Source organism: Chelonia mydas, chromosome 24, assembly GCF_015237465.2.
Source record: "Chelonia mydas isolate rCheMyd1 chromosome 24, rCheMyd1.pri.v2, whole genome shotgun sequence".
Taxonomy (NCBI): Eukaryota; Metazoa; Chordata; order Testudines; family Cheloniidae; genus Chelonia; species Chelonia mydas.
In genome coordinates, this window is record NC_051264.2 from 17,884,885 (window position 1) to 17,943,246 (window position 58,362).

At 55.7% G+C, this 58,362-nt stretch overlaps 4 protein-coding genes and 1 long non-coding RNA gene across 5 annotated transcripts; 3 read left to right on the forward strand and 2 right to left on the reverse strand.

The window, feature by feature from the left end:
• Positions 1-5,196: 5,196 nt before the first annotated feature.
• LOC102933084 (phospholipase A2 inhibitor and Ly6/PLAUR domain-containing protein) lies at positions 5,197-9,790 on the forward strand. Its single transcript, XM_007053790.3, has 5 exons — positions 5,197-5,245; positions 5,593-5,709; positions 6,799-6,951; positions 7,508-7,648; positions 9,633-9,790. The coding sequence occupies exons 1-5, from the start codon at positions 5,197-5,199 to the stop codon at positions 9,788-9,790; spliced, it is 618 nt and encodes a 205-aa protein (XP_007053852.3).
• Positions 9,791-20,288: 10,498 nt separating this feature from the next.
• Positions 20,289-26,168, forward strand: LOC114020724 (phospholipase A2 inhibitor and Ly6/PLAUR domain-containing protein-like). Its single transcript, XM_043535606.1, has 4 exons — positions 20,289-20,358; positions 22,514-22,663; positions 23,049-23,192; positions 25,508-26,168. Exons 1-4 carry the CDS (start codon positions 20,289-20,291, stop codon positions 25,723-25,725), a joined length of 582 nt encoding a protein of 193 aa, XP_043391541.1. The 3' UTR covers positions 25,726-26,168.
• Positions 26,169-29,942: 3,774 nt separating this feature from the next.
• Positions 29,943-34,943, reverse strand: LOC119564238 (phospholipase A2 inhibitor and Ly6/PLAUR domain-containing protein-like). The gene is made up of 5 exons (XM_043535332.1): positions 34,895-34,943; positions 33,256-33,372; positions 32,744-32,896; positions 32,334-32,477; positions 29,943-30,206 (listed from the first exon to the last, which is right to left on the reverse strand). Exons 1-5 carry the CDS (start codon positions 34,941-34,943, stop codon positions 30,046-30,048), a joined length of 624 nt encoding a protein of 207 aa, XP_043391267.1. The 3' UTR covers positions 29,943-30,045.
• Positions 34,944-37,962: 3,019 nt separating this feature from the next.
• LOC122463751 lies at positions 37,963-39,837 on the forward strand. The gene is made up of 2 exons (XR_006287362.1): positions 37,963-38,600; positions 38,735-39,837. It is a non-coding gene; the product is annotated as an uncharacterized LOC122463751 (long non-coding RNA).
• A 13,576-nt stretch (positions 39,838-53,413) lies between these two features.
• Positions 53,414-58,314, reverse strand: LOC119564239 (phospholipase A2 inhibitor and Ly6/PLAUR domain-containing protein-like). The gene is made up of 5 exons (XM_043535607.1): positions 58,266-58,314; positions 56,617-56,733; positions 56,105-56,257; positions 55,695-55,838; positions 53,414-53,574 (listed from the first exon to the last, which is right to left on the reverse strand). Exons 1-5 carry the CDS (start codon positions 58,312-58,314, stop codon positions 53,414-53,416), a joined length of 624 nt encoding a protein of 207 aa, XP_043391542.1.
• Positions 58,315-58,362: the final 48 nt, after the last annotated feature.

Sequence of the window (58,362 nt, forward strand, 5' to 3'; positions counted from 1 at the left end):
CGAGAGTCACCTGGTCGCATCCCCCTCCTGGGTCTCAGGTTATGAAGGGGCAGCCACAGCATCCATGCAGGGAGCTGGAGCAACCCCCACAAAGGTCACACACGCTTATTCCCACCACCCAGACATTGGTGCAATACCCAGGGAAACTGAGGCACACCCGGCATTCATGCAAAACAAAGACTCACATAGGCTCACATACAACATAAGAAGGGGAAATCCCCACTTCGTCACAGGGGCACAGTGCATGCAGTGACATCAGCCTGATGTGACATGACATCACAGGCTGGTGACATCATCCAGATGAGCAGACGTGATCAAGATGGCCCCATCCCGGCACGCCGTCACCATGCCAACAGCCCAAGGCCCTCATGGCAGCAGTGTCCTGTGGCACAGTGGCGTTACGGTGGTCCGGCAGCGCGATGACACCATCATTAAGGGACATCGTCATCACATGACATCACCTGGGGTTGATGGGCTGGGGCAGGTGGTTGGGAGGGATGTGGGGGTGTCTCTGGCTGGAGGTGCGGGCTCTGGGGTGGGACTGGGGATGAGGGGGTTGGGGTTCAGGAGGGGGCTCTGGGCTGGGACCGAGGGGTTCGGATTGCGGGAGGGGGCTCAGGACTGGGGCAGGGTGTTGGGGCACGGGAAGGGGTGAGGGTTGCAGGCTCTGGGTGGCGCTTACCTCGGGTGGCTCCCAGAAGCGGCCGGCGTATCTGGCTCCCAGGCGGAGGCGTGGCCAGGTGCGCTCCCCCCATCCGCAGGCGCCGCCCATGCAGCTCCCATTAGCTACAGTTACAGGCGGTCCCCGGAGACTCTCCAGTCTGTCTTGTCACCCAACCAAACTGGGCTTAGTGACCAATAATCGCTTACACCAAAAATCACCCCACAGAAGGTCACTTCCTGAGATCAATTGGTGCGCTAGATCCTACACCAAAGACAAGGCCTGCTGCAAATCCTGTAATAAACCATCTAACGCATGCCCGACTTGTAGCGATCTGTCGATTCGAAGTGGCTTCCAGGATGGGCCCAGGGGTCACCCTTGGGGATCTCGGCCTCAGCTTAGAGATTCTGGCCCTGTCGGAATTCAAACGGTGAAGAAAGAGATGGACAATTTTCCCGTGCTTGGTTTTATTTCCTTCATTCAGCTTCCAAGTCCGCAGGCCGAGCTTCTCTGCACCGTTTCCCAGATGCGACAGGGCCATTAACCAACCCTCTGGATTGCAATGGTCCTGGCTGGCCCATCTGATTCGGATAGGCCTGCTGGCTGGGCGGGGGACGATTCCCAGGCTGGGTTCACAAGTTCAGAGCAAACGTTTTCAAAGCTCTAGAGCAAAACTGAGCTATTTCCTTGTAGGCTGGAACCCAGACATGGCACGGGAGGTTAATGCAGGCAGCCAGCGGCTTCCCTCGAGGCTAAACGTTAAATACAGTCGTACCAGACTGGCACCAGTTCTGAGCAAAGTAACACACGGGTAACCTGCGCTGGTCCCCAGTTCTTAGCTAATTCCGGCCTGCCAGTGTCACCCCATCCCTCCCCACCCGTCCTCCTTCATATACATCCCTCTGTCTGTCCGTCCGTCCCCATGCACCCCTTCCTGCCCATCCACCCATCTCCATCGCTACAGTGGTGCCGACTCTCATGATTCTGTCACGAGTCTCATGATAAGTATCGTTTTCATTTAAGCCCAGGCTCCCGGAGTCAGGTGGGTCTGGGCTGGTTTCAGCCTTAAAGAAGAGGGCCGTTTCGAGCCCTCCCGGCTGTGGAGAAAGCTACAAACCATGACCCCCGGGGCCCCCTAATGGCTCATAGAGCAGACGGCAAATAATAAGACCCCCAGATCTCGTATTTTTACATAATCTCATCTCTTTTGAACCTTTGGGGTTGGCCACACTGCCTCCATCTGTCCTGTTCGCCATCCCCATCCCCAGCCCTCAGTCTCCCTGCCCATCCCCATATAGACCCATCCGTGCAGCTAAGGTGCCCCTCTAGCCTAGCATCAGGGCCCCCCTGGGATCACTCCCCCCCCCCAGATAAGCGGGGATCTGCAGCCCCCTGGGGATCCGTGAGCCCTTTCGCTGAAACCCTGCGCCCTGGCACCCAACTCCCCTGCCATGGGGCTGAAACCAGGAGTGGCGTGGGGCTGAAACCCTGAGCTCCCCTCTCCCCCTCCTCCCACTGAAGCCGGGAGCTGAAACCCTGAGCTTCTTGCCCCCACAGGGCCCCGCTGAAGCCCCAACGTGGGCAGAAACCCTGAGCCCATGGGCAGAGGTGAGGGGGCATGAGGGCATTGCCCCCCCAAACTGCAGAGTCTTACCCAGAGTGGGGCAGTCCTGGGGGCAGCTTCACCCCCCCCCTTCAACCCCACTCAGGTCCTGCCCTCTGGCCAGGTCCTAGGCGGGAAGCCGGAGCCAGACAGTGTGGGGCAGCTGCTCCTCTGGCTGGTGGTGCCATGGGGCGGGCAGCCATGGCATTCCCCCGTCTGCTGCTGGTGCTCGGGGTTGCAGCTGCTCCCAGCCCCCTTTGACTGCTCCTGCGGCCGGTCAGAGCTGCCCGGGCGGGGACCCACAGCCCCAGACAGGCGGGGGGCTGCTGAGGTGAGTCCGGGGCTGGAGGCGACTTTCCCTCCCTGGACCCCGCCGTGCATCGCTGGCCTGAGCCCCGCAGACCTGAGCCCCCTCCCCAAATAGAGAAGTCAAACTACGCCTATGCCCCAGGGTCCCACCCCTGGCCGGAGCCTCGAGTCCCCCCGCCCCCCGCGCCAGGCCCTGGAGTCTTTAAAGCACTCAGGGCCCGGCGCGGGTCTCAGGAAGGGAAAGGCTGAGAACCCCGCGCTAGATCCCAGCCAGCCGGGGGCCCCTGGCTTGTCACTGGAGCCGGCCGGCCAGACCTCAGTCTTTGCTGCTGTCTGACTGTCCCAAAGGCCTTTCTCCAGGGCCCTGCCCAGAAACTTTCCGTCCTGCCTGCGCTGGCCCCCAGCCAGGCCAGCCACGCCTCCGCCAGCTACCTGGGCGCTTGGCTCAGCTTCCCTCGGCCCTCTGCCCGGAATCAGAGCCGGGGAGAGAACCCAGGAGTCCTGGCTCCCAGCCCCCTTGCTCGGAGCTCCAGCTCCCCCTGCTGGTCTCGGGAGGGGGTTCTCTGCCCTGGTCTGAGCCCACCCTGCTCTCTGTAACCGCCCCCTCCCCACATGTGGTTCCTGGTACCTCCAGCGGATGCCCCCCATCTCCCATGGGCTGAACTGCCCAGCCTCCTTCGCCGTGGACGCTGACGCCTGCCGGGCGGACCCCGGCTTGAGCTGCGCAGGGGCCGAGACCCACTGGGCTGGGGTGGAAAAGCCGTCGTGCCGAGCTGGTGCCAGGCCAAGTGCTGGATTTGCTGCACTTAGGGCAGGGCTGAGGTGTTGTCAGGTGGGGGATTCTTCAGCCCCCGTTGCTGTCCCTGGCCTGGCCATCTCCCCGATGCGACATAGAGCAGCCTTGGGGCTGCTCTATTTTACAATCTGCCCTATGGGCCGTGAGGGGCAGGGAACAGCCACAGCACAGAGCGCCCCAGCTACACCCCCGATCCTTTGGGCCCTGGAGAAAGGAAATAGCCACAGCACAGGGCGCCCCGGCCGTGCCCCAATCCGTCCCATGGGCCCTGGGGGGCAGGGAATAGCCACAGCAAAAAGTGACTCTCTCTCACTCCCCACAGGGCCCCTTTGTCCCTCTTCACGGTGTGGGGCTCTCTGCCCCCCGACATGTGTCTGCCCCATGGGGTTGCTGTATACCCGGAGAGAGGCCACCTGCACCCTGGCCTGACAACAGCATCACCCAGAGGGGATGGCCCCCGGGGCACCTGCTGCTCCAGCCCACGCCCTCCGGATTGCCCCCCTCCCCCCCACTGGAGTCTCACTGCAGCTGGATCTGTGCTCCAGCTCCTCTTCCCCCAAGGGTCTCCCCCGAGCGAGGGTCCTGGACCCCCCAACATCTTGCCACTTTTGGGGGTGGGGGCAATTCTCATTGCTTTCCTGCAGCCTGTCCCCGAATAAACCAGCACTGGGAAACAAAAGGCTATTGTTTGATGTCTGTCCGTTTCCAGCCTGCTCTGACCCACCAGCCCCTGGTCCCCTGCCAGGGCTGGGAAGGGAACCCAGGAGTCCTGGCTCCCAGCCCCCCTGCTCTAATTCACTAGATCCCACTCCCCTCCCACAGCCGGGGAGAGAAAATCCCTGGTGGGACTTTCCATTCCCCCCTCGGCCAGACAAAGACACTCCCCCTGGGACCCCGCCTTTATACAGGGATAGCAACAAAGTAGGTAATATCCCCTGACGGGGCTAGTTACCACCCGTGTACCGGCTGGTTGACCCAGGCTCAAGCCATCTCTGTCCATGCCCCTGTCATTCCGACTCTAGCCTTGGGAGGGGTCTGGGTGTCCCCGTATCGCCTTTGGGGAGTGTGTTTACCCCTAACTCGGTACCGGGGGGATCCTTCGGGAACGTCTTTGGGGAAGTGCCCAGCGCCCCGCCTAGCACATCTTAGGAGTGTCTGTGGGTTTGCAACCCCAACCGGGTTCTTGCCAAGTTCCCGTACCGGACGGAGAACCTGCAGGAGTCCTGGCCCCGGCCCAGCCAGCTCATCCTCCCCTCTGGACAATTTCGCCGGATGCTCAGAGGCCTGTCTCCTTGGCATCGGGGCTACATTCACCCCTCGATCTCGGCCCCCTGCCACATGCTGAGGCACCGGCTGGCCTGTGTCCCTCCTGGGCTCCCTGGGCTGGGGACAGGGAGAGCCCTTGGCTGGATTACGGGCTGGGGCAATACGGGGGTCAGGCCGCCCCGGTCAGGTGACAGGCTTCCCTTAAGGGGATCCCCCATATTCCACCCCCGGGCTCCCCAAACTCTCACCCCAACCCTGGCCCCCCTCCACCCACCCACAGATACCCCATGGTGGGAGACCGGCAGCCCCAGGCCTGTGGGTGCCACGTCCCCAGGCCGGGCGGGGTGCGTGGCAGGGATCGAAAGGGAGACGTGGCCGGCGGTGAGAGGTCCAGGCCAGGGTAATTGATGGCCCAGGAGCCGGATCCCTCCAGGAACTGGCTGTTCCCAGGCCCTGTTCCCTGCCCTGGCCCAGCCCCGGGGCTATAAATCCCCACTGGGCGCAGTGCTGGCTGCATCCGACGGCCAGCTGTGCTCGCTGCCCCGCGCTCTGCCCTGCACCATGGCGGCCCGCCTGGCCCTCTGCCTGCTGTCTGCGCTGCTGGCCACGGGTGAGTGCTAATATCTGTCCAGGACCAACCACCAGCTCCCACTCCCCTCCAGAGCTGGGGAGAGAACCCAGGAGTCCTGGCTCCCAGCCCCCCTGTTCTAACCCACTAGACCCCATTCCTCTCCCAGGGCTGGGGAGAGACTCCAGTAATCCTGGCTCCCAGCCCCCTGCTCTAACCACTAGACCCCACTCCCCACTCAGAGAACCCAGGAGTCCTGGCTCCCAGAACGGCAGCCCCAATCTAAGGTCCGCTAGTCAGCTGCTGCGCCCCCACTGGAACTATCCGTTAAGGGGGGGCTGATGGCCCTGCAGATTATCCCTCTCCCAAGTCCTCCCCTCTCTCCCCAGGTGGCTGCCTGAAGTGCGAACACTGCAGGAGCGCTGACAAGGTGTGCTCCGGAGAGCCGCAGGACTGCGCACCCTCCCAGACCGCCTGCCTCATCCTCACCTCGGAGACCAGAATCGGTGGGTGACGGCACCGTGCCCGGGCATTGCCCCTGCCCCGATGGGGAGGGGCTGGGCTCTGCTGCTGGCCAGCCAGCGGCACCCCCGTCGCACCAGGCACTGCCCAGACCTCAACTGAGATCGGGGCCCGTTGCGCTGGGAGCTGTGGAGTCAACTTGTGGAACTCCTTGCTCGAGGACGTTGTGAAGGCCAAGACAATAACAGGGTTCAAATAAGAACTAGATAAGTTCCTGGAGGACAGGTCCATCAATGGCTGTTAGCCAGGATGGGCAGGGATAGTGTCCCTGGCCTCTGTTTGCCAGCAGCTGGGAATGGGCCACAAGGGATGGGTCACTTGATGATTCCCTGTTCTGTTCATTCCCTCTGGGTAGGGTGGCCAACTTTCCAATTGCAGAAAACCAAACACCCCTGCCCCGCCCCCTTCCCAAGGCCCCACCCCTTCTCCAAGGCCACTCCATTCCCCCTCCCTCCGTCACTCACTCTCCCCCTCTCTTGTTCAATTTAACTGGGCAGGAGGTTGGGGTGTGGGAGGGGGTGAGGATTCCAGGGTGGGACCAGAAATGAGGGGTTTGGGGGGGGTCCAAGCTGGGGCAGGGGGTCGGGCTGTGGAGGGGGGGTGCGGGCGCTGGTGTGGGACTGGGGCTGAAGGGTTCAGCATGCCGGAGGGGGTGTCGGCTCTGGGAAGGAGTTTGGTTGTGGGAGGGGGTTCGAACCTGGGGCAGGGGATTGGGGTGTAGGAGGGGTTTTGGGGTGGGGGGTCCGGGCGGCACTGACCTCAGGTGGCTCCCAGAAGTGGCCGGCATGTCCGGCTCCTAGGTGGAGGCGCGGCCAGGTGGCTCTGTGCGCTGCCCCCATCCACAGGTGTCGCCCCCGCAGCTCTCATTGGCCATGGTTCCCAGCCAATGGGAGCGGCGGAGCCAGCACTCGGGGTGGGGGCAGCGCATGGAGCCCCTGTTAGGAGCCAGAGGGGGGACAGGCTGGCCGCTGCCAGGAGCCGAGCAGAGCCAGGGCAGGCAGGGAGCCTGCCTTAGCCCCGCTGTGCAGCAGCCCATCCGGCCCGGTGACGCCTCCCCCGCGTCTCGCCCCCAGGGCAGGAGCAGAAGCTGGGCACCTACAAGGGCTGCACCGAGACCAAGTTCTGTCCCCCGCGATCCTCCAGCCTCAGCGCCGCCTTCGGCCTGCGCGTGCGGAGCGCCGCCAAGTGCTGCCAGCGCGACCTGTGCAACAAGGGAGCCGCGAGGTGTACGGGACCAGTCGCCCGCCCGGCCCCCCCTCGAGCCACGAGACCCCGCTCCCCGGCCTGAGCCGGGGAGAGAACCCAGGAGTCCTGGCTCTCCTAGTTCCCATCGCTCTGACCCACGAGACCCCGCTCCCCTGCCTGAGCCGGGGAGAGAACCCAGGAGTCCTGGCTCTCCTAGTTCCCCCGCTCTGACCCACGAGACCCCGCTCCCCTGCCTGAGCCGGGGAGAGAACCCAGGAGTCCTGGCTCTCCTAGTTCCCCCGCTCTGACCCACGAGACCCCGCTCCCCTGCCTGAGCCGGGGAGAGAACCCAGGAGTCCTGGCTCTCCTAGTTCCCCCACTCTGACCCACGAGACCCCGCTCCCCTGCCTGAGCCGGGGAGAGAACCCAGGAGTCCTGGCTCCCAGCCCCCACCCACACTTCCCATTCCAACCCAGTACACCCCACTCCCATCTCAGATTCAGGAGTCTGCCGCTCTGACCATTAGGACACCCAGCCCCATCCCAAAGCCCTGCCCTGCTCCGAGCACGAACACTGACTGTGTCTCTCTGTCCCTAGTGCCACGGGCCCAGCCCAAGCCCAGCGGGCTGCAATGCCCGGGCTGCCTGTCAGAGGGCACCGAATGCCAGGCCAATGAGACCGTGAGCTGCCTGGGCCCCGAGAACCACTGCGTCTATTTTGCTGGATCCATCACAACCGGTAACCGCTCGGGGGAGACATTTGGGGCGGGGAAGGGCTCTTGCATCTAGCGGAGGACGGCAGGGCAAGGAGCGAGCGCGGGCGTTAACGCCAGGCACAGTCCAGTCAGAGATAAGGCCCCGTTGTAACAAGCTCCTGCGGGCTGGGGTGGGTTTGCCCCCGCAATGTGTCCTCTCTGGCACCTGCTTTAGTGGAACACAAGTCACTGACCTCCGTGCCGGGGGAGACTCACCGGGGCTCTGCGGGAGGGGAAACTAGCCAAGAACATTGTGAAATTAAGATGCAGGTGAGATTCAGAAGAAGAAAAACCCCTAGGGAAATTCCCCACCCGCGGGAAAGCTCGGGAAAGCTGGCCAGGCGGAGGGTGAGGTCCTGGCTTGGGGCCAGCCAGGTGAAGGGATGGAGGGTGCGGTCCCGGCTCGGGGTCAGCCAGGTGAAGGGATGGAGGGTGCGGTCCCGGCTCGGGGCCGGCCAGGTGAAGGGATGGAGGGTGCGGTCCTGGCTCGGGGCCAGCCAGGTGAAGGGATGGAGGGTGCGGTCCCGGCTTGGGGCCGGTCAGGTGAAGGGATGGAGGGTGAGGTCCCGGCTTGGGGCCAGCCAGGTGAACGGACGGAGGGTGAGGTCCCGGCTCGGGGCCGGTCAGGTGAACGGACGGAGGGTGACATCCCGGCTCGGGGCCGGCCAGGTGAACGGATGGAGGGTGCGGTCCCGGCTTGGGGCCGGTCAGGTGAAGGGATGGAGGGTGAGGTCCCGGCTCGGGGCCGGCCAGGTGAAGGGATGGAGAGTGAGGTCCCGGCTTGGGGCCAGCCAGGTGAACGGACGGAGGGTGAGGTCCCGGCTCGGGGCCGGTCAGGTGAACGGACGGAGGGTGAGGTCCCGGCTCGGGGCCAGCCAGGTGAAGGGATGGAGGGTGCGGTCCCGGCTCGGGGCCGGCCAGGTGAAGGGATGGAGGGTGAGGTCCCGGCTCGGGGCCGGTCAGGTGAACGGACGGAGGGTGAGGTCCCGGCTCGGGGCCGGTCAGGTGAACGGACGGAGGGTGACATCCCGGCTCGGGGCTGGCCAGGTGAAGGGATGGAGGGTGAGGTCCCGGCTCGGGGCCGGTCAGGTGAACGGACGGAGGGTGAGGTCCCTGCTCGGGGCCGGTCAGGTGAATGGACGGAGGGTGAGGTCCCGGCTCGGGGCCAGCCAGGTGAAGGGATGGAGGGTGAGGTCCCAGCTCGGGGCCGGTCAGGTGAACGGACGGAGGGTGAGGTCCCGGCTCGGGGCCGGTCAGGTGAACGGACGGAGGGTGACATCCCGGCTCGGGGCCGGCCAGGTGAACGGACGGAGGGTGAGGTCCCGGCTCGGGGCCGGCCAGGTGAACGGACGGAGGGTGAGGTCCCGGCTCGGGGCCGGCCAGGTGAAGGGATGGAGGGTGAGGTCCCGGCTCGGGGCCGGTCAGGTGAATGGACGGAGGGTGAGGTCCCGGCTCGGGGCCGGTCAGGTGAAGGGATGGAGGGTGAGGTCCCGGCTTGGGGCCAGCCAGGTGAACGGACGGAGGGTGAGGTCCCAGCTCGGGGCCGGTCAGGTGAACGGACGGAGGGTGACATCCCGGCTCGGGGCTGGCCAGGTGAACGGACGGAGGGTGAGGTCCCGGCTCGGGGCCGGCCAGGCGGAGGGTGAGGTCCCGGCTCGGGGCCGGCCAGGTGAACTGACGGGGGGTGAGGTCCTGGCTCAGGGCAGGCTGGTCAGGCTCTGGTAGCCCTGGGACCTGCATCCAGGGTACCCTGTGGCTGGCAGCATGGTACCCCCCCGGCACCCACAGGGCCTCCCACCTGGAGAGCTGTGGGGGGCGGAGGGGCTGGGATCAGGGCGTCCCCCTCCCCTCAGCGGGCAGGTGCCTGGCAGAGTTTGGTCGCAATCGAAGCACCTCGCGGGGGCTGTTCCCAGGGGACTCTCCGGGGCGTGATCCCCTCGGTGACGCCCTTCTCCACTCTGCTTCCAGGCACCCGGAATTACACCTATGCCGTGCGGGGCTGCGCCACGAAAAGCACCTGCACCAGCCAGGAGGGGGTGTACAAGCTGCCGGGGGTCTTCACCGACATTGTGATAACATCCGAATGCAGCCCGGCCCCCACCCCTGGCCCCAAGCAGGGCACTTAGCCCCCCACAGCCTGGGGCACACGGAGCCTGGCTGGGTGGTCGCTCCTGTCGTCGGCTCTCAGCATGATCCAGGGTCGAGCTCCAGCGTCGGGCGTGTGCCGCAGACGGCCGTGTTGGGGGGTGAGGGTGATTTCCTGGGAGAACGTCCCTGAATAAAGCATCACCAGAGGGCGAGGGGGAAAAGACGTGTGATTTTTTAACACTGGCGCTAAACTGGCGCAACAGGGTGTCACGGCCTCCCAGGTGGTGCCCTCTCCTGGCCCTGTACGGTCCCTGGGGGGACCCCCCTTCGGTGTGACAGCCCCTCTCGGGGGGCCACTCTCTCTCGGGGGTTAAGCCCCTCCACCTCCTGGAGCCGCACCTCTCTGAGCCTTAGCACGCCTGTCTCTCCACTCCCAGAGGGAATAATCCCCCCCCATCTCTCCACTCCCAGAGGGAATAATGCCCCCCCCAGCATCTCCCCACTCCCAGAGGGAATAATCCCCCCCGGCATCTCTCCACTCCCAGAGGGAATAATGCCCCCCCCCCAGCATCTCCCCACTCCCAGAGGGAATAATCCCCCCCCGCCCCGATCCCTCCACTCCCAGAAGGAATAATCCCCCCCCCATCTCTCCACTCCCAGAGGGAATAATCCCCCCCCGGCATCTCCCCACTCCCAGAGGGAATAATCCCCCCCGGCATCTCTCCACTCCCAGAGGGAATAATGCCCCCCCCGGCATCTCCCCACTCCCAGAGGGAATAATGCCCCCCCAGCATCTCCCCACTCCCAGAGGGAATAATGCCCCCCCGCCCCGATCTCCCCACTCCCAGAAGGAATAATCCCCCCCCAGCATCTCCCCACTCCCAGAGGGAATAATCCCCCCCGGCATCTCTCCACTCCCAGAGGGAATAATCCCCCCCGCCCCGCATCTCCCCACTCCCAGAGGGAATAATCCCCCCCCCAGCATCTCTCCACTCCCAGAGGGAATAATCCCCCCCGCCCCGATCTCCCCACTCCCAGAAGGAATAATCCCCCCCCATCTCCCCACTCCCAGAGGGAATAATCCCCCCCGGCATCTCTCCACTCCCAGAGGGAATAATGCCCCCCCCCAGCATCTCCCCACTCCCAGAGGGAATAATCCCCCCCCCCCCGGCATCTCTCCACTCCCAGAGGGAATAATCCCCCCGCCCCAGATCTCCCCACTCCCAGAAGGAATAATCCCCCCCCATCATCTCCCACTCCCAGAGGGAATAATGCCCCCCCCCAGCATCTCCCCACTCCCAGAGGGAATAATCCCCCCCCGATCTCCCCACTCCCAGAAGGAATAATCCCCCCCCGATCTCCCCACTCCCAGAGGGAATAATGCCCCCCCCGATCTCCCCACTCCCAGAGGGAATAATCCCCCCCCGATCTCCCCACTCCCAGGGGGAATAATGCCCCCCCATCTCTCCACTCCCAGAGGGAATAATGCCCCCCCCAGCATCTCCCCACTCCCAGAGGGAATAATCCCCCCCCCGATCTCCCCACTCCCAGAGGGAATAATCCCCCCCCGATCTCCCCACTCCCAGAAGGAATAATGCCCCCCCGCCCCGATCTCCCCACTCCCAGGGGGAATAATCCCCCCCCATCTCTCCACTCCCAGAGGGAATAATCCCCCCCCGATCTCCCCACTCCCAGAAGGAATAATGCCCCCCCCCAGCATCTCCCCACTCCCAGAGGGAATAATCCCCCCCCATCTCTCCACTCCCAGAGGGAATAATGCCCCCCCCAGCATCTCCCCACTCCCAGAGGGAATAATCCCCCCCCCAGCATCTCCCCACTCCCAGAGGGAATAATCCCCCCCCGATCTCCCCACTCCCAGAAGGAATAATGCCCCGTGTCCTCTAGCCCGGAGCGACTCTCAGCCAGGGTAACACAGGAGGGTTTATTGAGCATCTGAACCCAGCGCAGGAAACTCTCTGGCCTCAGGCCTGGCCTCCCCCAGCCCAGCCCAGCCCAGCCTAGGCTCCCCTGCACCCAGGGGGGCTCTGCCTGCTCCCTCCCTCCAGCATCGAGCCCCCCTGCTTCCCCGCTGGGCATCTGCTATCACTGGCCCCAAGCCCCCCCTCTGTCCATTGTCTCCTCTCCAGGGAAACGGGGTCGCCGGGGCCCCCTCTCCCCTCTTCTGTCCTCTGGCCCCTCTGGCTGGACCCGGCTGCTCCGGTCACCAGGGTCCCCGCAGCCCCTTGTGCTCCCACTGGCCAGACCCGGCTGCGACTCCCGAGCTGGGCTCCGGGTCCCCAGGTCCCCAGTCGCTGGGGTCTCCATTCTCCAGGCCATTGGCCGGGGCCCCAAGTTCCCTCGCTGGCCCTGTGTCCCCACAAACTCCCTCTCCCCTCCCCTCATTAAACCCGTAACACCCAGGGAAACTGAGTCCCACCCCCTCTGCATGCAACCCATTGGAAAAAACAAGGAAAAACCAAGAACCCCCCGCCCCCACTTCATCACACAGGGCCCCAATCTCGGCTGGGGTCTGGACAGCACCGACCACCGGGGGGACCCTGGACTCGATTGGGGTTGGGGCAGTACCTGACACAGGGGGACCCTGGTCTTGTGCAAGGTTTAGGCAGCGCCCAGGGAGTCTTGGCTGTGCCTGGTGTGAAGGGGTCTCCAGTCTTGTTTGGGGGCTGGGACCTGCCCCCCACACACCCAGAACCTCCCACACTGAGCGCCCCCCAGACCCTCTGACGAGCCCCTCCCCGTAGTTGAATCCCTCCCCTGCCAAGCCTCACCCCCTGCATGCGGATCCCGCCCCCCAGATCCTCCACGAGCCTGCCCCCCACCCCTTGTCCCCCCAAATATAGACATCAGACAACACCTATGGCTGCAACGGCCCTGATCTGGTGCCACTTTGTCACTCTGAGCCTCAGTTTCCCCTTCTGTGCAATCATCTTTTTCTTTGTCTGTTTAGATTGGAAGCTCTCCAGGGCAGGGGCTGGCTCTCAGTGTGTGTCTGGGCAGTGCCTGGCACAACAGGGATTCCCTGATCTCAGCCAAGGGGTCTGGGCAGAACCGGCATAATAGGGCCCCCAACCTCAGTTGGGGTCTGTGGCCTCTGGCACCCCATTGTGACACCCTGTACCCCAAAGCAACACCCTTGCACCTCCATATTTACCATGGTGATAGCATTGTGATGTGTTTTGTACACAGTCTGCCTTGTGAGGTATCATTCTAAAAGTCTTGATCTGTTGAGCATTAATATCCTGTTGGATTGTGTGTGCTAGCATTGTATGGGGAGTTATGACGTTTTGCTACGTGTGTGTTACTGAAATAGGTTGTGAGGTTGGGAACACCCACAACCAGCCTTTCAGGTGCAACAATGGAGCAGCCAGACAGTGTTGCCCATTGAAGGGACTCCACACTCCCAAGGACGACCCCAGGAACTGGATACGATGGAGACCTCTCAGGGAGAGCACAGAGACAATGGAGGCTGCTTGACTCACATCACAGCAGAAGCTCTTTCCAGCCAACTGGAGGAACCTGTAAAGGGGGGGAAGTGACGTCTTCACTTGTCTTCACTCCCCCCACAACCCAACACCTGCAAACACGTCTGGAGGACAAAGACTGAATGGGGGAGCGGGTCCCCGGGCTGGAAAGGAGAATCCCAGTCTGTGTATCAAGGATACTGTACTGTCAGGGTGAGACACGGCCTGATTCAAACCCTGGCTAGTTTCTAGAACTCAGCCTGTGATTTTACTTTTTATTTCGTAGGTGACCAGCTTCGATGTGCACACTCACTCCTTACAGTCACTGAACATCTCTGCATCTGCAGTTAATACATTGGTTTTATATTTTACCTATAACAGTGGGTTTTGCGTGAAGCGTTTGGGGAATCTGCACAAAAGCTGGTGCACGTCCACTTTCCTTTGTAGAAATGAACTTACACTGGCAGGCTTCTGACCAGGGTAGGACAGTACAGCCTTCTTCTTCAACACTTAGCCAGACAGTCGGCCATGGCAATCGTTCGCCATTTGGTCCGTTCCTGCACAACCGCAAAGGCTTGACGGCCTGAGAGTCCAACATTGGAACAGACTTGTTGAACCCATGTAATAGGGGATCTGCCTCTGGGCCGCCTCCACCCCTCGGTTGGTGGAATTTTATCCCAGATGTTACAAGCCACCTGGAGAACGGCGTTCACTGGAATGTCTTGTGGCATCCTTGGGACATGTCCGAAAAGCGTAAGGACCACCTGTAGACAGTGACCCCAGTAGTCTGTAGACCAGAGTGACCATAAACATCTGCATTACAGATGAAGTCATTCCACTTTATGCCCAGTATACGACGTTGACATTTTGTGTGGAAAGCCTCTAGCTTTGTCCAGTCTGCATGGCGGAGTGTCCATGTTTCACAGCCGTACAACAGTATGGGAAGGATACAGCTCGAATAAATCCTGAACTTGGTTGTCACACTAAGATGATGTGGATTCCATATCCGTTGTAAACAGCCCGTGGTAGATGCTGCAATGCCAATCTGATGGAGAACCTCCGTGTGAGAACTGGAGGTGCTGGTAAGTATAGAACCCAGATAGCAAAAGCTGGAAACTGATTTGACAGTTTCATTGTTCAAAGAGATTGGAGTCGCGGGTGGACCTGGTCCTAGATTTTGCAGTTTTGTCTTTGACCATGAAACATGGAGACCAACCTTCACTGACTTCTCCTCCATATGCTGGAGTGCCTCACAAAACCTGTCAGGGCTCCGTACTAAAAAACCAATGTCATCAGAGTAGTCAGGGTCTGTGAGCGAGAGATCACCAATCTCAGCGCCCGTGGACCTGACGGAATGCTGCATTATGAAATCCATTGCCCGACAAAAGAGTGCAGGGGCCAGAACGCAGCCCTGCCTGACACCAGACACTGATTTAAAAGGTGCTGATGTCCGGTTGCCCAGACGAACACGGGCAGTGGTTCCATTAAGCAGCTCTCTAATCAAGTCCAGCAGAGTGGTAGGGGCACCTACGCCCTTTAAGGCCTTCCATAACGCGACATGGTCTACTGAATCAAACGCAGCCTTAAGATCAACATATGCTACGTGCAGGTGCTTCCTGAACTCGCGGTGTATCTGTGACAACAAGTGAAGGGCCAAAATGGCATCTAACATGGACCTGTTCCTCGTAAAGCCTGCCTGTTGGGGATGATGCTTCCAATATAGCAAAGGCTCCAGGCATGCCAGAAAAACATGCACAAACACCTTCCCTGGAACGGGGAGCCAGGTGATCAGCCTGTGGCTCTTACATTCACTGCGCGGTGCCTTGCCCTGATGGAGTGAGATCCCAATCCTGTCCTTCCAGGCGGCTGGTAGGGCTCCAGTTCTCCACACCAGACGAAAGATGGCCAGAGGTGATTCTGCTCCTGAATCAACAGCAGCTCTGAGGGGATGCCATCGGCACCGGCTGTGGGTCCGTTTTTCAGTTTGGAGATGGCGCACTTCACTTCATCCAGTGTTGGTGCATCCATACAAACGTCTGGATCCGGAACCGCAGTGACGGCCAGATCATCCAGCTCTGAACAAGTGGCAGCTGGAGGACGGTTCAGGAGACTGTGAGAACGTTCCACCCAGCATGAGAGAATGAGATTTCCATGGATGGCCTCGGCTGCCATTCACGATGCAAAATACAAAATTCTGCATATTTATTTGTCAAATTAACACAATAGAATCATGTCAGTTTCAGTGATTTTGGTCATTTATTTCAAAATATCGGTCAGCAAGCATGGCCGTAACAATACAGACCAAAAAAGAATGATTCTGGTATTTTTGTTTTTTGGACAAATAGATTCCTTACGAGGCATTTTAATACAGAACTTTGTGTAATTCATTTAAACGACACAACAGACCTGTATGTCCCACACCCGTCAGAAGCAGGGCAAAGGCCAGGGGGACTGGGGTAACGGAGGAGCTGAGGGAGGGAGAAAAAGCCTGGGAGTGAATCTGGAGGCTGTTGGGGGGGGAGGTTTTTCTTTGGGGGAGGGGGATTGTTAGGGAGTTGGGGAGCCTCCCCCATGCAGACCCTGCCTGACCCCAAGCCTCTCCCGTTCAGTCAGGCACATTTGCCCCTGTCCCTGCACCCCCCATCCCCATGGGTCTCTACAGCCCCCCTCCCGCATCCCCAGGCTCAATGCTGGCCCCCCACTAGCTCCTGAGCCCCAGTCTGTGACCCCCCAGCAGCCCTGGGTGCCCCTCTGTACTATCCTGGCTCCGCAGGCAGGGGGCGGTGCTGAGCTCTGCTCGGGGGGGCAATTCTGCAGCCCTGGGCAGAGAATTTTGTGTTTTCCTGCCCCAGAAGCACTGCAGTCCCGCCCCGTGCCCACCAGAGGCCACTGTGGCCCGAGAACAACCGGCGGGAACGCAGATGGCTGGTCTGGCGCCAGAGCGGCCTCTGTGGGCACAGGGCGGAACTGCAGCGCTTCTTGGTCCAAATATATTTTATGCAGGGAAGTCCTGGTCCCAGATCTCCTGGGGAACCAGGAGCGCCCAGAAGCTGCTATCCTTGTAATTCCCCTCCACCACGCTGAGCTTCTAATCTGCTGGAGGGGGGGCTCAACCCCGAGTTTCAATCCCAGGCCTCGCCCCCACTCCACCCTTTCCCCGACACCCCCACCCTGCCCCGCCTCTTCCCACCCCCATTCTGCCACCTCCCCTGAGCGTGCCCTGCCTTCGCTCCCCCACCCCCAGTGCCTCCTGCACGCCTCGGAACAGCTGATCCACGGGGGGCAGGAGGCACTTGGAGGGAGGGGGAGGTTCTGATCGGTGGGGGGCAGGAGGTTCTGGGGGGGGAGGGGGAAGGTGGCTGCTCCAGGCTCTGCAGAACCAGGCAGGAAGCACATAAAGGCTGTCAGCATTAATGGCAGGGAACACCTTGGGTGGGAAGATACAGGGGCAGAAATGTCTGTGATCGGGAGGAGAACAGTAGGAGAGGGTGACATACTGCCAGGGCAGCTGGCAGAGCTTGTATCAGTAGCAGGCTACAAAATCCTTATAGAAACATATAGAAACTGAGGGGATAGAAGCTGTATTATCAGTGGGAGTGGTGGACAATAGCCCCATTGGTATGCCCATCGGTAATGATTTCTTCCTTGTACCTCAGGCTGTTAGGGGTCGTCCTGCCCTAAGAAGGAGCGTTCTGCTGGGACCCCAGAGGGGAAGGGCAAGGTCCCAGGACCTGCTGAACGAATGGGAGGGAGTCTCATTGATTCCTCTGCTGCTGGGGGGAAGCGGCCTGCTTCCAGGGGTGGGGGTGGTTGAGCCCCTCTCCTGCATTGCAGCTGGAGACCACACCAGCTCAGGAAGGGAGAGGGGTGTAGCACCTGTCAGTGACACAACTGCCCAAGCTGTTAGCTGTGAGCCCTACACAGGTGAACGGGGGATAGATCCCACTTAGAGAGAACAGAGCTGGGTGTCTTAGAGGGGGCCCAGAGGAGGAAACTGGGAAGGAATAGTGGGAACTGGGGAACTAACCTCCCGGAGGGGAGCGACCACACACCTGACCTCTCGGGATAGAGAGGGGGTGACGGAAGGTACCGCACTCCAGCTCCCAGGTTTTCAGGAGGCTGTTCCTGACGGGCTTGTGAAAACGAACTCTGGGCTGGTGTACACTGGTAACGCGAAAGCCCTGCCGTGGCAGCGCTGGAACGGGGCTTGCGTAGCCGCGGCAGAGAGCTCTGCCAGTGCTCTATTACCAGGAGGCGCGCGGCTCCCACCGCGGGGGCACTGTCTCCCCTGGCGCGTCACAGCCCAAGAGAGAAAGTTGCAGCTCTGTAAAGTGCCCGTGTAGACAAGCCTTCTGTCTCTTTAAGACAGGAGGCAGATCCTACTGACAGAGGAGAGGGGAGGAAGACACAGAATAGCAGTTTATTCCTCTTAGCCCAGACAGCCCAGCTCACAACCCTCTGGGAGAAGGGGCCAGGGAAGGTCCCGGTGCTGAGAGTGAGGATCACAGGGTAACCCCACGGGGCAGGTGGATTTTTTGCCTGGGCTGAGAAGCAGCTCCACAGAGGGCCAGCCAACCCGCAAAGCCCCCTGGCGTCCTCACCTCACCAGTCCCTGGAGTGCCAAACCCCCAAAGGCACGATGGGACTCAGTTCCCACACTGAAGGGGACACTGAAGGGAAAGAAAAACCAGTCACTGAACACATGCTAAGGTTTAGGGAGGAGTTGTAAGACACAGTGGGAATGGAACAAACCAGGCTGTCTAAACAGGAGGCATGGTATGAGAAAGATGCTTGGAAAGGCCCCCCTGTGATAAAAGATTTGGTGTTACTGTTAAATCTCATGATAAAACGTTAGATGGTAATGGTAAACCATACGAGAAGGAATTTGGTACGGATGGTAAATCCTGTGAAAAGATGCAACAGGCATGATTCTGGGGAAAAGCTTTTGGACATGCTAGGAGTGGTAAATAAGAACGCGCCCTGTGTGAAGAGGCCCTGTGGAAATACAACTTCTCAGCTACTACCTGGAAGCAGCCATGAAGCTTGGCACAGCAGAAAAACCATAATAAACCTGGCCTGCTGTGTGGAAGGGGAAACTGAGGCACACCACCTCATGGCATTGGTGGCTAAATGCCAAGATACCTACACTCCAGAAAACATTAATATCTCCACTGAGTTAACAGCAGTTGGAAAAGCACAATGCTTAACAATGCTGCACAGATACAAAGAGATGTTTTCTAGCAGGAGGCACACTGGCTTGCTTCTGAGATCACTAAACTGAGCCACAAAATGTTAAATGGGACACAGAACTTTGCAAGAGCTCGTGTGCGTAACGATATGAGGTTTAGCAACACTTGGAAGCTGTATGCTATGACTGAAAGAGAAACTTGGGCCCAAGGCCTCTGCATTAATCAGTGACTAACACTTCTGCAGTAAACTAAGCGGGGAGGTGTGACACTCTGCACCCCAAAACAACACCCCGGCACCCCTATATTTACCATGGTGATAGGATTATGTTGTGTTTTGTACACAGTCTGCCTTGTGAGGGATCATTTTAAAAGTCTTGATCTGTTGAACACTAATCTGTTGTTTAATCACAACTAATCTGTTGAACACTAAAGTTGGATTTCAGAGTAACAGCCGTGTTAGTCTGTATTCGTAAAAAGAAAAGGAGTACTTGTGGCACCTTAGAGACTAACCAGTTTATTTGAGCATGAGCTTTCGTGAGCTACAGCTCACTTCATCGGATGCATAGCATATCGTGGAAACTGCAGAAGACATTATATACACACAGAGACCATGAAACAAAACTTCCTCCCACCAAAGTTGGATTGTGTGTGCTGTCGTTGTATGGGGGAGCTATGGAGTTTTGCTGTTTTGCTGTTATTCAAATACTTTGTGAAATTGGAAACACCCACAACCAGCCTTTCAGGTACAACAGTGGAGAAACCAGACACTGATGATGGCCCATTTAGGGGACTCCACACTCCCAAGGACAAACCCAGGAACTGGATATGATGGTGATGATGATCGGCCCTGCTCAGAGGGAGCACAGAGACAGTGGGGGCTGCTTGACTCACATCACAGCAAAAGCTCTTTCCAGCCAGCTGGAGGAACCTGTAAAGGTGGGGAAGTGATGTCTTCACTTGTCCTCACTCCCCGCACAGCCCTCCCCCACAGTGATGGCTCGTGGCTTGGAGCACAGTGTCAGAGGTCAGGGCTCCTGGATTCTATTCTGGACTCTTCTGGGTGACCTTGGGGAAATCACTTTCCCCCCCCATGCCTCAGTATCCCCTCCCGTCCATGGTCAACTCACACCATGAGCCTTTGGGGGCAGGGCCCCTGCCATCTGTCTTTCCATCCATCCCCACATGCACTCCTCTCCTACCCATCCCTCCCATGCACCGCATTGAGATGAACAGAGCAGCTCCTCCCTCCACAGCAATGGGCTCAGGCTCTCAGCAGACTCAGGCAAACGTAAGGCACTTTTCTCCCCAACCACAAAGGCTAGAAATTTCCTTCTTATTTCTTTGAAAAGGGAAACTGTGATTCTGACTCAAACTGAGGAGCCAGGGGCCCAGGCAGGGATGTACCATAAAAAGCTAGCCACGTATGACACCTGGACTTTTACCCCATCGCTATTGCACTAGCTGTAAAACACCTCATAAAGGCAGCATCTTTCACACACTGCCCCATGCCACCTACTCATCCCTGCCTCTGTTTACCCAGCCGTTCCCCTTTTACTTCCCCACCCCACAGCAATTCGGCCCCTGCATGCAAATAACCCCACCCCCATTCCCTGGTGCCCTGCTCCAGGTTTGAGCCCATCCTTGTACTTTCCCCTTCACTGCACCACCCTGCCTCACTGGGGGATGGTGGGGATGGATGCATTGAAGACTGGGAGGTGCTCGGGGATGGGCAGCCACATGAGGTATTTTCATTCCCTGTGTTTCCTGGATCCCGTCTGGTGATTTCCCACATCCTGGCACCACTCCCTGCTCTGTGCATAAAACCTCCTGGCGGGGGAGCCGGCAGCATCAGAGACCCACGCGCCATGCCCGCCCCACGCGTCCTCTGCCTGCTTGCCGCTCTCCTGGCTGTGGCGGAGGCCCAGGGGACAGCAGGTGCGTCTCTGGCTTCCGGGGGAGCCGTGGTGCCGGGTGTGTTTCTGAGACACAGGGGGCACCTCAGCGGGACAGCCGCTCTGGGAAGTGGGGAGACGGAGGAGCGTGTGTGGGGATGGTTGGGTCATTGGATAGAAGGGAGTGTGGAGATGGATAGATGGATGGATGGGTGGGCCATGTAGTGAGGGAGGAAGAGATGGATGGTGTGACGAAGTGGCACTGTTCTTAATGTTTCCTCTGAATAGTGTGGGGGTGCCTCAGTTTCGCCTATGCAGTCCTTAAGTATCTAGGTGGTGGGGTAAGGGGGTATGATCATTGCAGAGCCCTAGAGGGCAGGTGTGTGCAGGGGTCTGGCCACAGACAATGGCCGACACCCTATTTCCTGGCCACTGATGGCCTGGGCCCTTCCCCCTGCAAGGTGAGAGCTAAAGGGTTGGAGAACAAAGGAATCAGGTGACCTCCTGGCCCGGGAAAGGGACAAAGCCCAGAGGAGAAGGGGCTGGAGGGAGTTTGAGTTGGGGGCTGGCTGGGACATGGAGTGAAGGGCAGACGTGTTGTCTGGCTCCCTGCCCCCAAAATGGACCCAGCTGAGGGGTCCTGTTCTCTGCACCTACAAGCTCTGTTTTAGACCATGTTCCTGTCGTCTAATAAACCTTCTGTTTTACTGGCTGGCTGAGAGTCACGTCCGACTGCGGAGTTGGGGGGCAGGACCCTCTGGCTTCCCCAAGACCCCTCCTGAGTGGACTTGCTGTGGGAAGTGCACGGAGGGGCAGAGGAGGCTGAATGCTCCGAGGTCAGACCCAGGAAGGTGGAAGCCGGGTGAGCTCTGTGTCCTGCAGACAGGCTGCTCCCAGAGAGGAGACTCCCCCAGAGTCCTGACTGGCTTCGTAGGGAGCAGTTCCAGAGCATCGCCCAGGGACTCCGTGACATCCTGCACACACCTGCCCTCGAGGGCTCTGCAATGATCATACACCCTTACCCCACCACCTAGATACTTAAGAACTGCATAGGGGAAACTGAGGCACCCCCACACTATTCAGAGGAAACATTAAGAACAGTCCCACTTCATCACAGGTGTGTAGGGGGATGGATGGAGGGGCGTGCCCTGCACAGCCTTGCAAAGCACAGAGGGAAACTGAGGCACTCCACTGCATCGTAGAAATAGGAGCTCAATTCCCACTTTGTCGCATCCCTCTGCACCCCAAACTGCTGCAGATACCGGCCGGTGCACCCTGCCCCTGCCAGCACCGATCCCAGGCACTGGCTTTAACGGGGGAGTGAGATCAACCCAGGCAAGGCCACCTCCACGAGCCCGAGGCCTGCGGGGACCGGACGGGAAAGGGGGGACGCTGGCACCAGAAATTAAAATGGAAACCCTGCTTTATTTCCCTCCTCACCAGATCCTGTCTTCTGTTACCAGTGCAGGAGAAATTCTGTGAGCAACTGCCCTGGTCAGCCACAGCCCTGCCCCGCTGGTCAGAGCACCTGCCTCAGTGTCTGGGAGGCAAACACACTGGACAAAGGTGGGTGGCGCTGACTTTCCACCATCGGTCTCCGCACCGACCGTTTGCTGGCTGTGGGCGGGGCGGGACACGCGCGCCAAGGGCTTAGCACACCTGGGCTCCAGGCCCCTCTCTGCCAGCCACCCTGTGTGACCTGGGACACACCACTTAGGCCCAGAGCTTCAAAGAGTTAGGTCCTGCTGAGGAGCTGTGCCTCAGTTTCCCCCATCTGTTCAATGGGGGTGACAGCCCTGCCCCATCCCACAAGGTGGCTGTGAGGATAAAACATTAAAGACGACGAGGGGTTCAGATACCATGGTGATGGGCGCCAGATAAGTATTTAGCTAGACATGCTGGGGAGGGTGGTTAAGAAGCTCCCCAGGGATGCGGTGGATGCGCCGTCCCTCGGCATCCCCCAGGTCAGGCTGGCTGCCCTCCTGGAAGATGCTTTCATCAAACACAGGTGATCGGGCCCCGTGTAGGGAGGACTTCTCCAGCCTGGGCCATGCGGCAGGTCAGACTAGATGCTGGGAATGGGCGCTTCTGGCCTGGGACGCCAGGAAAAGGGGTGAGGTGGCTCCCAGGAATCACCAGCCCTCGGGGCGCTGGTTTCATCTGTAAATAATTTTTGTAACTGTTTTGCTTCTAACCAGAAACGAAGGAAAATGCAGGCTATTCCTTCTCCTGTGTATCCTCCGCCACGCCCAGGAACATCTCCCTCTTCTTCGGGAACGGGGTCTTTGTGAAGATTCAATCCCAGACCTGCTCTACGAACAGCTGCAATATCGAGTTCCCTCCTGTCTGTACGTCTCTGTATCCCTCCCTGCTTGTTCCCAGTGGCCCAGGGAACGACTGAGTGTCAAACTGGTTCGGAAAAGGTTCTTTTCTGGAGACGGGTGGGGTCCCGTGTAGCACCTGGTGCCATAGGGGGGACCCTGATCTCAGGGGAGGGAGGCGTGCAGTGCCTGGCACAATGGGGGGCCCCCAGTAGCAGGCTGGGGGGGATCTATGCAGTGCCCAGTGCAATCAGGGCCCCTGCTCTGGGGAGTCTGTGCAGCTCTTGGCACAAGGGGGTCCCTGATCTCAGCTATTGCTGTGCTAGAAATAAGTGGTAACAAAGTAGAGAAGGCACCTGTCCGCAGCCCAGCCCGTCAACCCCCACTGACCCTCTCTTTGGGGGTCTTGCAGGGCCGATCATCAACACCGTCTACACGGGAGGCCGGTGCCCGATCTGCATTGCCCCGGGTCAGAGCAGCTGTTCCAGCACGGAGACCCTGCAGTGCGAGGGCCGTGCCAGCCAGTGCATTTCCATCAGCGGGCAGATCTCGGAAGGTGAGCGCCTGTCCCGGATTCCTTCCAGCCCCGGCTCTCCGGGCCCATCGGCACGAGGACAAAGGGAGGCCCGGGGCCGGGATTTCCAGTAGACCAGGCCCCCGCAGCCTCCCGGCAGTTCCCGCTTTACCTGGCTACGCACTTGGCCCAGCTCTGGGCAAGGCTCAGCCCCAGGCTCCCAATGGGGCCAGAGCCTCTTCTCACAGCCGGTGTCTTTGCAAGCGAGTTCGGAGCCACGCTCCCCTGTTCCAAAGCCAGCCGGCTTCCCCCTCTCCCTGTGGACATGGCTCTGACCCCTGTTTAAACCCAAACCCCGCTCCGTCCACACACAGAGCCCCCTGCCCCCTGTCCCCACCTGCCCCGCCCTGCCAGGCCAGCTCAGCCAGGGGAGCCTGCACCCCCACCCGCAGTGCAGCGGTGGTGGATTAGCCAATGGGCCGTCAGGGCCTGTGCCCAGCAGCCTCAGCCCATTGGGGGCCCCCTGGAAAATGGGCACCCCTGCGCCCCAAGCCCGGTGCCTGGCAGAAGTGCCAGGTGGCGGGGGAAGCCCCAGCGCCCGGATCCCGGCTGCGGCTGTGGCCCGGGGACTGGAAGAGCTCTCAGCCCCAGCTGGCGGCCGGACAGATCTTTCCTGGTCTTGGGGACGTGGGCGGGGGGCTGCAAGGGGGTGGGTGGACTGGGACAGGACTGTGGGTGGAACCGGGGCAGGGCCACGGGGGAAGGGGCAGAACAGGGGTGGGACTGCAGGCAGCAGGGGCGGGCCGGCCCCAGGGCCTGCACAGCCCAGCCTTCCCGGCGTCTCGCTGGCCACCATGAGCCTGAAGTAGCAACCGCCGCCCAGGGAAGAACAAGAGACGTCCACCATGCGGCTCCCCAGGGCCGGGCAGCTGAGCTCTCACCGCTGTGACCTGCCCTGGGGTCCCGGTTGCTGTCCCGTGGATGCCGTCCCTCCCCTCGCCGGGCGTTACAAATCCATGCCCGGTGGCTGGGGTTCTCTTCTGTCCAGGGCAGTTACCCGGCTAGCTGGCTGTCACGCTGTCTGGAGCGGCTCGTGACCGTGAGTGCCTATCTCAGGGCGGACTGACAGACCCAGGACAGACCCCCGAGCGGATGGCGTGTTCTCTGATACCATTTCACCAGGCGAGATTTCCTGGCTCGCTGAGCCAGTCTCACCGCGGAGTGACAGCCTGAGATGCTCCAGTTCTGTCTGGCCACCCAGACAAACGGCACTTATGAGCAATGGTCACTTCCACCAAAACTCACCCCACAGCAGGTTGCTCCCAGTCACTTATCCCAGCTCCGCTGGTACTTTCCATCTCACAGCAAAGGCGACGCTGGCAGCCAACTCTGCCGTCAACCACCTCCAGGTTTAGTAGCTAGTCAACGCGGTTATAGCAGGCACAATCGATGCCCAGGGGAGTCCGTCTGTAAGCCCCAACGGCAGCAACCTGCCAGGTTCCCCAGTGTCCCTCAGGGCTGCCCCGAATAACCCTGGGGAATCGCCGTCTTTGCGTCCAGCTATTCCGCCCCGGGAGACGCCAAACCGGCCAGAGATGCAGGATCTTTTCCTGAAGCCAAACTTCCAGCTCCCGCTCCCAGAGAACAAGCCGCCAGGGTCCCCACCCACGTGGGCTCTTCCTTCGATGGTGGAGAGCGAGGAACGCCCTCTGAGTCTTTACCTGCCCGTCCTCTCACGCAGTGGCCACTTGCTTTGGAATTAACCCTTCTCGGTTAGTTGCAGGGGAGACATGGTGTCAGCGTTTGCTGTGACATCAAGACAGGAGGCGGAGAAGTGCGAACGATGCGAGTAATGCCCCTTTCGTTTTCAGGAAGTTTCAGCGCCGAAGACACTGTTCTCGCCTCACCATCACTTTGACCTACACTGACCCACAAGTAAAGTGGCCTGAGGCTCTGACATGAGCTGGCACCTGCCTGCCAGTGTCACAGCGACCAGTTCCTGATACTCCATTCAGAGCAACTCCGACAGGCCCACTGCCTACGTCACCAGGCCTTAGCTAATGGGAGTTAAGAACTTGCCTTTTCCCCCAGGCCCAAGAGAACCCCGCAACCAGCAGGGAGTCTCCAGGCAGGCTCAAATCCACAGGTCCCAGGGGGTGACACATGCCCGTTCTGTCTCAACAAGGTGTTGACTCTGAAGCCTACTAATTACCATTGGCATCGTGGGTGCCACTCTGTGCTAAAGATGCAATGTGGGGGGGTTCCAGGCTGCAGGGTTGTGTGTGGGGGGGGTGGTTATGTTGGCTCAGCAGAGCTGGGATGCCCTGTGTCTGATCAGCGTCTCTGTCTCTGCACAGATAACATCACGATACCCTTTGCAGCCAGCGGCTGCGCTACCCCGAATGCCTGCGAACTCAAGAAGGGAGAGATTCTGAACTCGGGAGTGTTCACCTACACAATAGCACAGATTGAGTGTTACACGCCCAGCAGTGCTCAGCGGATGCTGGGCCCCTTCGTCCTGGGCAGCATCTTGCCCAGTCTGGCTGGGCTCCTGGCAGTGAAATTCCTCTCCTAATGCCCCCTCTGTGTTGCTCCCCCTCCGCCAGGGGGAGCCACCCCACAGCTGAATGATGCCCTCATGGTCCGTGGGTCTCTCTCCTCTCCCCACACCCACCCACGCCTCAGTTTCCCCATCTGTGCCCAAAGGATAATGAAGCTGAACTGCTTTTGCAAAGATCCAGGGAGTCAGGGCCCCAGGCAAAGCCCATTACAGCCAGAGTGGGAGGAGGGGGCGCGTGTGTCTCTGGACAGACTGTGACGTGCTGGGGAACAGCGCTGGGTCTTATTGTATTCCACAGCAGCCCCTGAGAGACCAGCGTGGGGACAGAACTGGGGACAGCCTGGGCTCCCAGCCCCCACTGCTCGACCCCATCAGCCCCCACTCCTCTCCCAGAGCTGGGATAGAACCCAGGAGTCCTGGCTCCCAGCCACCCCGCTCTAACCACGGCACACCACTCCCTTCGGAGAGCCAGGGATAGAACCCAGGAGCCCTGACACCCAGCACTTCCTGATTTAACGCTATCTATTTCCAGAAGTAAAGGCACTGAATAAAGCTGGGTCCTAAACTGAAATTCCCCAGAGCTCGTGTGTGTGTTTGGACAAGTTGCCGCACCGCTGCCCGCATCTGCACTGAACCCAGGTGTCCTGGCACACACACCCCCGGTCTCCGGGAGCTGGGATATTGGATTAAGCTCGGCTGGAGCTGAATCCAATATCCCAGCCTCAGCTCCCAGAGACCAAAGAGGCGGGGAGGGGGCTCCTTTGTTCTTTCTCCTCTTGATCCTCCCGTGCAAAGGGCGTCCCTGGGACATTCCCCAGCCTACCGCCTGGACCCATGACCCACCATGGCCCCTCAGTTCTCCATCCCAGGGGTGGGCAAACTATGACCCGGGGGCCGCATCCGGCCCTTCAGATAGTTTAATCCGGCCCTCGAGCTCCCACCGAGGAGTGGGGTCCGGGGCTTAGCCCGCTCTGGTGCTCCAGCCAAGGAGTGGGGGGGGGGGGCTTGCCCCACTCTACACGGCTCCCAGAAGCAGCGGCAGGTCCCCCCTCCGGCTCCTATGCGTAGGGACCCCCGCAGCGCCCAGTGGCTGGGAACTGCGGCCCATGAGAGCTGCAGGGGCGGCGCCTGCGGACGAGGTGGCGCCCAGAGACTCAGCGTAGGAGCCAGAGCGGGGACATGCCGCTGCTTCGGGGAGCTGCTTGAGGTAAGCGCCGCCCGGAGCCTGAACCCCTCCTGCACCCCAGCCCCCTGCCCCAGCCCTCATCCCCCTCCCTCCATCTGAACCCCTCGGTCCCAGCCCGGAGCACACTCCTGCACCCCCAACCCTCATCCCCAGCCAGAGCCCTCAGCCCCTCACCCCCAATTTCCTGAGCAGTCATTGCCTGCCATACAATTTCCATACCCAGCTGTGGGCCTCGGGCCAAAAAGTTTGCCCACCCCTGCTCCAGCCTGTAAATCGCTCCCCGTTATATTGCAGCCAGCCCCCTCCCCCACCCCCGAGAATCACACTGCAGAGCGACACCAGCAAACCCCCCAGCCCAGCAAACCCCCCGGCCCAGAACTCCCCGCGCCCTCCGGGCCAACACAAGCTCCTAGAAAGTCCATCGCTGATTCCTTGAAAGGAGACGCCCCGATCCTGTCAGCCCACGGGAAGGTCCCAGACACACCCTGCTTTAGATCCAACACTGAGAACCAGGGAAGGGCAGGAGCTGAGTGATGACAAGCCAGAAAAGGCAGAAATGGTCTGTGTGAGGGGTGTGATGGCGCCTCCCTCTGGCCAAATGTGGCACAGCCCCATGGTTCACGTAGCCCAACCGGGGCAGGGGGGATCCCAGGCCTGCCCAATCCTCTGACTGCCGGCTCAGGGCCCTCCAACGAAATAAACGGGCTCAGAGGAGCTCCCACCCTGCCATAGCTCGGAGCACCTCCCTACCTCCCCCCGGGGCTCTGCGTCCCTGCACCTCTGGGGGCTTGCAGCCAGCCGCTCCCTCCTCTCTGGCAGGTGCTCTGCCCCACGGCTTTCCAGCCCCTTTATTCCTCCCAGCTGTGGTTAGCAGGGCACACTTTAACCCTTCAGTCTCTGGGACACCATGGGGTGCGTACGCCCCAAGACAGGTACAAAGAAATCAAAGGTCAAAGGCAAGTGATGCCTCCCTTCACATGCTAAGTCAATTCAAAGGAGAGGTTTCCTCGCTCCCAGCCCCCACCCTTTGCACCCCCGTTCCCCTTTCAAACCCGGGGAATGAACCCGGGAGTCCTGGCAGGAATCTCAGCCCTGACAGGCAGGGGAAAATTTCCAAGCAGGATTACATGAGGATGGGGGTGGGCTGTGGGAGTCCCAGGCTCCAATCCCTGCTCTCCCCGAGTCAGCCGGGGGACATGGCCCCAGGTTTTCCTCTCGCTGGTTTTACCCACAAATTCCATCCTGACCCCAGAATCTGCCATCGACAGCGGCACGTTCCCCAGGTGAATTCCGGCTCCCTGTGCCCGGGGACGGATGGGACCCACCTGTGACCATGAAAGCGGACAGCAGGCAGAGGGGCAGAGCCACCCACATGGTGCCGGGTGTTTGCTGCAGTGAGCAGAAGAGCGAGGAAGCATCTGGCTGTGCTTTTATCCGGCAGGTTGGCAAATATCTGCCCCCTGGGGCATCGGCTGGGGCTGCCCCATGACATCCTGGTGGGCCTGGAGATGGGAGATTTCACAGCCCTGCATGGGACACTGGCTGATCAGGTGATGCCAATGTGTACTGAGGCCAATTCCCTTGTGCGTTAGTGGAGATCAGCGGTTCTCAGCCAGGGGTCCGTGTACCCCAGGGGTACACAAAGGTCTTCCGGGGGTACATCAGCTCATCTCGATATTTGCCTCGTTTTACAACAGGCCACATTAAGGCACGAGTGAAGTCATTACCAGCTAAAATGTCGGCCCCTTGTTCATATTGTTCTATATACTCTACGCTGAAATGCCAGTGCAGTATTTGTCCTGCGTTCCCGCCCAGTTATTTTATAATGGCCTTAATGAGAAAGGAAGCAGCTTGTCAGCAGCAGCATGGCCCTGACATTGTGCATTTGTATGGCTGGTTTTGTGAGCAAGTCGTTTTTAAGTGAGGGGAAACTTGGGGTACCCAAGACACGTCAGACTCCCGCAAGGGGTACAGCTGTCTGGAAAGGTCGAGAGCCCCTGGCCTAGATCAAAGGCATGGATTCAGGGAAGGATCCTGCCTCGCTGGGCTGGCTGGACTCTTACAGGGACCAGAACCGGATGCAAAGCGGGGATCCTGGAGACCGTCTGGGGGCACTTGAAAAGACTTGGGAAAATGGCAGTTTCTTCCATCACCGCCACCGTTTGGAATTACAGACTGCGATTTACCTGGGCATGAATTTTGCCTGCTTTTAATCCGCCATGACCCTCATTCCCTTTCCTTAGCTCACGAACCTTTAGCGAGTTTCCTACAGACCTGGCTGCCAGCGTTGCCTTTGGTCTAGGTTGTGGGGTCCCGTGGCTCTGGGGTAAGCGACCGGTGTCCTGGGGCAGGGGACAACCTGGGTGGGCTGGTTTGGGGTGTAAGTGACCTTTCCTCACAAAGTCCGGCTTGTCTGAGAGTATCTGAGGGGACTGGCTGTGACTCCGGGGTCAGACGGGGGCAGCGATCCAGGAGTTCACGCTGGGTGAAATCTGCTCACAGAGCACCACCGGCTGGGGGGATCTGCCCTGTTTCCTGACACCTTCCCTGAGCGCGGCACTCCCAGTGGAGCCGCTCCAGGGAGCGGGACAAACTGAGCCCTGCAAAATCAACCTAGAAAGACATTTCTCCCCTCCAGGGCGTTCCCGCCCGCCTGGACAGCTGGGTGAGCCACGGCCTCTCCTTCCCCAGGGGAGCTCAACCAGCCTGTGCCTTTCCCGCAGCCACGGGCCTTGCCTTGGGGGAGGGGGTCTAGGCAGGACTCCTGGGTTCCATTCCCTGGCCCTGCAAGGACAGAGGGGTCCAGTGGTTAGCGCAGGGGGCTTGGGAGCCAGGACTCCTGGGCTCTATCCCTGGCTTTCAGAAGGGAGTGGGCTCTGGTGGGTTACAGGGTGGGGTACTGGGAGTCAGGACTCCTGGGTTCTCTTCCAGCCAGCATCACGTGCACAGATAGGGGTGGGGGGGGCCCTGTACGGGGCGGTCAGGGGACAAGGAGCGAGGGGGGTGCTTTCCGCACAACTTGCTTTATTCAGCCAATGCACAAAAGGAACCCGCAATCCCCCCCAAAGAGAAGCAGCAGCCGGTGGCGGCTGAAGGGAGGTGCACTGCAGCCCAGCACGCAGCAGAAGGGGAGGATGCCAGGCCGGGGCTCAGGGCTCCCCGATGTCCCCGCCAGCCCTGGGAGCTGGGTAGCAGTTGGCCCGGATCAGCATCTCCACCACGCCCTGGGCGTATTTCCTCTCCCCCACTCTCTTCATGCAAGAGCCAGGGGAGGCACATCCACCGACAATCTTCATCACGGTCATGTCACCTGGACAGGGGGAGAGAGACGTCATCAGGGGCTCCCACATCCCCCCCCCCGACCCCCATGTGGTTTCTCACCCACTCCCCTCCCAGCAGGACTGCACCCGGCTCTGCAGGCAGAGTGGGGTCTAGTGCTCAGAGCAGGGGGCTGGAACAAAGTGAGAACATGACAGAGGAACGGCCCCCCTGGGCCACACCAAAGGTCCATCTAGCCCAGTATCCTCTGGCCAATGCCAGGTGCCCCAGAGGGAATGAACAGAACAGGGAACCTTCCACTGATCCATCCCCTGTCGCCCATTCCCAGCTCCTGGCAAACAGAGGCTAGGGCCACCGTCCCTGCCCATCCTGGCGATAGCCACAGATGGACCTGTCCTCCAGGAACTTCTCTAGTTCCTGTTTGAACCCTGTTATAGTCTTGGCCTTCACAACATCCCCCAGCAATGAGTTCCACAGGTTGACTGTGCGTTGTGTGAAGCAGTACTTCCTTTGGTTTGTTTTAAACCTGCTGCCTGTGGTGACCCCTCGTTCTTATGTTAGGAGGAGTAAATAACACTCCCTTATTTCCTTCCTCCACATCCTTCAACCTTCTCTAGTCCTCGATCATATGCCCCCTTAGCCATCTCTTTTCCAGGCTCAAAAGTCCCACTCTTATTAATCTCTCCTCATATGGCAGCTGTTCCATCCCCCTCATCATTTTGGTTGTCATTTTCTGAAGCTTTTCCAGTTCCAATATCTCTTTTTTGAGACGGGGCGACCAGATCCGCACGCAGTGTTCAAGCTGTGGGCGTCCCATGGATTTATATTGAGGCAACACGATCTTTTCTGTCCTATTCTCTGTCCCTTTATGAATGATTCCCAGCATTCTGTTTGCTTTTTTGACGGCCGCTGCACATGGAGTGGATGATTTCAGAGAACTCTCCACAATGACTCCAAGATCTTTCTTGAGTGGTAAATTCGACCCATCATTGTGTATGTCTAGTTGGGATTACGTTTGCCCATGTGCATTACTTTGCATTTATCAACATTGAATTTCATCTGCCGTTTTTTTGCCCAGTCACCCAATTCTGAGAGATCCTTTAGTACCTCTTCACAGTCTGCTTTGGACTTTACTATCTTGAGTAGGTTTGTATCTTCTGCAAATTTTGCCACCTCACTATTTACCCCTTTTTCCAGAACATTTCGGAACATGGTGAATAGGACTGGGCCCAGTGCAGATCCCTGGGGGACTCCCACTATTTACCTCTCTCCCTTCTGAAAACTGACCATTTCTTCCTACCCTTTTTTCCCCATCTTTTAACCACTTACTGAGCCATGAGAGGATTTTATCCCATGACAGCTCACTTTGCTTAAGAGCCTTTGGTGAGGGACCTTTTCAAAGGCTTTCTGAAAATCTAAGTACACTATATCCACGGGATGCCCCTTGTCCACATGCTTGTTGACCCCCTCCGAGAATTCTAGTAGATTGGTGAGGCGTGATTTCCCTTTACCGAAACCATGTTGACCCTTCCCCAACAAATTATGGTCATCTGTGTGTCTGACAGTTCTCTTCTTTCCTATAGTTTCAATGGGTTTGCCCAGTACTGAAGTCAGACTTATTGGCCTGTTGTTGCTGGCATCACCTCTGGAGCCCTTTTTAGAAATTGGCGTGTCATTAGCTGTCCTCCAGCCATTTGGGACAGAAGCTGATTTAAATGGTAGGTTACAAACCACAGTTAGTTCTGTAATTTGACATTTGACTTCCTTCCGAACTCTTGGGCGAATCGCATCTGGTCCTGGTGACTTATTACTGTTTAATTTATCAATTTGTTGCAAAAACTCCTGTAATGACTCCTCAATCTGGGACAGTTCCTCAGATTTGTCACCAAAACAGAATGGCTCAGGGTTGGGAATCTCCCTCCCAGCCTCAGCCGTGAAGACGGATGCACAGAATTCATTTAGTTTCTCCGCAGTGGCCTTATCCTCCTTGGGTGCTCCTTTGGCATCTTGGCAAGTAGGACTCCAGGGTTCTCTCTGCAACTCTGCCAGGGGAGTAGAGTCTAGTGGGTCAGAGCAAGGGGGGCTGGGACTGAGCCAGGACACCTGGGCTCCACCTCGTACTCTGTGTTCAGACCCCGCCCCCATCTGGAGGACTTACCCAGTGTTAATATCCCAGATTCCTCAACACAATGGTCCTCGGCACCGGTGCAGGCCAAGATCCCCGTCGGCTGCCTGTCAAAATGATCCAATTTGAAAAACGACAGGCACTGCCGGCCGTTGGGCATGGAGCTCACAGTTGGCACTGAGAACAGTCAGACACACACAGTTAGCCAGGGGTGGGGAGTCACCACACGCTGGGGTCGATCCCAGATCGGGGAAGGGAGTGGGGTCTAGTGGTTAGAGCAGGGTTGCTGGGAGCCAGGACTCCTGGGTTCTGTCCCCAGCTGTGGGAGGGGAATGCGGTCTGGTGGTTAGAGATGGGGGGGTTGGGCTGGGAGCCAGGACTCCTGGGTTCTCTCCAGGCAGGTGTGGCCGGAGAAGGGCTCTAGGTTTGCAGCAGACACACACCTGGGATGGCCCCAGCGTTGCAGCCGTCGGTGTTACAGCAGGCGATGTTCACCCGCAAGGTGACATTTTGCGCGTAGGTCAGCGAGAAGGGGCCGGGCTCACAGTTCTTGGGCTCCAGGCATGATTTAGAAGTGTAGGAGAAGGAAGTTCCCTCTGTGGAAGAGAAACAGAGAATCACCTCTGAGCTCCCCAATGGACCCCCAGCTGCTCCATCCTCCCCTTTTGTTCCATCCACCCCACCCCCAACTAATCTCATCTTCCCCCCGACCCCCGATAAAATCCTCTCTTCTGTCTGATCCAGGCCCCACAGCCACCCACTGCAATTCCCCATCTCATCCCATCCCCCGTCTATGACGTTATCTTTCCAGACTCACCAGTCCCTGCTACTGGAGAGAAGTGGAGTCTATTGGTTAGAGTAGGGGGAGGGGCTGGGAGCCAGGACTCCTGGGTTCGACCCCTGGCTTCAGGAGGACAATGGTGTCTACACTGAGTAGGAATCTTCTTTCACTCACCCAGCCTCATCTCTGCCACGACGGTGACGCAGGTCCGTTCTGAGGGGATGCAGGGCTGCAGGGGGCCGGAGCACGATTGCTCTCTGGACGCACACACCTCGCATTGCAGAGCACTCCCTGGAGGTTGGAAAAATCCCTTCTCAGTACAAACCCTGGCTCCCCACCCCTCCCCAGGCAGTGCCCGTGGGCGAAATACCACCAGCAACCAAGAGGTGGCGCTGTGGGAGTTGTTACCACCAATGCCTCCTCACTGAACGTGTGGGCAGGCAGATCTTGGAGAAATGAAACCTGCCTTTGCAGCAGTTCTGCCCAGTTCCATTTAACTCTCCGGATGGGGAAAGGCATCTTGCTAGCTGGTCATTTGTATCTGACTCAACACTGCAGACAAGTCTGTTTGCTGCCTGAGTGTCTGTGGCTAGAATACATTCTCAGCTGCTGACGTGGCTATCTGGGGTGCAGCTTGTGCCTGTGAACGAACCCCACACGTCTGTGTAGACAGAAAAACAAGAATTCCGCTGCTCTGAGGAGTGGTTTCTGCCTGGCTTTGCGGTGAAACTTTCACACACACACACCCCGCCGTAACTCTCTGCTCCAGGCCTCTGCCTCTCAGAGTTACGTCAGCTCAGCCACACTCAACTTCAGCCCACTTTTCATTGCTGATCCTGCCAATTCTCTTCTTCAGAAGATGATTGATGCTTGTTAAGCCTCTGGATTGATGGCTGTGAGGCTCCAGCCAGCAATCCCAGGAGCATCAACTCTTTCCTGTCCACAGTGTGGGGGCCTTTAAATTCATGACATGAACATAAGGTTTTTAAGAAAGAAAGAAAGAAAGAAAGAAAGAAAGAAAGAAAGAAAGAAAGAAAGAAAGAAATTTGCCCACTTTAGTTTTTTTAGAGCTTTCATGTGGAAACATCAATTAAACCTCAGAACGCCTTCCCCTGCCCCTTCTATGTCCCTAGATGGTAGCAAAGTTATATTATCCCTATCAAAGAAATATTGAAACTAAGGTAGAAAAAAGATGTGTTCAATTCGGGGTTAGAACCAAGAAGACAGCCAAGAAGTCCTCACTCCTGACTCCCAGCCCACTCTAACCCACGAGACCCCACTCCTCTTTCAGAGCCACGGACAGAACCCAGGAGTCCTGATTTGCAAGTGTCTCTGCTCAAACTCACTACACCCCAGCCCTCTTCTACAGCTGGGGAATGAGCCCAGGAATCCTGGCTCCCAGCCCCCACCCGTTGCACCCCCATTCCCCTTTCAAACCCGGGGAATGAACCCAGGAGTCCTGGCAGGAATCTCAGCGCTGATGGGCAGGGGAACATTTCCAAGCAGGATTACATGTGGACGGGGGTGGTGCTCCTCATCGGGATGACCCCAAGCCCGGGTGAGAGCTGGAGGAGAATGAGAAGAAGGAAGGACAGACGGACTCAGACCTGCTGGCCAGGCCCCTAGCGTGGGCTGTGGGAGTCCCAGGCTCCAATCCCTGCTCTCCCCGAGTCAGCCGGGGGACGTGGCCCCGGGTTTTCCTCTCACTGGGTTTACCCACAAATTCCATCCTGACCCCAGAATCCGCCATCGACAGCGGCACGTTCCCCAGGTGAATTCCGGCTCCCTGTGCCCGGGGACGGACGGGACTCACCTGTGGCCAGGAGAGTGGACAGCAGGCAGAGGGGCAGAGCCACCCACATGGTGCCCGGGTGTTTGGTGCAGTGAGCAGAAGAGCGAGCAAGCATCTGGCTGTGGTTTTATCCGGCAGGTTGGCAAATACCTGCCCCCTGGGGCATCGGCTGGGGCTGCCCCATGACATCCTGGTGGGCCCGGAGATGGGAGATTTCACAGCCCTGCATGTGACACTGGCTGATCAGGTGATGCCAATGTGTACTGAGGCCAATTCCCTTGTGCGTTAGTGGAGATCAGCGGTTCTCAGCCAGGGGTCCATGTACCCCAGGGGTACGCACAGGACTTCCGGGGGTACATCAGCTAATCCTGATATTTGCCTCATTTTACAACAGGTCACATTAAGGCACGAGTGAAGTCAGTACGAGCTAAAATGTCGACCCCTTGTTCATATTGCTCTATATACTCTACACTGAAATGCAAGCACCACAAAAGTGTTGACTCCAAAGCCCGGGACCATCCTGTCCTGTCAACTCTCTTCTTCCGAATTTGCTTGGTGATCGTTCACCCTTGCCACTGATGGCTTCACACCTCCATCATGCATTCATAAACCAGTCGGAGAACACTTCAATCTCTCTGGTCACGCAATCACAGACATGAGGGTCGCCATCTTAAAGCAAAAAAACTTCAAATCCAGACTCCAGCGAGAAACTGCTGAATTGGAATTCATTTGCAAATTGGATACTATTAATTTGGGCTTGAATAGAGACTGGGAGTGGCTAAGTCATTATGCAAGGTAGCCTGTCTCCCCTTGTTTTTTTCCTGCAAACCCCCCCCCCCCCCCCAAGACGTTCTGGCTAAACTTGGATTATTGCTGTGCACATTGTAAGATGAGCTGTTGCCAGCAGGAGAATGAGTTTGTGTGTGTGGTTTTTGGAGGGGTGTGTGGGGGGGGGGTGAGAAAACCTGGATTAGTGCTGGAGGTGACCCACCTTGATTATCATGCGCATTATAAAGAGGAGTTTCAAAGGGGGATGGGCTGTTGCCAGCAGGAGAGTGAGTTTGTATGTGTGTGGTGGGGGGCGGGGGCGGAAAGGGTGAGAAAACCTGGATTTGTGCTGGAAATGGCCCTACTTGATGATCTCTTTAGATAAGCTGTTACCAGCAGGAGAGTGGGGTGGGAGGAAGTTTTGTTTCATGGTCTCTGTGTGTATATAATGTCTTCTGCAGTTTCCACGATATGCTATGCATCCGATGAAGTGAGCTGTAGCTCACGAAAGCTCATGCTCAAATAAACTGGTTAGTCTCTAAGGTGCCACAAGTACTCCTTTTCTTTTTTCAAATCAGTCAGTGAACGTAAGTTTTTAATTGAAGGACGAAAGAAAGAAAACCAATTGGTCCACTTTGGTTTTTTTCAGAGCTTTCCTCTGGCACATCACTTCAACCTCCAAATGCCTTCTCCTGCCTTTACCAGGGTCCCAGGTGGGAGAAAGGGAACATTACCCCCATCTTATAAACAGGGAAACTGAGATAGGAAAAGGCAGTGTCAGACTCGGAGCCACGAATACAGCCAAGGAGTCAGATTTCAGAGTAGCAGCCGTGTTAGTCTGTATCCCCAAAAAGAATGGGAGAACTTGTGGCACCTTAGAGACTAACTAATTTCTATTCATTTGTTAGTCTCTAAGGTGCCACAAGTACTTCTGTTCTTTTAACCAAGGAGTCCTAATTGGTGCTGGCTTCCAGCCTAGTCTAGACCCACCCCGTCCCTAACCTGGGGATAGAACCCAGGAGTCCTGGCTCCCAGAAATGAGACCATGTGAGTCAGTGCAATGGTGCAACAGTGTCCCCTCCTGGCCAAACACGGCACGGTCCTGGCTCACCCAGCTCAGCGCGGCCCTCACGCTAGTCCCTGTGCCCAGGAATCTGCAAAACCCTCTCTGCTCCTCGGCCCTTTTCTCCCTGCACTCGCTGGGCCAGCGTGGGGTACATACAGCCCAGAAGGGACCCCCCACTCCCTCCCAGAGCCGGGGAAGAGTGAGGGGGAATCCTGGTGGGCCCGGAGATGGGAGATTTCACAGCCCTGCATGTGACACTGGCTGATCAGGTGATGCCAATGTGTACTGAGGCCAATTCCCTTGTGCATTAGTGGAGATCAGCGGTTCTCAGCCAGGGGTCCGTGTACCCCAGGGGTACACACAGGTCTTCCAGGGGGTACATCAGCTCATCTTGATATTTGCCTCGTTTTACAACAGGCCAGATAAAAAGCACTAGTGAAGTCAGTACGAGCTAAAATTTCCTGACACAATGACTTGTTTGTGCAGCCCTATGTACTATCCACTGAACTGTGAGAACAATATTTATATCCCAGTGGAGTTATTTTATAATTACACGGTGGAAATGAGAAAGGAAGCTCTTTGTCAGTCACAATGTGGCCGTGACACTTATGTATTTTTATAATAACATAAGAAAGGACCTGTCGTAAATATAAAGGGAAGGGGAACCACCTTTCTGTCCCCGGTGCTCTAAAATCCCTCGTGGCCAGAGGCAAAACACTTTCACCTGTTGTCATAAATGTAAAGGGAAGGGTAAATCCCTTTACAATCCCTCCTGTCCAGAGGAAAAATCCTCTCACCTGTAAAGGGTTAAGCAGCTAAAGGTAACCTCAGTAGTATGAGGGCCCTACCATCAATTTCACTCTAACCCCGCCCCTTGACCACTTAGCCCCACCCCTTGACCCCAACCCCACTGGAAGTCCTGCCACCATGGGGTATTGCTTCCGGGGTCAAGGCTGCCACATGACCAGAAGCAAGGTGTGTCACATGACACCTACCCCACCCCTTGACCCCTTAAGCCCACCCCTTGTCCTCTGCCCCCTTCACCGGATGTCCCGCCCCATGGGGTATTACTTCCAGGGTCAAGGCTGTCACGTGACCGGAATCAAGGTATGTCACGTCACCCCTCTAACTACTCCTCCCACTGCCCTCTACCAATCCGGAGAGGTTTTGCCCCTGTAGGGCTTCCCCCAAGAGGAGATTTGACCAATCAGGGCGAGTTCCAGGGCGGGGTATCCTCTCTGGAAGTGGGTCTTGTGACCCCTCTAACAACTCCTCCCCCCACCCTCTACCAGTCAGGAGGGGTTTTGTCCTGATAGGACCAAGAGGAGATTTGACCAATCAGGATGAGTTCCAGGGGCGGGGTGACCCGTCCGGCAATGATTCGTGTGACCCCTCTAACAACTCCTCCTCCCACCAACGTCTACCAATCAGGCCGCCCCAAAAGCAGATTTGACCAAAATAGGGGAGGTTCTGGGATGGGGTGAACCACCCAGATGAGGGGCGTGTGACCCCTCTGCCAGTCAGAGCGCAGCACCATCACCCCATAAGTCCCAGCGTCGGGCGGAAGAGGCTGTCTTTTACCAAGAGCTCGTGTTTTAGAAATCGTGGAAACATGGACTCCTTCACCAGCCCCGTGAGAACTTCGGACTTTGTTTTCGCCCCAAGGGCCTTTGGACTTGTGTGGAGAAAGCGCTACATCAGCGAGAGTTCTGAGGAGGACCCTTTGGCCCAGCCGTTGATGGACACACCGGAAACCGACCCCAAAACCCGGCTGCTTGTGAGGCACCGCGATGAGCGTGATGGCCTCTTGTTGTCCACCCCCTAGAGGTGGAAGGTGATCATGGCTTGGGGGAGTTACGGGCGGACAAGGTGAATGCAAAAGACATGGCTCAGGTAAATGAATGTTTAAGAAGTGACGGTCGGGGTGCGGGTGTGTAATGGGGGGCTAGGAACCAGGGATTGTTTAAATCAAAAACCAAGCAGTGGGGAGCTTACGCTGCTTCTTTTTTGAAAAAATCTCTCCACAGCTCGATGATGCCTTTCTAGAGCACCCGGAGAACCCTGCTTAAGAAAAAGGTTATTTGTAAGAAATCTAAAATGATTAAGTTAGAAAATGGTGAGGGGCCAAACATGCGATATAAAACTTGGTAGCTGTAAATTAAAAAAAAAATCTATTGAAAAGGGCTTGGTGACGATCTGTATTTCTGTTAAAAGGGCTCTGGCCCTTAAGGGAGCTGAAAGGTTTTTTTTTCTTTCTTTCTTTTTTTTTTAATGGAGCATCTTGGTTTGTTTTGAAGGAGCTGTATGTCTTTTAAATAAAAAATTTTGTGAGCACCTCGCTCTTGTGTCTTTTGTGTAAGAGAGAGACCCATTGACAGCAAAAAAAAAAAAAGCTGAAATGTCTGTTGTGGGAGGGGAAAAAATATCCTAAAAATGTATTTACCATAAAACAAACAGGGATGGTTCAGACATGTGGTTGAGGACAATAGAGCTGACTTATTCTCTTGAACTGAATGGGTTTAACCACCCCCCTCACTGAATAGCCAGGGTGACTGTGATTACTCACCCTTGTTGCCATAGGGTTAATTTTGATGGCGGGGGGGTGCACCCATAGTAAGGGAGGTGGGTGGGCGAGGATGGTGAGTTCTGATTAATATGAAATGAAATAAAACCTCAGGAGTTCCCAGATGCTATTGGACAGACGAAATATAACCCCTGGAGTTGGCAGAACTCTATTGGACAGTTTAAATATGACGCCAGGAGTTGGTGGAACGCTATAGGCCAGTTTAAATATGACCCAGGAGTTGGCTGAAGGCCATGGGGCACTTTTTCTAGAAAGCACCCCCACCCCACCAAACTTTAAGCATGAAAGACACATGTTTAAAAAAACAACAACAACAAAAAACACAAGCCCCAAGACATTCATTGATATCTGCAAAGGGTCCCTCACTTGAAATGGTTATTGTAAGAAGGCCCTACAGGGGTGGGGAAAAAATGTATTTGAACTTAAAAAAGAAAAGCAGCCCAATTGTGCAGAGAACTTATTCCCCCCAGATCACAAAAGGGAATGCTAGGGAGGGGTGATCCAATCAACCTGCTAACTATTTTGAAACAAAAGAGTTAGGATGGTATAAAAACCTCAGGTAGCTTGGAGACTGTCTCTTTCAACAGAAACTCTCTTGAATTGCTGCTGGACTGCAGGAGGAGGTATGTTCCCTGTTTTTAACTCTGAAAAAAAATATATATATATATATTTATCTAATATATATATATTAGATAATGCCATGCTTTGGCCATGCTGTCTTAGAAAATAATGGTGCCTATCTTTATTGCAGTGTGATCTGTTTAGCATGGAGCCAGTAACTTTAAGTTGCAGTTCATCACCAGGCCAAGGTAAAAAAAAGACATTTTTAACTGTCGTTTTGCTTAATAACTTCAGGTATTACATAGGATGAATAGGGATTTGGGGGCTAATACTAACTAACATTTTGGCTTGTTTTTTAATGCAAAGGCCCCAAGCACACATGGCTGGGGCGGGGGACAGAACAACCAGGGGTCTCTTTAAAAGCATGTGGGTTTATTGAAAAGTATTTTGTTGCAAACAGGGTTTTAAACTGCTGTGTGTGTGTGTGTATAAAACATAGGTGGTTTTTTAAAGTATATGTCTACAAAGTGATGGTGATGGTGTGTTTCCAGTTAACAGGGTTTTTACTTTGCAAAATGATATATATATATTTATATATTTGTGGAGGTTGTTTTTAAAGTGGTAGAAATAAACTCAAAACCTGTGTTTGTCGTACAGCCTGAAATGGGTTATGTGTTTGTCGTACAGCCTGAAATGGGCTATGCCTTTTTTAAATAGAAAAAACACTCTAATGAATATTTCTTTATTTTAAAGTTTACTAGACAGTTTCATGTGTCTTATTAGAATGTTGTTTGCTTTACAGTACGGTCAAAACATGAGGGGGTAAACAGCCTCAAAAGAAAAAGGAAAGAGACAACTGAAAAGAAAAATTCACCAGTATCAGTGACGGATGGATGGATGAAGCCAGGTAAATATATTTTGCTTATTAGTCAGGTTAATTTATGAGGTTTGGTATTTTAAGTAAATACATAGGTGTGGGTGAGAAAGCTGGCAAAGTTACATTTTTGTAAAAAATGCACTTTCCCCCCGTGCCCCAGTCAGTCACGTGCAGCCCTTTTGACAAGGCTGTAGTGGGAGCTACAAGGACACAACCCCGAGAACCACCAAAGAACCAGGAATCTGCTTTGAGACCTTTAACAAGGCAAAACAGCACAAGAGTGCAGATAAAGCATCAGGCCAGTCCAAACCTCATTTACGTCAAACCCAAGGACAAAACAAAACACTCTGGTAAAAAACATCCATGCAAACACAACTCCAGTTCCTCAGAGGCCACCGCCACACTGAGCCCTGAGAAAACTGTGAGCGAAAACGCCCACATTCACAAACCCAGAGCACGCACTCTAGGGGCTCTGAATGTGCGCAGAAACACACACATTCACAGACCCGGAGCAGGCGCTCTAGGGGTTGTGAATAAAAAACCAAGGATTGATAAGCCATTCTCCCAAAACCATAAGCTTGTCACAGATCCCCCATATTCTAGTATTTTGGAAGAGTTTGATGCTTCATTCAGAAAACTGATGGACTCTGTATCCTCGGGGGGTCTAAAACAACGGCATTCTCAAAAGATTTGGAATAGGTACCACGCTTTGTTCAGAAAACTGATGGACGCTGAATCCTCAGAGGGCCTAAAGGAAAGTTTTTCTGGAAAGGGTGGCTCTGATCAGGCATGACTAGGTGTGGAAAGGGGTACCCTCAAGGGTGCACATCAGCTCATGTGTAAACAAAAGGGCGGACAGCGCTTGGGGGAGAAACAGATGGCTGCCAAAAAGTTCCAGGCCAGGGTCACTGTAAAAATTTTAAAAAGGACTAAAGAGGTAATGAGGAAAAAAACCCAAAAAGAGATGCCCCCTACCGGAGGCTCTCACACTGGCATGTCTGAAAATGGGGAGGCGAAATCAGACTCTGGTTTAGAAAATTCCCCAGAGGGCTCTCTAGATGGGGCCCCATCTACTCCCAATGACCCTCACGGAGGCGTCTCAGAGTCTGACTCTCCATTACTATGGGGGTGTAGAAGATGCCACTGATGGTTCCGCAGAGGAACCCCCAAGTAACCCTGAAAATGCAGAGGTCTATATGGAGAGAGTGAGAAGTTGGCAACGTGAATTACCTAGATTTGGGGGGTCAGTGTATTGTGAGGAGTTTCGTTTTGTCAATCTTGAGCAAATAAATTCAGCTCAACAGGTTGTTGAAGCCATACACAGAGGGATACAGCTAGTTCTTGATGACATTAATGGTAGGGTAGGCCCTGATGATTCTGTACAGTTACGTTTAGAGAGCCGTCATTGAACTGACCCTTTGTTTTCAGTCAGAAGAAGTAGGGATGAGCTGTCCGCTGAGGATTTCTTAAACCAGGCCTCAAAGCTGCTACAGAGCAGTAGAGAATTGCATGTCGATGGGACATTGCACCTCGTTGTGACAGTTGTAAAAAATAGGGGTGGGGGCGCTCGTAGAGTTTTAAATTCTATCCTTAGTAGTCAAATTATTGCAAAAAAGAGACAATGTTTAGTAGACCTGACTTACACCGGTACCAATCTATGTTTTGCGGGTGGGCTCTTGGCCGTCATGGCCGGTCATAAACCTACGGATGCGGAATTGTTATCAGAGGCTAGAAAGTTGCATGAGAAACTGGGGTGGTGAGATCCTAAAAAGGTTCTGCTCAGTGACGTAGCAAAGTTTGAACAGCATTTAGGAGTTAACATACAGGTGGTGCTGTATGCAGTGAAAGCTGGCTGTTTTTTTTTTTAAACGGGGGGCCCTGTGTACCCTAAGACTTATTTCATCCTGTTGCATGATGAACATTACCATGGGGTACTGGATGTGAAAAAGTTGTTCGGAGCAAAGAATTACTGTGAGTTTTGCCAGACGGTGCACAGTCACGCCCACTCCTGCAGGTACCATTGCCACCCCTGCTTGAGTGCAACATGCTCAGACAGCGCAGGGGGGCCGCTGAGGAGTCCTAGCTGTAGACTGTTTTGTCGGTCCAAAGAGTGTTTAGACAGACATGTCAACTGTGCATTAAAAAAACCAGTTGAATGTCTGTCTAAAACTTTGTGTGATCAGCGTCAGTCGTACGTGGACAAGCGGCACCAGTGAAAAGGGAGGCGCTGTAAGCAGGGTCAGGGTTTGGTCGTTGGAGATATAGACAGTCACCTCTGTTTTATGGACAGCCTTAGGAAGCCCGAATCCTCAGAAAAGTATATTTTTTATGATTTTGAATTTACGCAGGAGACTGGGTTGCATGTGCCCAATTACATTTTTGCGATGTCCCTGAAGCCAGAAAAATGCTGGGAATTGAAGGGTGACGAATGTCTTTCAATGTTTGTTAAGACCTTTATTGGTTCCGGGACTACACGTTCCTAGCGCACAGTTCCAAAGGTTATGATGCGTACTTCAGCGTTAGACAGTTACTGAAGGAAAAGATGTGCACAGAACTGATCACTCAAGGTAGTAAACTAATGTGTGTAGAAGTTAAGGCCCTGGGCATTAGTTTTATAGACTCTTTAAACTTCTTGCCCATGAAGCTTAGCAAGCTCCGGCAGGCGATGGGGTTTGAAGGTTGCAAAGGGTATTTTCCAGTTTTTTTAACACTTTAGAAAATCAAAATTATGTGGGGCCTATGCCTGGTGTGGAGCACTATGGTGTAGAAAGCATGATGCCCAGGGAAAAAGCAGAGTTTCTCGACTGGTATCAAGACCACAGCTCTGAGACTTTTGACCTGCAGAAAGAGCTTGCGTATTACTGTCAGCAGGATGTAAAAATTTGGAGACAGGCTTATATGCTATACGGAAAAGACATGATGAAAATCACAGAGAAGGACGATATAGTAGAGAGAGAACCTGGTAAATTCACCGAGATAAAACGCTGTATAGATCCATTCCGGCACATAACGCTGGCATCTGTCTGCATGGCTATGTACAGGTTTATGTTTTTGGAGCCTAACCCGGTAGCTCTTCTCCCTCCAGACAACTATCACAGTCAGAAAAAGAGATATTCAACTCCATCTATTCAGTGGCTGTTGTATACCTCTCAAAAAGAAAATATACAAATACGGCACGCTTTACAGGGTGGGGAACTACAGGTAGGCCCCTACTTTGTAGACGGTTGTGCCAATGTTGATGGGGTAGACACAGCCTTTGAGTTTAATGGGGGGTTTTTTCACGGTTGTGTCACCTGTCATTGTGAAAAAGCACAAAACCCTATGATGGGTACAACTTTTGGATTTCTTTATTACAAGACGCAGCTCAAGACCGACTATCTAAAACGACTTGGTTTTGTGGTGAGGACTCTTTGGGAGCACGAGTGGGAGGTGATGAAAGAAACAGACAGGGAGCTTGCAAGCTTTTTAAACCGAGCCCAGTTACCCCAGCCTCTCATGCCTAGGGATGCTCTTTTTGGGGGGAGGACAAACGCTCTACGTCTATATTATAAACCTAACCCCAGCGAAGAAATCCACTATTATGATTTTACCAGCCTGTACCCTTTCGTAAACAAAACCAAAGACTATCCTACTGGACACCCTGATATAGTTTATGACAAATTTGGACCCCTTGCAAATTATTTTGGAATTGCAAAAGTTAAAGTGTACTCTCCACGAGGCCTCTTTTTCCTATTGTTACCTGTCAGAGTGGGTGGCAAGCTTATGTTCCCACTATGCCAAACCTGTGCGGAAACCGAGCAGCGGGAGACGTGCACCCATACTGATGAGGAGACGGCCATCCTGGGGACTTGGTGCACGGTGGAATTGAACGCTGCCATAGCGAAGGGGTACGTGGTGGCTAAAATCTAGGAAATCTGGCATTTTAATGAAAAATCTGATGAACTCTTTTCAGAGTACATAAAATTACACGTCCACCAGAAACAAGAGGCTTCAGGGTATCCCAGCTGGTGCACAGATGAAGAAAAACAAAATAAGTATGTTAACAATTTCTACCAGAAAGAAGGTGTGCATTTACGGCAACACAAGATCAGGCTAAACCCCGCTAAACACCAAATTGCTGAAGTGTTTTTAAATTCTCTATGGGGTAAATTCGGCCAAAGAACCAACCTGCCCAATACCAGCATTGTGAGAGACCCTGACGAACTCTTTCAGTACCTGTTTTCTCCCAGCTATGAGGTTTCATCCTGTGAGTTTATCGATGATGAAACAGCGTGCGTATCTTGGAAGCACGCAAAAGACCGTTATTCTGTCTCTGGCAATACCAACGTTTTCATAGCCTGTTTCCCCACCGCTTATGGCCGCTTAGAACTATACAGCCTCCTAGACGGGTTGCAAGAGCGGTGCCTGTCCCACGACCCCGACTCGGTGATATTTGTGAAAAGGGAGGGGGCCCGGAATCCCGCTCTGGGGGATTATTTAGGGCACCTCACGAGCGAGATCCTGCCAGATCAACACATCACCGAGTTTGTGTCAGCAGGCCCCAAAACATACGGGTATAAGCTGTCGGGAGGAAAGGCCTGTATGAAGGTCAAAGGTATTACCCTGAACGTAGCAAACTGTGAAAAGATCAACTTTGACAGTTTGAAAGATCTAGTCCTGGACTATTGCATGGGCCTGCCAGAAAACCCCTCAAAAAAGATAAAGGTGCAGCAGCCCTCGATTGTAAGAAACAAAAATCAGTGGCAAATAGAGACAAAAACCCTTAAAGAAACACAGAAATTCGTTTACAACAAGAGGGTCCTAGGAGAAGGATTTAAAACCCTGACCTACGGCTTTTGAAAAATGGATAGAAGGTGGAAACACCCCTTTTCTGCAATTCTGGCGGGGCCTAGCAACTGCAGGAAAAGTTACTTTCTAACAAATGCATTGGATAATGCCAAACAAACATTGTCTGTTACGCCTGAGACTATTGTGTGGTGTTACGGTTGTTGGCAACCTCTATAGAAAAAACTGCTCTGTAAATATCCCTTTCTCAATTTTGTGGAGGGGCTGCCTGATGCGTTTGACGATGACCGTTTGTTTCCTACCAATAAAGTAAACATGATTATCCTAGATGATCTGATGAACTCTGCCTGTGAAAGCGAACAACAGCCGGGTATAAAAAGAGATGAATTATTGGCAGGCCCCTTTTTAACAGCCGGGACTCCTGACTGAAAACATGTCTAGCTGTGTGAAGAGAAACCTGGGCCTTCTCAAATTACTTAGCAAATCGTCCCCGCAGCAAAGGAGGGCTATACTGTGCTCGGCCTCTGACGATCTAGGAGCGGCCATCTCAGAAATAGCGCTCAATACCGTAAAAGGAAATGTACCTTTGACACAGAATCAAGTGCGTGTGCTGAAAAAGAAACACACGCTTATAAAAACTTTGTGTAATAAAAGGGTTTCACTTGCAAGAAAGAAGCATCTGGTGCAGCAGTCTGGGGGGTTTATCGGAGCACGGTTAAGTTTTGCTATCCCTCTGATAACGGGGCTTTTAACTAATCAATAATGGAGTATGGAGAAAAAATGTACCTGGTGCCCAGCCACCATTTGGAGCAATTAAGGGCTCCCCCTCCAGCAGAGGAAAATATCAGAACGATCGCAACACGCTTACTGGATACTGAAATGAAGTCTGTTCTTCAAAACACTGACTTAGGTGAATATGAAAAGGCTAAACTTTACAGCACCGTGCTTCAAAGGTACCTAACGTACATGAAGCAGAGTGATGTGGATTGTCATAAATATAAAGGGAAGGGGAAACCCCTTTAAAATCCCTCCTGGCCAGAGGAAAAATCCTCTCACCTGTAAAGGGTTAAGAAGCTAAAGGTAACCTCGCTGGCACCTGACCAAAATGACCAATGAGGAGACAAGAGACTTTCAAAAGCTGGGAGGAGGAAGAAAAACAAAGGGTCTGGGTCTGTCTGTATGCTGCGTTTGCCGGAGACAGAACAGGAATGGAGTCTTAGAACTTTTAGTAAGTAATCTAGCTAGGTATGTGTTAGATTATGATTTCTTTAAATGGCTGAGAAAAGAACTGTGCTGAATAGAATGACTATTCCTGTCTGTGTGTCTTTTTTGTAGCTTAAGGTTTTGCATAGAGGGATTCTCTCTGTTTTGAATCTAATTACCCTGTAAGGTATCTACCATCCTGATTTTACAGAGGTGATTCTTTTCTACTTCTATTAAAAGTCTTCTTGTAAGGAAACTCAACGCTTCTTCATCGTTCTAAGATCCAAGGGTTTGGGTCTGTGGTCACCTATGCAAATTGGTGAGGATTTTTACCAAACCTTCCCCAGGAAGTGGGGTGCAAGGGTTGGGAGGATTTGGGGGGGAAAGATGTTTCCAAACTATGTTTTCTCAGGAACCCAGATAAAGTTTGGTGGTGGCAGTAGAAATCCAGTAGGGACCCAGCTGGACGAGGGGCAGACGGCCCAGGCAAGGGGGGCTGCCAGCTTACCACCTGCTCCGGAGGGAAGAGTACTCTATAAGGTGCACTATAAGGTGGGTAGAAAGTTGGCTAGATTGTCGGGCTCAACGGGTAGTGATCAATGGCTCCATGTCTAGTTGGCAGCCGGTGTCAAGTGGAGTGCCCCAGGGGTCGGTCCTGGGGCCGGTTTTGTTCAATATCTTCATAAATGATCTGGAGGATGGTGTGGATTGCACCCTCAGCAAATTTGCGGATGATACTAAACTGGGAGGAGTGGTAGATACGCTGGAGGGCAGGGATAGGATACAGAGGGACCTAGACAAATTGGAGGATTGGGCCAAAAGAAACCTGATGAGGTTCAATAAGGGTAAGTGCAGGGTCCTGCACTTAGGACGGAAGAACCCAATGCACCGCTACAGACTAGGGACCGAATGGCTCGGCAGCAGTTCTGCGGAAAAGGACCTAGGGGTTACAGTGGACGAGAAGCTGGATATGAGTCAGCAGTGTGCCCTTGTTGCCAAGAAGGCCAATGGCAATTTGGGATGTATAAGTAGGGGCATAGCGAGCAGATCGAGGGACGTGATCGTTCCCCTCTATTCGACACTGGTGAGGCCTCATCTGGAGTACTGTGTCCAGTTTTGGGCCCCACACTACAAGAAGGATGTGGATAAATTGGAGAGAGTCCAGCGAAGGGCAACAAAAATGATTAGGGGTCTGGAACACATGACTTATGAGGAGAGGCTGAGGGAACTGGGATTGTTCAGTCTGTGGAAGAGAAGAATGAGGGGGGATTTGATAGCTGCTTTCAAGTACCTGAGAGGTGGTTCCAGAGAGGATGGTTCTAGACTATTCTCAGTGGTAGAAGAGGACAGGACAAGGAGTAATGGTCTCAAGTTGCAGTGGGGGAGGTTTAGGTTGGATATTAGGAAAAACTTTTTCACTAGGAGGGTGGTGAAACACTGGAATGCGTTACCTAGGGAGGTGGTAGAATCTCCTTCCTTGGAAGTTTTTAAGGTCAGGCTTGACAAAGCCCTGGCTGGGATGATTTGACTGGGGATTGGTCCTGCTTTGAGCAGGGGGTTGGACTAGATGACCTCTTGAGGTCCCTTCCAACCCTGATATTCTATGATTCTATGATACTCCCAGCCAGCCCCGCCAGAGGGCTGGAGGCTCTGGACTCAGGGTGCTCAGTTTACAGGGTGGGCGCGGGGCTGTCCCTCCGGAGAGAGTGCCTTGTTCCCCTGGAAGTGGATGGGAGGAAGGTCAAGGGATACTGGGATACGGGCGCGGAGGTGACGCTGGCCCGGCCCGAGGTGGTGGCCCCAGATCGGGTGGCCCCCAACACCTACCTGACCCTGACGGGGGTGGGCGGGACCCCATTTAAGGTGCCCGTGGCAAGGGTACACCTGAAATGGGGGCAAAGGAGGGCCCCAAGGATGTGGGGGTACACCACCATTTGCCCACTGAGGTTTTGATGGGGGGAGACCTAGAGGACTGGCCAAGCAACCCCCAGACCGCCCTGGTTGTGACCCGTAGCCAGAGCCGGCGAGGGGCACTGCGCCCTGACCTTGGGGAGGGTACCACACCGGAGGTGCAGGACCCTACCCCGGTGGGGAGGGAGAGCCGAGGGGCACGGCTCAGAGAGGCTGTGGCCTCAGACCTGCCCACTGAAGGGGAACCGGGCCCCATCCCTTCCCCAGCCGCTGAGTTCCAGGCCGAGTTGAGGAAAGATCCCTCCTTGCGGAAGCTCAGGGACCTGGCCGACCTCAGTGTGGGACGGACCATGAGGAGAGGCTGCCAGGAGAGGTTCCTGTGGGAGAAGGGGTTCCTGTACCGAGAATGGGCTCCCCCAGGGGAAGTGGAGTCCTGTGGGATCAGGAGGCAGCTGGTGGTCCCCCAGAAGTATCGCCGCAAGCTCCTGTCCCTGGCCCATGACATCCCCCTCGCAGGGCACCAGGGAATCCGGCGCACCCGGCAGAGGTTGCTACAGAACTTTTACTGGCCCGGGGTCTTTACCACCGTCCGGCAGTATTGCCAATCCTGTGACCCCTGTCAGAGGGTGGGGAAGGCCTGGGACAAGGGGAAAGCGGCTTTGAGACCTTTGCCCATCATAGGGGAGTCTTTCCAGAAGGTGGCCATGGACATCGTGGGGCCTCTCAGCAAGATGACCCGGTCGGGGAAGAAATACATTCTGGTGGTGGTAGATTTTGCCACCCGCTACCCCCAGGCAGTGGCAGAAGGCCTGGTACGACCGCACAGCGCGGGCCTGTGCCTACGCCACCGGGGATCAGGTGATGGTTCTCATCCCCGTGAGAAAGAACAAACTACAGGCCGCCTGGGAGGGTCCTTTCAAGGTTGTCAAGCAGCTCAATGAGGTAAACTATGTGGTGGAGCTGTCAAACCGGGCGCACCACCGCCGGGTGTACCATGTGAATATGATGAAGCCATATTATGCCAGGGGGAATGTGGTGTTGGCCGTGTGTGGACAGTGGGAGGAGCAGGGAGAAGACCCTTTAGTAGATCTATTCCCTGGGACCAGAGCTGGTTCCCCCCTGGAAACAATTCCCCTCTCGGATCAGCTAACCCCTGCCCAGCAAGCTGAGATTAAGGGGGTGCTGCATCCGTACCGACAGCTGTTTTACAACCAGCCGAGTCACAGGGAAAACTGCTCAGGACCTGGAAAGATAGGTCCGGGACATGCTGGCTTTGGGGGTGATCCAGCCATCGGCCAGCCCTTGGGCCTCGCCGGTGGTGCTGGTCCCCAAAAAGGATGGGTCGGTCCGGTTCTGTGTGGACTATCGGAAGCTCAATGCCATCACTGTATCTGATGCCTACCCCATGCCCAGGCCGGACGAGCTCCTAGACAAGCTGGGAGGAGCTCAGTACCTCACCACCATGGACCTTACAAAGGGCTACTGGCAAGTGCCGCTGGATGTAGATGCCCGGCTGAAATCGGCCTTTATCACCCCTCTGGGGCTCTATGAGTTCCTGACCCTGCCTTTCGGCCTCAAGGGAGCGCCGGCCACCTTCCAGCGCCTGGTGGACCAGCTCCTGAGGGGGATGGAGAGTTTTGCCGTGGCGTATATTGATGACATCTGTGTCTTTAGCCAGACCTGGGAGGACCACGTGTCCCAGGTTAGACAAGTGCTGGACCGACTCCAGGGGGCTGGGCTGACTGTAAAAGTGGAGAAGTGCAAGGTGGGGATGGCTGAAGTATCTTACCTGGGCCATCGGGTGGGGAGCGGCCGCCTAAAGCCGGAACCAGCCAAGGTGGAGGTGATCAGAGACTGGCCCGCTCCCCACACCAAAAAGCAGGTCCAAGCCTTTATTGGGATGGCAGGATACTTCCGCAGATTTGTGCCCCACTTTAGCGCCATAGCCACCCCCATCACTGAGCTATGCAAGAAGGGGAAGCCAGACAAGGTGGTCTGGACCGAGCAGTGCCAGGAGGCTTTCCGGGCGCTGAAGGAGGCTCTGGTCAGTGGCCCAGTTCTGGCAAACCCAGACTTTGACAAGCCCTTTGTGGTGTTCACCGACGCCTCAGACACGGGACTGGGGGCGGTGTTAATGCAGGAGGATGAAAAGGGGAAGAGACACCCCATCGTGTACCTGAGCAAGAAGTTGCTACCCCGGGAGCAACACTACGCGGGAAGAGGGGTGCAGGGCCTGGACTCCCCCACACTCCGTGACAAATAGTGTTTCATGATCTCCAGCCTAGACCTCCCGCGCTGCAACTGGAGACCATTGCTCCTCGTTCTGTCCTCTGCCACCACTGAGAACAGCCGAGCTCCATCCTCCTTGGAACCCCGCTCAGGTAGTTGAAGGCTGATATCAGATCCCCCCTCACTCTTCTCTTCTGCAGACTAAATAACCCCAGTTCCCTCAGCCTTCCCTCATAAGTCATGTGCCCCAGCCCCCTAATCATTTTCCTTGGCCTCCGCTGGACTCTCTCCAATTTGTCCACATCCCTTCTGTAGTGGGGGGCCCAAAACTGGACCCAGTACTCCAGATGTGGCCTCACCAGTGCCGAACAGAGGGGAATAATCACTTCCCTCCATCTGCTGGCAACGCTCCTACTGATGCAGCCCAAAATGCCGTTGGCCTTCTTGGCAACAAGGCCACCCTGCTGACTCATAGCCAGCTTCTCATCCACTGTAACCCCCAGGTCCTTCTCTGCGGAAAGGTTGGCAAATACCTGCCCCCTGGGGGATCGGCTGGGGCTGCCCCATGACATCCTGGTGGGCCCGGAGATGGGAGATTTCACAACCCTGCATGGGACACTGGCTGATCAGATGATGCCAATGTGTACTGAGGCCAATTCCCTTGTGCATTAGTGCAGATCAGTGGTTCTCAGCCAGGGGTCCGTGTACCCCAGGGGTACACACAGGTCTTCCGGGGGGAACATCAGCTCATCTTGATGTTTGCCTCGTTTTACAACAGGCCAGATATAAAGCACTAGTGAAGTCAGTACGAGCTAAAATGTTGACCGCTTGTTCACATTGCTCTATATACTCTACACTGAAATGCCAGTGCAGGATTTGTCCTGTGTTCCCACCGAGTTATTTTATAATGGCGGACATGAGAAAGGAAGCAGCTTGTCAGCAGCAGCATGGCCGTGACATTGTGCATTTGTATGGCTGGTTTTGTGAGCAAGTCGTTTTTAAGTGAGGGGAAACTTGGGGTACCCAAGACACATCAGACTCCCGCAAGGGGTACAGCTGTCTGGAAAGGTCGAGAGCCCCTGGCCTAGATCAAAGGCATGGCGAAGGTAGAACAGTGTGTTTGGAGTTTCGATTTCATGAAAACCAATGGGCCGTGGTATGGTTTTCCCTTCCCCGTCTGCTGTTTTAACGGAGTAACAACCATTCACCCTGAGCACAGCCCTGGGACTCACTGACCCAGCAGAGACGCCGGAGGGATGCTAATGAGGAACTTTAGCACATGGAAAGTGCTGACCCCAAAGGCAGGGGCCATCGCGTGTGCTGACTGCCGTGTTCCTCCCTCCCCGCATCGAAGGCAAAGCCCACGTGGGTGGGGGCCCTGCCACCTTGTTCTCTGGGAGAAGACGCTGTAAGGATGGATTCAGGGAAGGATCCTGCCTCGCTGGGCTGGCTGGACTCTTACAGGGACCGGAACCGGATGCAAAGCGGGGATCCCTGGAGACTGTCTGGGGGCACCTGAAAAGACTTGGGAAAATGGCAGTTTCTTCCATCGCCGCCACCGTTTGGAATTACAGACTGCGACTCATCTGGGCATGAATTTTACCGCCTTTAACCCCTCGTGACCCTCATTCCCTTTCCTTAGCTCACGAACCTTTAGCGAGTTTCCTACAGACCTGGCTGCCAGGATTGCCTTTGGTGTAGGATCTGGGGTCCCGTGGCTCTGGGGTAAGTGACCGGTCTCCTGGGGCAGGGGACAACCTGGGTGGGCTGGTTTGGGGTGTACGTTACCTTAACTGACAAAGTCCGGCTTGTCTGAGAGTATCTGAGGGGACTGGCCGTGACTCCGGGGTCAGACGGGGGCAGCGATCCAGGAGTTCACGCTGGGTGAAATCTGCTCACAGAGCACCACCCGTTGGGGGGATCTGCCCTGTTTCCTGACACCTTCCCTGAGCCCGGCACTCCCAGTGGAGCCGCTCCAGAGAGCGGGATGAACTGAGCCCTGCAAAATCAACCTAGAAGGACATTTCTCCCCTCCAGGGCGTTCCCGCCCGCCTGGACAGCTGGGAGAGCCACGGCCTCTCCTTCCCACAGCCCTCCTTCCCCAGGGGAGCTCAGCCAGCCCATGCCTTTCCCCCGGTCTTGCCTTGGGGGAGGGGGTCTAGGCAGGACTCCTGGGTTCCATTCCCTGGCCCTGCAAGGGGAGAGGGGTCCAGTGGTTAGCACAGGGGGCTTGGCAGCCAGGACTCCTGGGCTCTGTCCCTGGCTTTCAGAAGGGAGTGGGCTCTGGTGGGTTACAGGGTGGGGTACTGGGAGTCAGGACTCCTGGGTTCTCTTCCTGCCAGCATCACTTGTGCACAGATAGGGGTGTGGGGGCCGGTAGGGAGCGGTCAGGGGACAAGGAGCAAGGGGCGTGCTTTCCCCCCAGCTTGCTTTATTCAGCCAATGCACAAAAGGAACCTGCAATCCCCCCCAAAGAGAAGCAGCAGACGGTGGCGGCTGAAGGGAGGTGCACTGCAGCCCGCAACGCAGGAGAAGGGGAGGACGCCAGGCCGGGGCTCAGGGCTCCCCGATGCCCCCGCCGGCCCTGGGAGCTGGGTAGCACTCGACCCCGTGCAGCCACTCCACCACGCCCTGGGCGTATTTCTTCTCCCCCACTCTCTTCATGCAAGCGCGAGGGGAGGCACATCCACCGACAATCTTCATCACGGTGATGCCACCTGGACGGGGGGAGAGAGACGTCATCAGGGGCTCCCACATCCCCCCTCCCCCGACCCCCATGTGGTTTCTCACACACTCCCCTCCCAGGAGAACCGCACCCGGCTCTGCAGGCAGAGTGGGGTCTAGTGCTCAGAGGAGGGGGCTGGAACTACGTGAGAACATAACAGAGGAACGGCCCCCCTGGGCCACACCAAAGGTCCATCTAGCCCAGTATCCTCTGGCCAATGCCAGGTGCCCCAGAGGGAATGAACAGAACAGGGAACCTTCCACTGATCCATCCCTCGTTGCCCATTCCCAGCTCCTGGCAAACAGAGGCTAGGGCCACCATCCCTGCCCATCCTGGCGATAGCCACAGATGGACCTGTTCTCCAGGAACTTCTCTAGTTCCTGTTTGAACCCTGTTATAGTCTTCGCCTTCACAACATCCCCCGGCAATGAGTTCCACAGGTTGACTGTGCGTTGTGTGAAGCAGTACTTCCTTTGGTTTGTTTTAAACCTGCTGCCTGTGGTGACCCCTCGTTCTTATGTTAGGAGGAGTAAATAACACTTCCTTCTTTACTTCCTCCACACCCTTTAACCTTGTCTAGACCTCGATCATATTCCCCCTTTAGCCGTCTCTTTTCCAAGGTGAAACGTCCCACTCTTATTAATCTCTCCTCATTTGGCAGCTGTTCCATCCCCCTCATCATTTTGGTTGGGCTTTTCTGAAGCTTTTCCAATTCCAATATCTCTTTTTTGAGATGGGGCGACCACATCCACACGAAGTGTTCAAGCTGTGGGCGTCCCATGGATTTATACAGAGGCAACATGCTATTGTCTGTCCTATTCTCTGTCCCTTTCTTAATGATTCCAGCATTCTGTTCGCTTTCTTCACGGCCGCTGCACATGGAGTGGATGATTTCAGAGAACTCTCCACAATGACTCCAAGATCTTTCTTGAGTGGTAAATTCGACCCATCATTGTGTATGTCTACTTGGGATTACGTTTGCCCATGTGCATTACTTTGCATTTATCAACACTGAATTTCCTCTGCCGTTTTGTTGCCCAGTCACCCAGTTCTGAGAGATCCTTTAGTACCTCTTCACAGTCTGCTTTGGACTTTACTATCTTGAGTAGGTTTGTATCTTCTGCAAATTTTGCCACCTCACTATTTACCCCTTTTTCCAGAACATTTCGGAACATGGTGAATAGGACTGGGCCCAGTGCAGATCCCTGCGGGACTCCCACTATTTACCTCTCTCCCTTCTGAAAACTGACCATTTCTTCCTACCCTTTTTTCCTTATCTTTTAACCAGTTACTGAGCCATGAGAGGATTTTATCCCATGACAGCTCACTTTGCTTAAGAGCCTTTAGTGAGGGCGCTTTCTGAAAATCTAAGTACGCTATATCCACGGGATGCCCCTTGTCCACATGCTTGTTGACCCGCTCCGAGAATTCTAGTAGATTGGTGAGGCGTGATTTCCCTTTACCGAAACCATGTTGACCCTTCCCAAAAAATTATGTTCATCTGTGTGTCTGACCGTTCGCCTCTTTCCTATAGTTTCAATGAGTTTGCCCAGTACTGAAGTCAGACTTATTGGCCTGTTGTTGCTGGCATCACCTCTGGAGCCCTTTTTAGAAATTGGCGTGTCATTAGCTGTCCTCCAGCCATTTGGGACAGAAGCTGATTTAAATGGTAGGTTACAAACCACAGTTAGTCGTTCTGTAATTTGACATTTGACTTCCTTCCGAACTCTTGGGAGAATCCCATCTGGTCCTGGTGACTTATTACTGTTTAATTTATCAATTTGTTGCAAAAACTCCTGTAATGACGCCTCAATCTGGGACAGTTCCTCAGATTTGTCACCAAAACAGAATGGCTCAAGTTTGGGAATCTCCCTCCCAGCCTCAGCCGTGAAGACCGATGCACAGAATTCATTTAGTTTCTCCGCAGTGGCCTTATCCGCCTTGGGTGCTCCTTTGGCATCTCGGCAAGTAGGACTCCAGGGTTCTCTCTGCAACTCTGCCAGGGGAGTGGAGTCTAGTGGGTCAGAGCAAGGGGGGCTGAGAGTGAGCCAGGACACCTGGGCTCCACCTCATGCTCTGTGTTCAGACCCCGCCCCCATCTGGAGGACTTACCCACTTTTAATTGCCCAGATTCCTCAACACAATGGTCCTCGGCACCGGTGCAGGCCAAGATCCCGAAAGGCTTCCAGTAAATACCATCCAATTTGAAAATCGACAGGCACTGCCGGCCGTTGGGGACGGAGCTCACAGTTGGCACTGAGAACAGTCAGACACACACAGTCAGCCGGGGGTGGGGAGTCACCACACGCTGGGCTCGATCCCAGCTCGGGGAAGGGAGTGGGGTCTAGTGGTTAGAGCAGGGGGGCTGGGAGCCAGGACTCCTGGGTTCTGTCCCCAGCTGTGGGAGGGGAGTGCGGTCTGGTGGTTAGAGATGGGGGGGTTGGGCTGGGAGCCAGGACTCCTGGGTTCTCTCCAGGCAGGTGTGGCCGGAGAAGGGCTCTAGGTTTGCAGCAGACACACACCTGGGATGGCCCCAGCGTTGCAGCCGTCGGTGTTACAGCAGGCGATGTTCACCCGCAAGGTGACATTTTGCGCGTAGGTCAGCGAGAAGGGGCCGGGCTCACAGTTCTTGGGCTCGAGGCATGATTTAGAAGTGTAGGAGAAGGAAGTTCCCTCTGTGGAAGAGAAACAGAGAATCACCTCTGAGCTCCCCAATGGACCCCCAGCTGCTCCATCCTCCCCTTTTGTTCCATCCACCCCACACCCAACTAATCTCATCTTCCCCCCGACCCCCGATAAAATCCTCTCTTCTGTCTGATCCAGGCCGCACAGCCACCCACTGTAATTCCCCATCTCATCCCATCCCCCGTCTATGACGTTATCTTTCCAGACTCACCAGTCCCTGCTACTGGAGAGAAGTGGAGTCTATTGGTTAGAGTAGGGGGAGGGGCTGGGAGCCAGGACTCCTGGGTTCGACCCCTGGCTTCAGGAGGCCAATGGTGTCTACACTGAGTAGGAATCTTCTTTCACTCACCCAGCCTCATCTCTGCCACGACGGTGACGCAGGTCCCTTCCGAGGGGGCGCAGGGCTGCAGGGGGCCGGAGCACGATTGCTCTCTGGACGCACACACCTCGCATTGCAGAGCGCTCCCTGGAGGTTGGAAAAATCCCTTCTCAGTACAAACCCTGGCTCCCCACCCCTCCCCAGGCAGTGCCTGTGGGCGAAATACCACCAGCAACCAAGAGGTGGCGCTGTGGGAGTTGTTACCACCAATGCCTCCTCACTGAACGTGTGGGCAGGCAGATCTTGGAGAAATGAAACCTGCCTTTGCAGCAGTTCTGCCCAGTTCCATTTAACTCTCCGGATGGGGAAAGGCATCTTGCTAGCTGGTCATTTGTATCTGACTCAACACTGCAGACAAGTCTGTTTGCTGCCTGAGTGTCTGTGGCTAGAATACAGTTTCAGCTGCTGATGTGGCTATCTGGGGTGCAGCTTGTGCCTGTGAACGAACCCCACACGTCTGTGTAGACAGAAAAACAAGAATTCGGCTGCTCTGAAGAGGGGTTTCTGCCTGGCTTTGCGGTGAAACTTTCACACACACACACACACACACACACACCCCGCCGTAACTCTCTGCTCCAGGCCTCTGCCTCTCAGAGTTACGTCAGCTCAGCCACACTCGACTTCAGACCACTTTTCATTGCTGATCCTGCCAATTCTCTTCTTCAGAAGATGATTGATGCTTGTAAAGCCTCTGGATTGATGGCTGTGAGGCTCCAGCCAGCAATCCCAGGAGCATCAACTCTTTCCTGTCCACAGTGTGGGGGCCTTTAAATTCATGACATGAACGTAAGGTTTTTAAGAAAGAAAGAAAGAAAGAAAGAAAGAAAGAAAGAAAGAAAGAAAGAAAGAAATTTGCCCACTTTAGTTTTTTTAGAGCTTTCATGTGGAAACATCAATTAAACCTCAGAACGCCTTCCCCTGCCCCTTCTATGTCCCTAGATGGTAGCAAAGTTATATTATCCCTATCAAAGAAATATTGAAACTAAGGTAGAAAAAAGATGTGTTCAATTCGGGGTTAGAACCAAGAAGACAGCCAAGAAGTCCTCACTCCTGACTCCCAGCCCACTCTAACCCACGAGACCCCACTCCTCTTTCAGAGCCATGGACAGAACCCGGGAGTCCTGATTTGCAAGTGTCTCTGCTCAAACTCACTACACCCCAGCCCTCTTCTACAGCTGGGGAATGAGCCCAGGAATCCTGGCTCCCAGCCCCCACCCGTTGCACCCCCATTCCCCTTTCAAACCCGGGGAATGAACCCAGGAGTCCTGGCAGGAATCTCAGCGCTGATGGGCAGGGGAACATTTCCAAGCAGGATTACATGTGGACGGGGGTGGTGCTCCTCATCGGGATGACCCCAAGCCCGGGTGAGAGCTGGAGGAGAATGAGAAGAAGGAAGGACAGACGGACTCAGACCTGCTGGCCAGGCCCCTAGCGTGGGCTGTGGGAGTCCCAGGCTCCAATCCCTGCTCTCCCCGAGTCAGCCGGGGGACGTGGCCCCGGGTTTTCCTCTCACTGGGTTTACCCACAAATTCCATCCTGACCCCAGAATCCGCCATCGACAGCGGCACGTTCCCCAGGTGAATTCCGGCTCCCTGTGCCCGGGGACGGACGGGACTCACCTGTGGCCAGGAGAGTGGACAGCAGGCAGAGGGGCAGAGCCACCCACATGGTGCCCGGGTGTTTGCTGCAGTGAGCAGAAGAGCGAGGAAGCATCTG

What these genes read in the sequence shown, in the direction of transcription:
- LOC102933084 (XM_007053790.3), top strand. Translation starts at nt 5,197, where the DNA reads ATGGCGGCCCGCCTGGCCCTCTGCCTGCTGTCTGCGCTGCTGGCCACG. An exon ending in CAACAAGGGAGCCGCGAGGT is followed by an intron (nt 6,952 to 7,507) that starts GTACGGGACCAG and finishes CTCTGTCCCTAG; the next exon opens with TGCCACGGGCCCAGCCCAAG. An exon ending in TGCTGGATCCATCACAACCG is followed by an intron (nt 7,649 to 9,632) that starts GTAACCGCTCGG and finishes CTCTGCTTCCAG; the next exon opens with GCACCCGGAATTACACCTAT.
- LOC114020724 (XM_043535606.1), top strand. Translation starts at nt 20,289, where the DNA reads ATGCCCGCCCCACGCGTCCTCTGCCTGCTTGCCGCTCTCCTGGCTGTG. An exon ending in GGAGGCCCAGGGGACAGCAG is followed by an intron (nt 20,359 to 22,513) that starts GTGCGTCTCTGG and finishes GCTTCTAACCAG; the next exon opens with AAACGAAGGAAAATGCAGGC. An exon ending in CAGCGGGCAGATCTCGGAAG is followed by an intron (nt 23,193 to 25,507) that starts GTGAGCGCCTGT and finishes GTCTCTGCACAG; the next exon opens with ATAACATCACGATACCCTTT.
- LOC119564238 (XM_043535332.1), bottom strand. Translation starts at nt 34,943, where the DNA reads ATGTGGGTGGCTCTGCCCCTCTGCCTGCTGTCCACTCTCCTGGCCACA. An exon ending in CAACGCTGGGGCCATCCCAG is followed by an intron (nt 32,478 to 32,743) that starts GTGTGTGTCTGC and finishes GACTGTTCTCAG; the next exon opens with TGCCAACTGTGAGCTCCATG. An exon ending in ATCTGGGATATTAACACTGG is followed by an intron (nt 30,207 to 32,333) that starts GTAAGTCCTCCA and finishes CCCCCTGTCCAG; the next exon opens with GTGACATGACCGTGATGAAG.
- LOC119564239 (XM_043535607.1), bottom strand. Translation starts at nt 58,314, where the DNA reads ATGTGGGTGGCTCTGCCCCTCTGCCTGCTGTCCACTCTCCTGGCCACA. An exon ending in GTCCACTCTCCTGGCCACAG is followed by an intron (nt 56,734 to 58,265) that starts GTGAGTCCCGTC and finishes TCCAACCTCCAG; the next exon opens with GGAGCGCTCTGCAATGCGAG. An exon ending in CAACGCTGGGGCCATCCCAG is followed by an intron (nt 55,839 to 56,104) that starts GTGTGTGTCTGC and finishes GACTGTTCTCAG; the next exon opens with TGCCAACTGTGAGCTCCGTC.